General features: G+C 42.0%; 1 protein-coding gene across 3 annotated transcripts; it reads left to right on the plus strand.

Annotated features, from left to right (window-relative positions):
* The first annotated feature begins 4,285 nt into the window (after nt 1–4,285).
* Nucleotides 4,286–40,855, plus strand: LOC109902744 (zinc finger protein 644). 3 transcript variants are annotated; one of them, XR_002256927.2, is made up of 10 exons: nt 4,286–4,393; nt 7,969–8,018; nt 22,479–25,556; nt 25,823–26,033; nt 26,245–26,455; nt 26,624–26,822; nt 29,399–29,524; nt 35,040–35,145; nt 38,733–38,798; nt 39,768–40,855. XR_002256927.2 is itself a non-coding variant. In XM_020499360.2 (9 exons), the coding sequence occupies exons 3-9, from the start codon at nt 22,493–22,495 to the stop codon at nt 40,147–40,149; spliced, it is 4,299 nt and encodes a 1,432-aa protein (XP_020354949.1). In that variant the 5' UTR covers nt 4,286–4,393; nt 7,969–8,018; nt 22,479–22,492; the 3' UTR covers nt 40,150–40,855. The 3 variants fall into 3 exon arrangements, 2 of the variants coding, with proteins under 2 accessions (XP_020354949.1, XP_020354950.1); XM_020499360.2 differs by lacking the exon at nt 38,733–38,798; XM_020499361.2 differs by lacking the exons at nt 4,286–4,393; nt 38,733–38,798 and adding an exon at nt 4,457–4,578.
* Nucleotides 40,856–72,089: the final 31,234 nt, after the last annotated feature.

Consider the following 72,089-nt stretch of genomic DNA (forward strand, 5'->3'; position numbering starts at 1 on the left):
CAGGATCACAAAAAAAAGTGAGCCACTGAAAAATTGAGAAAATGGCTCATAGTACCCCAAGGTAGGGAATAAATTGCAGAGGATAACTAGTAGCGTGAGGCACAAACAGCATAATAAATTGTCTGAGGTTTTTGAGCTACTCGTTTTGCAGACCAAAATCAAACTTTGAGAATGTGCGTACACTTGGCAGGCCATTAAAATAATGATTTCATGTTCTGAAAACAGAGGCCTTGTGTCAATTCTGATATCTCTCACAAAGAGACAACACTCTTTGGGAGGGATTACCTCAGTACCATTGTGCTATCGCTTCATCTGAGTACATACAATGATACATTATGGGTGGCAGGTAGCCTAGCAGTTAGAGCGTTTGGCCCGTAACCGAAAGGTCCCTAGTTTAAATCCTCAAGGTGAAAAACCTGTTGAGCAAGGTACTTAACCCTAATTGCTCCAGGGTCAGCATTGATCATTTCAGACCCTGGCCATGACCCCACTCTCTGAGGGTATCACAGTGGGAGTTGGGATATGCAAAACACACATTCCTAATACATACTTGTACATGTGTAAAATTTGACATGACCCACCTAATTATTATTGTATATGGGTTATAGAGAGACTGAGTAAAAAAAAACTCACATCTTATGTGAATGTATCTTTAAATACATACGGTAGGATGAATCTCTGAACTCCATCCATCCCTTAAATAAAGAAATATGCCTAAAAAATTAATTGGTATTGCATTGCAAATATTCCTAATTTTCAGCATTAATGATTAATGATCCACACATTTAATAATTTAATCAAAATATTTTGCACTTCCTATTAATATTCAATATGCCAAATACTTCAGACATTTCAGAAGCTGTGTCCACACACTGTTTCTTGTAGATAATGGCTGTTGCTCCCAATATAATTATCTCCATACTTTGCATACAGTACAAAGACTTTGCTCTGAACATTTGCTTCATTGAATGAATATTTCATAATGGAACAAATGCGAGAGTTTTGGGGAGCTTGTTGTACCCACCTAGGGGTAAAGGGTGTACAAGGCTTGAGATATTTCCATATTTTGGTATTACTTTTTTAAATCAAGGTATCATCTATCAAGGTTGACAATATGATAGATGACAATTACATATTTTTGTGTCAAAGGTAACCTAGGTCATGTGATATACAGTAGTGTATTCTAAGATTTACCTTGCTTTCATCAGATGGTGAAATTCGTTTTTAAATGGGGCATGCAAGATCCAGTATTAGATTCACATTGGTAGTGCGACAGGACAGACATAAAGGACATACAGGACAGACATAAAGGACATACAGGACAGACATAAAGGACATACAGGACAGACATAAAGGACATACAGGACAGACATAAAGGACATACAGGACAGACATAAAGGACATACAGGACAGACATAAAGGACATACAGGACAGACATAAAGGACATACAGGACAGACAAATAGGACATAAAACCTTTAGGGATAAAAACATAATTACTACTGAAGAACAAGCCCCTGATTCATCGATACAAAATGTTCACTATTGTTACCATTGCAGTTAGCCATTCCTTGATATACATTTAAATGACTAGTATTATTAGATTAGACTAGATTAGAAAGAAGGACAGGGATTGGCTAAATCAAGTCTGACCTGAGAGAAGGTGGAAAAGAAGAACAAGAAATTTCCCAGGTATTACTGCTATAATTGCTCATGGCAGAGGCTATTATCCAGAAGGTACTGTTTAACTGTAATTGAGGCTCTGTCAGCAATATCATTTTGAAAAAAAATTCAACAAAGGTCTTTAAAATGAAACCATTTATCGCCAGCTTGTCCCTGATAGTGGAATTTATCTTGTGATGAAATATAAATGAAGTCTCATGCTGGAGTAAACAAGACCCTAAAGATAACCAATTTAACAGGAAATTAAAACGATCCAGATTGCAGGATAAGAAAAATAACCATATGGAGGACTGTACAGAGGTGCCAATTGGAAGATGTGGTATCCATGCTGTACAGTATGTAGTAAAATGGTATATTATGACTCTCATGTGTAGCTTGAAATGCCCAACTTGAACCATATAGTAGCAGTCTACACATTTACTCTGCAACTTTGTCCCTAATATAATTTGAGCAGAGATACACCATAACGTTGCAGATGATCAACAGTAATAATATTGATATCAAAGAGCGTCCACCATTAGTTCAGTGTAAATCTAACTAGCCTGTTGAAAACACACTGCCTATCTGACACAAGAGGATTGAAACATATTGAAAAGCTTTATTGTGGAAGCATTTGATATGCTGTTTACTTATACATAACATAACATAACAGCAACGGTAACGGGATGGATGGTTGGGGTCATGTGCTTGGTCAAATAAATAATGTAATCACATCAATAATGTACACTCAGTCTGTTATCATCATTATACAATTTAAATGAGGGTTAAAGCTGACTGGTTTACTTGTGTGAGAGCAGCGAAGCATTACAAATATAATAGTAGCACATTTTCACCAGTAAAATATTTAATATGGAATATTCTAGAATTCACTTATATTCTAAAATGATTATCTCATTAGGCAAATGTGCTGTATTCCCCATTCTATCCAACAGCCCAGTGGTTCCCGAACTTTGGGGCATACCCCCAGAGGGGTCGGCAGGGGGTGCTCGGGGTCCCACGTTTATATATATATATATATATATTTAAGGAACTCAGTCCGGCTATAAAATTACTATAATAGTAATAGTAGAATGCACAAGGTGCAATTTTGAAATTGGGCCGTGCATTATCAGTTCCTCTTGTCATCTAAGTCATTGCATACCTTAAAGAGCTATTTACAACTTGTCAGAAATGTCCAGATCAACTAGCCAGTGTCAGCTAATGTTTTTTATTTATGTTTTTTACCCCATAGATATTACTGTACATTTTTTGTCACTCAAATATCATATGAATACACATTAGACATGGCAAAATGTATAGAATTGCAAGAAATACGCTTTGAACCTGAAAAATTCTCTCCACCAACAAGAAGGGTGTGAACCGTTTGTATCATGAACAGTGCTTGTGCCCATAGAAATAGACATGGCACGTGCGAGCGCATGCAGTGGGGGCGCAGGATGTTCCCCAATGCTGGAAGGAGGACCCTGAGTGAAAAAGTTTGGGAACCCCTGCAACAGCCGGTTTCGACAGCATAGTCATAATCAGGGGATATAACGACATACATATCAAAGTCATCAGCCTTGTAGTCCCATACAAGATGATTTTATACACTATAATGCTGTGCTGGCTGGCAGCTAACTTTACTGTCTTTTAGATCCCCTTGAACTTAATAGATAAGTCAAGATAGGCTAGAATAGGCCTACCTGTGCTTTGTCGAGGATTAGCCTGATAAATTGCAGACCCTGCTGAATCTTGTATGCCACTGCAATAAGGTTGTGGCAATTCACAAATACATTGGTTTGAAAATATATCTACACTAGCCTTGTTACCAATGACTCTATAAAGAGATTAATGTAGAATAGATTTCAGAACATTTTAGCAGACACTTATCCAGAGAGGCTTACAGGAGCAACTAGGGTTAAGTGCCTTGCTCAAGGGCACATCAACAGATTTTTTCACCTAGTTGGCTCTGGGATTCAAAGAAGCAACCTTTCGGTTACTGGCCTAACACTCTTAATGACTAGGCTACCTGCCGCCCCAGTCACTTGTAAATTACTGCATAAAGAAATGGTAGTGTTCAAAGTAAAAATATGCTACTACAATAAAACAAAATAGTATGATGTCACATTTCAATTTGAGAGGAGAAGGGGTACAATCAGGAAGCTAATGGTGTGTGTATACAGTAATGTCATTTTCTCCACCCTTCCAATAAAATGTTGAGTGAAATCCATGTCCAGCACAATTAATTTAACATTTGATGGTGTCTGGCTACAATGTAATATTCCACTGTCTAACAAACATTTCACCGTGTGTGTTAGACAACATTATCACTCTACCCCTACAGTTATTGCCATCTTCCAAGCTCCATTTAACCCAACGACTTTTCTACAGTGGGTCTGGGATGGTCCATATTTAGAATAGGGGACCGCTAGTTTTTGTCGTGAAGACCATTGCCATAAATCGAACATGAATGGAATAAAATACCGATTCTATTACATTATGTTCATTGCCTTTTGCAGTGTCGGCGAAAGAGAATAAGTCCTATGCGCTGTGCTATTCAGCTAACGTTAACATTTATTTCCCTCCGCTGCAAACATCCCTCTCAGAATTATAGTTTAACCTGCAGAATTTTAAGCAAAATGGCGACACTGTAATGGATGGAGGACGAAAAACGTACAGTGTCAAGTGTAATGACAAACTTGCTAATTGTTATTGTTTCCTGCATTGGGAAGGTAGGTCTCATGCTTCGATACACGCGTCTATAGACAATATATTATGATTTGGGGTATCTGATGTTGACATGTTTAGAGGTTCGTGGTAGCCCTGGTTTTATTGAGCACGGAATACAGCGGACACACTGGCACCATACTGGCATAGAGATGAGATAACGCAAGACGTTGGCTCGACATGCATAATGGTCAGTATGGACTGATGGACTTGACTTCCATTCACCAATTTGTGCACTGTCAAGTTACCCGATACTCACTAAGCACTCCATTGTCCTGTATGTTGTAGTTAAGCACCGTTCCAAAAGTTCTTAGCTTTCAGCTACTCAATAGACGCTTTGTTGTTTCTTTAGCTACGCAATGGGGCTGTAGCCTACCTGTACCCAATAACTTAACACAGAGGGCTATACCTTTTAATTAAAGGGGGTGTTGTCAAACTCCAGACAGAGCTATACGTGTCACATCTGCAGCCAGTCTGATATTTTAGTCATTTGACACTTCAAGTATTCAAACAAGCATGGAGCAATGCATTCCTCAACTAATTAGGTCAGATTTGTAGCCACTACCCTAGGCTACCTCCTCAACTTTTTAGAAGACTTACACACATCATGCACTTGACCTATTTGAAACTTAGACTGATTGTTTCAAAGTATTAAATACTATTATAATCGATTCCCACATTTTTTTGGGGGGGTTCTGCTGTCATGGAATGCCTTTCCCATACTAAAGATAGACTCAAGTGCTATTTGCATGTATAAATATCACTTTGCTCCACTGTGTCCATTCCATTCAAACATGAAAACAATATGTGAAATGCATTATATGGGTATCATGTCTCTGCATGCCCTAATGTTAACTGTAAACCATTGTTCTAGAAACAGATTCCTGCAGTAGCCTACTTTAAAGGCAATGGGATCTTTGCACTTTGAAGGTAATCTGCTGCAACAACTGCTAATTAAGTATGCCCATATTAATAGAACATTAATAACACCTTTCAGTTATGGGAGTCACTCACCCCAGTTACACTGTACCTGGAATTCATGCAAATTCCGAAGCATTTATAACATATTATAATAATCTATGATTATGACCTACCTCAAATAATATTGACTTTATGTGAAAGTTGATCTACAGTTGAAGTCAGAAGTTTACAAACACTTAGGTGGGAGTCATTAAAACTTGTTTTTCAACCACTCTACAAATTTCTTGTTAACAATCTATAGTTTTGGCAAGTCAGTTAGTGTATGACACAAGTCATTTTTTCCAACAATTGTTTACAGACAGATTATTTCACTTATAATTCACTGTATCACAATTCCAGTGAAGTTTACATATGCTAAATTGACTGTGCCTTTAAACAGCTTGGAAAATTCCAGAAAATTATGTCATGGCTTTAGAAGCTTCTGATAGGCTAATTGACATAATTTGAGTCAATTGGAGGTGTACCTGTGGATATATTTCAAGGCCTACCTTCAAACTCAGTGTCTCTTTGCTTGACATCATGGGAAAATCAAAAGAAATCAGACAAGACCTCATAAAAAAATGGTAGACCTCCACAAGTCTTATTCATCCTTGGGAGCAATTTCCAAACGCCTGAAGGTACCACGTTCATCTGTACAAACAATAGTATGCAAGTATAAACACCATGGGACCACGCGGCCGCCATACCGCTCAGGAAGGAGACGCATTCTGTCTCCTAGAGATTAATGTACTTTGGAGTGAAAAGTGCAAATCAATCCCAGAACAACAGCATAGGACCTTGTGAAGATGCTGGAGGAAACAGGTACAAAAGTATCTATGTCCACAGTAAAATGAGTCCTATATCGACATAACCTAAAAGGCCGCTCAGCAAGGAAGAAGCCACTGCTCCAAAACCGCAATTAAAAAGCCAGACTACGTTTTGCAACTGCACATGGGGACAAAGATGGTACTTTTTGGAGAAATGTCCTCTGGTCTGATGAAACAAAAATAGAACTGTTTGGCAATAATGACCATCGTTATGTTTGGAGGAGAAAGGGGAGGCTTGCAAGCTGAAGAACACCATCCCAACCGTGAAGCACGGGGGTGGCAGCATCATGTTGTGCGGGTGCTTTGCTGCAGGAGGGACTGGTGTACTTCACAAAATAGATGGCATCATGAGAAGGAAGGAAAATTATGTGGATATATTGAAGAAACATCTCAGACATCAGTCAGGAAGTTAAAGCTTGGTCACAAATGGGTCTTCCAAATGGACAATGACCCCAAGCATACTTCCAAAGTTGTGACAAAATGACAGCAAAGTCAAGGTATTGGAGTGGCCATCACAAAGCCTTGACCTCATCCCATAGAAAATTTGTGGGCAGAACTAAAAACGCGTGTGCAAGCAAGGAGGCCTACAAACCTGACTCCATTACTCCATCTCTGTCAGGAGGAATGGGCCAAAATACACCCAACTTATTGTTGGAAGCTTGTGGAAGGATACCCAAAACGTTTGACCCAAGTTAAATAATTTAAAGGCAATGCTACCAAATACTAATGTAGTGTATGTAAACTTCAGACCCACTGGGAATGTGATGAAAGAAATAGAAGTTTAAATAAATCATTCTCTCTACTATTATTCTGACATTTCACATTCTTAAAATAAAGTGGTGATCCTAACTGACCTAAAACAGAGACCTTTTACTAGGATTAAATGTCAGGAATTGTGAAAAACAGAGTTGTAATGTATTTGGCTAAGGTGTATGTTAACTTCTGACTTCAACTGTACACTCTGGCGTCACGCACACGCAAGCACACACACACACACACACACACACACACACACACACACACACACACACACACACACACACACACACACACACACACACACACACACACACACACACACACACACACACACACAGTAAATTCCTCCTTGTAAACCGATTTCCCAGTTTGACTTAATAAATGAGATGGACTAGGCAAGTTATCCTCATTGATTATATGTAACTTGACAAGGTCAAATGTAAGACGCCAGAATACGCAGAATGCACGGCATAGCAAAACATGTGTACAGAGTTGCATCCCAAATGGCACCCTATTCCCTACATAGTGCACTACTCTTGGCCAGGCCCCATAGGCCGCTCTGGTCAAAGGTAGTGCACTATGTAGGGAATAGGGTGCCATTTGGAACACAACTTGAGTCTGCTGTCTTGACGCGCTCATACTGCTATAAATGAAGACGCCAGGGACTACTGTAACGGGAGTACACTGCCCTGAATTATCAACTCAGATGAGCAGCTGCAGTGAGAGATGAGATATTTTAGTAATCCTTAGGAAGGATATAGTACCAAGGACCACATATCTTTTAGTAGCAAAAGGAAATAAGGGTAGAATGATTGGATGATGTGGCATACATTGACAATATCCTCTTAGTATAAACCATTGAATCTATAGGAAATGTCCTATTGCAGCTACTTCAGTAGCCAACACTGCCATTGTACCATTGCCATTGAAGGGAACATTTGTGTATCACTTTTAAAACTCGAAGTTTTGATACTGTATGCTACGCTATATTAATGTGTGGATACATAAAGACCATTTTTATTTCTTTATTACAGGTGGGTTTTCAGAAGACCGTAGAGTGGAACCAATGGTTTGGAACAGATTGGTAAGGAATGACTGCTTTGGAATCATCTATTAGTAAACCACAAGCATTAGTAACATGTCTACAATTGTATTTTGTTTTGAACCATATTAACCATAACCTTTTACTGTAGTGTGCTAAATCAGGGTTTTGGTAGTCTTAAACAAATCTCATTTGAAACCAAAGTATACACTTCACACACATGGTTATGGGCTTAAGAAAAATACACCTGTACCATGTCAGATATGTCAGCTATAGAGTTGAAATGTATTCAATTTTGAGTTTTCTTCCCAATATTACACTTTATGACTGAAATATAACAAAACCATTTGACAAAGAAACACAATATTTTAAGCTGTTTAAAAAAATATATGTTTATTAATTATGAAATTATAAAAATATTAACAACATTCCACCCATGAGGCCGCTAGTCATTTGACTGCAGGAAAGGGCTACTTATATTTGTATACCTCAATGAATGCATATTAAATTCCAAATTTAAGAAGATGTCATGCATGACTGATCATTTTTTTCAGGTTATATTGAAGGAAAGGAATCTTAACGCACAATAATGTGACTGTATGTTGTTCAGGTGTGATGATTGTGAGACGCAGTTGTGTTTCTCCATACATACTGCCATAACACCTGAAACTGTAGCTCAGAGCTGTGAACTGCTCTGATACTATAGCTAGGTGTGATTAGATTAAGCAGAGTCAAATTAAATCTCAGATGTCACTTCCGTCGCTGCATCCAAAATTGCAAACTATTCCCTACAGTATATAGTGCACTAATTTTGACCAAGAGCCACAGGAAATAGGGTACCATTTGGGATGCACACCATTTGTCACTGCCATCTCCAACACTACACTACACTACAACATGCTTGGCAGGTCATAGGCAGTGTTAAGTCTATTTCCTGTTACTCTGATTATACCTCCAGTCATACACATAGACCAAGAAGAGATTGACGCAAAACAATATGACTGTGATTTTAAGTGTTGTTATGTGATCTAGTAATATTGTAATATTGAAATTAATATTCTATTTTCTTGAATGACATACATTCATGGTACGTTTGATCTATATCCCAGGTAACAGGGGATGTCCTCAGGACAATCACAACATTCACTGTTGGTCCCTTACTGGGACTATATAGTGCATCATGTGTAGAGAGAGGGTTCTAGCCCCTTGCAGGTCTCCTGGGGTTTTGACCCCTAAGCTCACTGGGCACTCCAGTAACACAGGCTTGTTGAAGTATCTCTACAGTGTCAGCCAATCTGTCTGTTCTCCTCAAACATGTCTGTCAGGTTACAGAGGGTTCCCACCACTAAGGGGCACAATATGATCACTAATGTCTTAATTAACCCCCCCCCATTCAGACGAGTTGAGTTACAGGTCTAGATGAACAATGGCACATAACAATAGGCAATCATAACAGTGATTAATTACTATTTTTGATTTGTCATTGCAGTCTATAATTTTTAGAGAAGTATTTGTAGAGTCTGACAACAGTGAAGGTCGACAATCACAAAAAAGCAATATTTCAGAGGAAAAAAGGATTGAAACATTTTCATTGTTTTCCATACTAAATTAAACTACATTTCTAAGATGCTAACTCTATACAAGATTTACTTATGACTGAATAGATACGTCTACACCAAGTCTACAGTATGTTGAATGCACATATAAATACAGGTACGTTTAGTGATATTTAAAAGAAATAGAAAGTATTTGTATTTCCATTCTGTAGCTCTGTAGTAATAATATAATCTTCATAATGTGACCACATAATGTCATCCAAATTAACCACATGCTAGACCACAGACAAGAAGGCCTAATCAGAAAAGACAAGATTCCAGGATCAATACAACCAAGGCCGGAAGAATGTTCTATTGATGTGGAAGCTATTCACTCATTGAGCGCCAATTAACCAAAAATGTAAGCCCTGTGTTTGTATTGATTGAGAGGGTAACAGCAGAAGTTTGCCACTAAATTAGTAACAAGGCAGCTGGACCTTTCTGTGATATCTATCAAGGTTGTGGCCATCCTAATTAAATTTCCCATTTATTCTCAGAGTTGGATGTGACATTTTTGAGATTTGAGCATAGGGCTACACAGGCTAGACTTGGTGCTCCGGTACCGCTTGCCGTGTGGTAGCAAAGCGAACAGTCTATGACTAGGGTGGTTGGAGTCTTTGATCATTTTTAGGGCCTTCCTCTGACACTGCCTGGTGTAGAGGTCCTGGATGGCAGGAAGCTTGGCCCCAGTGATGTACTGGGCCGTTCACACTACCCTCTGTAGTGCCTTGCGGTCGGAGGCTGAGCAGTTGCCATACCAGGCAGTGATGCAACCACTCAGGATGCTCTCGATGGTGCAGCTGTAGAACCTTTTGAGAATCTGAGGACCCATGCCAAATCTTTTCAGTCTCCTGACGGGGAATAGGTTTTGTCGTGCCCTCTTCACGACTGTCTTGGTGTGCTTGGACATGTTCGTTTGTTGGTGATGTGGACACCAAGGAACTTGAAACTCTCAACCTGCTTCACTGTAGCCCCGTTGATGAGAATGGGGGCGTGCTCGGTCCTCTTTTTCCTGTAGTCCACAATCATCTCCTTTGTCTGGATCACGTTGATGGAGAGGTTGTTGTCCTGGCACCACATGGCCAGGTCTCTAACCTCCTTCCTAAAGGCTGTCTCGTCGTTGTCGGTGATCAGCCCTACCACTGTTGTATCATTGGAAAACTTAATGATGGTGTTTGAGTCGTGCCTGGCCGTGCAGTCATGAGTGAACAGGGAGTACATGAGGGGACTGTGCACGCACCCCAGAGGGGCCCCTGTGTTGAGGATAATCGTGGCGGATGTGTTGTTACCTACCCTTACCACCTGGGAGTGGCCCGTCAGGAAGTTCAGGATCCAGTTGCAGAGGGAGGTGTTTAGTCCCAGCTTATTGATGAGCTTTTCGGGCACTATGGTGTTGAACGCTGAGCTGTAGTCAATGAAAAGCATTCTCACATAGGTGTTCCTTTTGTCCAGGTGGGAAAGGGCAGTGTGGAGTGCAATAGAGATTGTACCATCTGTGGATCTGTTGGGGTGGTATGCAAATTGGAGTAGGTCTAGGGTTTCTGTGATAATGGTGTTGTTGTGAGCCATGTCCAGCCTTTCAAAGCACTTCATGGCTACAGACGTGAGTGCTACGGGTTGGTAGTCATTTAGGCAGGTTGCCTTAGTGTTTTTGGGCACAGGGCACAGGCTATGGTGGCTCCTTGAAAACGGCAGCTCTAGCCTTTAGCTCAGTGAGGATGTTGCCTGTAATCCATGACTTCTGGTTGGGGTATGTACGTACGGTCACTGTGGGGACGATGTCATCAATGCACTTATTGATGAAGCCAATGACTGATGTGGTGTACTCCTCAATGCCATTGGAGGAATCCCAGAACATATTCCAGTCTGTGCTAGCAAAACAGTCCTGTAGCTTAGCGTCTGTTTCATCTGACCACTTTTTAATTGATCTAGTCACTGGTGCTCCCTGTTTTCTGAGCATACCGTTATACTTATGGTTAGTTGTTACATAGTGATGAACCTTCCTTTCTCTCCTCTCAACCATCTCAGGGAGACAAATCCTCATCTAATCAGCTCCTTCTAGACACATTCCTGCCAGCTTGATTTATAAATGACCTTCAAAAGGATAGATCAGGGACATTTTTTCATATTATATTTTTGAAGGATTTGTATGCCATTTTTAGGGCAGTGCAAATGCTCCCTCAAACTAAGTCCTGTTCTGATTTGAGTATGATTCACTTCTTAAGAGGGGTAAGATCGCTGCATGGTCAGCTGTTCATACTAATGCCGCTGTACTAAACTGCTGGGAATCTCATTATTCTGACTGCAGAGGTTATATTACAAATCTTTAAAAAATTGCATTGAAGGACTGCTACCTGGTAAATTACAGTATCCTACTCAGACATTTGGAATACGTGTTTGATATTATGAAGATAGGAGTAAAACAATATATTTTTATCATTGGTACAGTTATTCTTCTAATCACATCAATGTTTATTGTTCACGTACACAGATTAGCAGATGTAATCGCAGATGCAACAAAATGCTTGTTTCTAGCTCCAACAGTGCAGTAATAACTAGCAAAAAAAACAATACTCACATAATCTAAAAATAACAAAATTGAGAAATATCAGAATGAGCAATGTCAGAGTCCGGTATATAAATAAATATATATAGTGGTGTGTATAGACAGTATGAACAGTATGAATAGATAAGGTGTGTACAGCAGTAGTTATATAGGATGAGCCATGACTAGAATACAGTATATCCATATAAAGTGTCTCATATATAACATCATGAAGTACACAGAATCTTGCCTTTCATAGTTCAGTCTTCTAGTGTTGTGTTGTGTGTTGAGTTTCTGCCTGTGAAGTGTCCAGTCCACCTGTGTGTACAGGACAGGAAGGCTTCAGCAGGGCCATCTGTTGGTTACTGTTGGTACTGGAAGAGGTCCAGTTATACACATGATCAGGTTACAGCAATATACCTCTCATGATACAAATCTGACAAGTACTCCCATGTGACTATGACAATCATAGATTAATGTTAGCTCAAACCAGTACTCAGTTATCTGATAGATAACTTGTAGGGGTAATTGAGGATTTGGTCAATCTCTACTTTATTACTCATATCTTGCTCTATTGATGTAAAGATATAAAAATATATATTTAAACAGAAAGCGATTAAGGGAGTGTGTCTTACAGATACACATGTTCAGCTGGTTGAGAGTAAGGATTGATAGTCTTAAACTGAATTGTTAGAGATTCAAATATTTTGAACGAGCTATAAGTTATAGTTTCAGACTCTCACTCTGCATGTTTGACTGATTGATAGTGACTAATAGTATTTAACTGTAATAAACTGAATCGTTAGAGATTAAAATATTTTTAGGGCTTCCAAATCAGGTTTTCAATGTGAGTAAATCTGATGAAAGCACTGCCTGGCGAACATTTGACTGAGAGTCTTTGAAGAGTCAACTTGAAATGAATCCCACAGCATCGGAAAGTTGGTGAGAAGAAAAGAACAAACTAACAAATTCAATAAAAGGAATGAAAGATTAAATCATCCTTCACGAAAACAGTATTCTGTGGATATTTTTTCTGAACGCTCACAAACTGATGCAATCACGCTTGCAGCAGCATAATAGATGAAGTTATATCATGTTATAGTCATATCATGCATTAGCAATAGATGCCATAAGCTCTGTCTATAATTCATGAATCTATATTTAAAATCACAGATAGCAGGTGGAAGAAGACTACTTCCAATGGTATTTAGTACAGTTCTAATGTTGCTACATCCTTACAATAAAATAAAATATCTCAGAACAATGGGGGGGGGGGGGTCAGTCAGTCGTCAAAAAAGGGACATTTGTGAACCTCTTTGATTTTTCTGATTTCTTTTGATCTGGAAATGAGAGGGAGGTTTTTAAAATCTCCTTAAACTCCCCCAGGCCTGACCAGCCTCCCATAGGGTTAATGACCGGGGCCTAGTCTCTGTTGATTAATACACATACTCATAGGATGGACGTGGGGTGTGTGTGTGTGTAGAGAGTGTGTGTGTGTGTGTGTGTGTCAAACCCTCGCCTGTGATCAGTGGCTAAGGGTTAGACGGTAGACGCCAGCCCACCCCACCTCTCCACGGTGTACCTCCATTGATAAGATGATATTAATTGGTATGAATAGAGAGGGCTTTCTCCTCCTACTCCACCTCTCCTTGTATACGTTTACCATTATACTCATTAGATTCCCCAGTGCGGTGCCTCCCAGCCAGCTTCCCTTGTCCTCCACATCCCCCTGGGGTCTCCTGGGAGGCAATTTGCATCTCTCCATGGAGCCTCTCTGGGGTTATTGAGGAAATATTAGCCTCTTTTCTTCCCCGGCCGACCCTTTGATTTATTTGGAGGCTGGGCTGGTAGAGTGGCAGGCCCATGTTAATGACTGGTCCTGCTGCAGAACCCCTGGTGCAAGCCACTCTTTGATCCACGCTGGAAAGGTGCAATTGACAAGCACCACTGAATAATCATGTTATGTGTGTGTGTGTGTGTGTGTGTGTGTGTGTGTGTGTGTGTGTGTGTGTGTGTGTGTGTGTGTGTGTGTGTGTGTGTGTGTGTGTGTGTGTGTGTGGGGAAGAGGTCTGTGTGTATATCTCAATGTATATGTGTCTGTACTGTATGCACAGCTTAGATAGGTGGACCTTGAGAAATGACAAGAGGGAATCCCATTGCTGTCAGGGTCAGTGCGTTCAAGTTGCTCAGTGTCTCTGATCACCCAGAGTGCATTGTGAGTTAGATTATAAAGGTTAATAAATACAATTATGTTTGATTGGAAAGGTTTGTGTTTACTTACTGGTATCCCTAGCTATATCTATGTGTTTTTTATTATTTTATTTTTTGCTTGGAAGGGGAAAGTTATTTTCCTTCCTTCGAACCAGGAACAGTTCATGGGCAGTTGTTATTATTATTGTTAGTCTTTGCAGATAATTTACTTCTTGTTTATGGGCCTAGGACTAAGGATCACATCCCCACTTCTGGCCAGCCATATAGTTCAGCTCAGCTGCCACACAGTAGGTGTAGCAATCTAACAACACTCTTACGGCCTGCTAGATTACACGTTCTTTACCTGGAGAATACACTAATTGCCGAAAGTATTTTAAAACGGAATAATATTATCGGAGAACACACAGATTTAAAAGTACTTTAAATGGGGGACAATGCTCTGTTCTACTGATGATGAATAATGCTGAATCAATTGAGTTTGGGTTGCTTTGTACTGTAGCTAGCTAGTGAGAGGTCCTTGTTATACCCCCTTCTGCCTGATCCATCCTTGCCATGTACTCTGTACGACTGACGGAGCCAGATATTCATGTTATGTTTTTAAAGAAAGGTAATGAGAGGTTTTTCATCCTGATATGTGCGATGCTTGACATTCCTCCAGATGTAAGCGTGCTGATGCCTGCTCATTCGGCAGAGAGAGGAGCCTGTCCTCCGTTTGGAGAGGAGTTTGACACTGACATCTCTTTCATGTGATTGGTCACGTGTGTGACTACAGAAAAGTGGCAGTGACAAAGTTTTATAGGGCTATATTTTATATAATTCCATCTCAACAAAAAGACAGGGTGCAATCTGAGCATGCCCGATCATGATCATAGCAATTGCTTGTATCATGCATATTGCCCTGAAGTATTTATATATGGTGAGCTCTCACATTTATTAAAAGCCAAAATCCATACAACTAATAAATAAATAAAATAAATAAATAAAAATAGCAAAGCTACCAATGCATTCTACATCTAGGCCTACATCACACATTCAAAACAGATGAGAAGATATGAATCAACAGCTCATGTCATGAAGGATGCAACAAACACAGTAGTACATGGAAATGTGCCATTTTCAACAGGCATGAACAGCACTGCACAGCATGCCAGAACCAGCCGAGTAGATGAGTGTGGCGGCGATATGCTTTAGTTAGAGTGTGTCCCAAATGGCAACTTATTCCCCATTTAGAGCCATAGGGCTCTGGTCAAAAGTACTGCACTACTGTATATAGGGAATACAGTGCCATTTGGGACTTAGCCAGCGACTGTGTTCTTCTCAGTATTTGTGTGTATCTAAACAGAACAGATATGATGTTCATGAACCATCTGTCTGCTATAGTATTCACAGTGACTGTGTCCCAAATGGCACCCTACTCCCTATATAGAACACTGCCTTTGACCAGAGCCCATAGGGAAAGTAGCTGCTCCTCTGTGGCCACTGGCCCTGGTCTCCTCCTCATTGTGAGAGAGAGAGAACTCACTAAAACGGTCACATGAATGCTTGAAAAAAACCTCAGACCTAAGATTTTTTTTCTTCTCCTTAAAAAGGAGAGAAGTTTAAAACTAACAAAGCCCAGGGAAATCCCCATCAGACATCCCTCCCTTAATCCATTTAATTTTGAAAGGTATTGTTTAAAGCTTCAAAGTTTATATAGTTTAATCCCCTCTCTAACACTACGGGCAGAAAATGAGGCCATGTCAGCAGTTTGAACAGATATAATCTACTCCACACAACAGAAAAGCCTTGTGCTAGACAAGGTTGCATAGGTTCCCTGTGAACTCAAACATTTGATGTTGCTACCTGCTATTGAACATGACTTCTGTCTTAACCCAACTGTCACTCGCTCCCTGTCCTCTTTTATCATTCCCAATGTTCTCTCTACACCTTTTTTTCATCAGTAATTCTTCCATCACAGCCATTTAATTTATTCTCTTTCTGTTTTTTAGAGAAAAGGGCATGAAAAGGTTTGGGGGTTTGGTGCGAGGTGTAGTTTTTTACATGCTCTTTAGTCTTAACTCTGTGAAAGGAAACTAGCCCACTTGGTTTTTACTGACAGGATGTATTATTCTTTTGTTTAGTGAAATTCAGGGCTTGCTTTCAGAGCATGTTTCTGGCTAGTTGAATTTGAGTCCACTCAACATTGCCACAACTTTACATCACTATTGCCTTCATGGTGTGTAATCAGCGTTTTTTTCCTCTCTGTTTTTGTTATTGTTCCATAGAATAGAAAGAAAGCTCAAGGCATGTTCTATTATTCTTACATTCTTCCGAACCTTTGTTTACTGAGTCCAAATATACACACTACAACCTATTTTAGAACATAGGCTATTAATATATCATTTTAATCTATAACAGTGTCTGTGTCCCAAATAGTTCCCTATTCCCTATATAGTACACTACTTTTGACCATAGCCCTGTCAGCCCTGGTCAAAAGTAGTGCACTTGTGACTAATGCATTTCTTCTCATTAGAACTGTTTAAGTCAAATACATGTCTTTTTACTCTAGCAGTGGATGACATTGTTTGGTTATCAAAGGCTTTGTGTAATTACATTACCATGATTCAGGCTGACAAGACTGAGTGCAGTGTGTCTGCTCAGGATACAGGCATACGTAATCACACCCCAAATCAGGATACAGGCATACATAATCACACCCCGAATCAGGATATAGGCTAGAGGTTGACCGATTAATCAGAATGGCCGATTAATTAGGGACAATTTCAAGTTTTCATAACAATCAGAAATCGGTATTTTTGGGCACCGATTTGACGATTAAAATAATATATATATATATTTTTTTACACCTTTATTTAACTAGGCAAGTCATTTAAGAACACATTCTTATTTTCATTGACGGCCTAGGAACGGTGGGTTAACTGCCTCGTTCAGGGGCAGAACGACAGATTTTTACCAACACAATAACGACCTGCCTCTCTCTCGTTGCACTCCACAAGGAGACTGCCTGTTACGCAAATGCAGTAAGCCAAGGTAAGTTGCTAGCTAGCATTAAACTTATCTTATAAAAAACAATCAATCATAATTATAAGTTAACTACACTTGGTTGATGATATTAATAGATATTATCTAGCATGTCCTGCGTTGCATATAATCTGACTGAGCATACAAGTATCTAAGTATCTGACTGAGCGTTGGTAGGCAGAAGCAGGTGCGTAAACATTCATTCAAACAGCACGTTCGTGCGTTTTGCCAGCAGCTCTTCGTTGTGCGTCAAGCATTGCGCTGTTTATGACTTCAAGCCTATCAACTCCTGAGATGAGGCTGGTGTAACTGAAGTGAAATGGCTAGCTAGTTAGCGCGCGCTAATAGCGTTTCAAATGTCACTCGCTCTGAGCCTTCTAGTAGTTGTTCCCCTTGCTCTGCATGGGTAACGCTGCTTCGATGGTGGCTGTTGTCGTTGTATTGCTGGTTCGAGCCCAGGGAGGAGCGAGGAGAGGGACGGAAGCTATACTGTTACACTGGCAAGACTAAAGTGCCTATAAGAACATCCAATCGTCAAAGGTTAATGAAATACAAATGGTATAGAGGGAAATAGTCCTATAATTCCTATAATAACTACAACCTAAAACGTATTACCTGGGAATATTGAAGACTCATGTTAAAAGGAACCACCAGCTTTCATATGTTCTCATGTACTGAGCAAGGAACTTAAACATTAGCTTTCTTACATGGCACATATTGCACTTTTACTTTCTTCTCCAACACTTTGTTTTTGCAGTTTTTAAACCAACTTGAACATGTTTCATTATTTACTTGAGGCTAAATTGATTTTATTGATGTATAAATTAAGTTAAAATAAGTGTTCATTCAGTATTGTTGTAATTGTCATTATTACAAATAAATAAAACTACAAATTGGCCGATTAATCAGTATCGCCTGTTTTGGTCCTCCAATAATCGGTATCGGCGTTGAAAAATCATAATCGGTCGACCTCTAATACAGGCATACATAATCACACCCCAAATCAGGATACAGACATAGATAATCATACCCCAAAATCCCTCTAGAGAGAGGGGATGTTATTATGATGTAGATTACCTTTTGTTGACAAGCTATCTGGATGATAAAAATGAACTTAATCAAGCCAAACGTCATGTCATGTACAAACGTCATGCAAGTCTGGAACCAACAGGGCCCTGCACAGCTTCTACCCTCAAGCCATAAGACTGATAAATAGCTACTTAAATAGTTAACCATACCTACCTGGACTATCTGCGTTGACCCCCCTTTGCACTAACTCTTTTGACTCATCACACTGCTGCTACTGCTTATTATCTATCCTGTTGCTTAGTCACTTTACCCCTACCTACAGTATATGTACAGATCTACCTCAATTGCCTCGTGCCCCTGCACATCGACTCTGTACTGGTACCCCGTGTATACAGTATAGTCAAGTTAGCGTTACTCATTGTGTTTTTATTCCTTGTGTTATTATCTTTCTATCATTTTCTGTTTTTCTCTCTGCATTGTTGGGAAGAGCCCGTAAGCAAGCATGTCACTGTTTGTCTATACCTGTTGTTTACCAAGCATGTGACACATAACATTTGATTTGATGTATGAAACTGTCCACTTTATTCTCTTTATTCTCTTTACAAGCACCATTGAATTTATTGTAAATTCATAATTGTGAGCTCTAAATTTACAGTAGTTGCTGAATAGCTGTGTTATTATTAATGTGTTATTATTACTGTGTTATTATGAGAGTTGTAGGCTACACTAATCTTTTTGGGCCTGTTTCTCTTGTGTCTCTGCATGGGTCTGTCTGGGTAAAGGTGCAGTCTGTGATATTAACTATCATTTGTTTAAGTATATAACTTGTTAATGCCTCAAAAGCTTACCCCATCGTAAGCAAAAATATCTGGTGTCGCTGGGTCTATGTGGTTATTGGTTAACTGTAGGCTTTAGACCACACTGCAGCATATGAACTGAACCAAGCCTTTCCTATTCACTGTGGCATTGAGGAGAACAGTGCTGTGCTCTCCTCTCATTGGGACTACTGAAGAGTCAGACTGAATCTCTGCCTGTTTATTTTGATCCGTGGGTTTTGATACTCACACTTGAGAGGCAGCTTCATAAATTCACTATGTGTCAAATAAATCAATAGTTCCCATTAGCTGAGGAAGTTGTGGAGCTGCTGCAGCACTTGAGGGGCAGCGCCGCCCCCCCTTGTTGTTTAGATGTGTGTTTTCTCTCCCACTGAAGGCAGAGGCAGAGACATACTACATGGGGATGGGTGGCTGTCTGTTGATCCATCCAGACAGCTCCAGTGGTTGAACTGGTCTGGTTGACTGGTCCTGGTTGGGAAGAGGGAATTCCTTTGGACACTAGTCCCAAACACAAAAGCCTTTAGCACTGATTCTCTACTGATGTTAAGACTGGCTAGCCTGGCACTCTTTGTTTTGTGATGTTTTCAGGCTGTTCACATGATATTTTAGCCATTTCCTGGACATTATGATAAATATGGTGATGAATGGAGCAACACAGATATTTTCGTTATTTTTCTAATTGTAACACAAAATTGCAATAAAAAAATGTAATAAATGTAATCTTTTTTTGCAGGTTTTGGTGAGGGTCAAGAGTAAGACGTTTAAAGTTTTAAATGCTTTTCTACAATGCTTTTAAAGATAATGGGTCATTGAGACAAGCTGGTTATTAAATATCTCAGAAAGGTTTATGTATCTACAGGGAATCCAGAATAATAATGATAATATGCAATTATCGCCTCCCTTTTTCTTCTGTAGTTAACCTCAAGATAAGGTGCTATACGAGTGTTCCTGAAAGTGCTGATAGACCCGTAATAAAAATATTCAAAGAAAGAAAGAAAAAGCCAAGTAACATATTATACATATCTGGGAGGTGTTTCAGTAAGAGCTCTTGTTATTCCTTCAGTAGAATTTGGCTGAACATAACCGTTCCATTTCAGAGAATTCTAGAACATGATGATTACTGAACATTCTCTCATATAAGATGTCTTAGGGAATGATGCAGAACTGGATTAATGGTAATACATCTCATTGATAAGATACAGATCGATCTATGCATACGGCTTAAATGTATTTAAGATTATAATCCTTGCAAATAGCTTCCAGAAAGGCAAAGTCAGCCTTTTAACATTGACTAAATGAAGTAAATAGAAGCAAAAAATATGTTTTCAATCGCATCCCTGTTGAACCCTGAATGTTTGCTTTTGGTTGTTATATATGGAGCAGAGAGAGAGAGAGAGAGAGTCATATCGCATGCTAGTAGCCCCACTAATGAGCCTTTAAAGCTGAAATCATATTCTGATGGCTTTGCCACCCTGCTGTTCGGGGGGTAGCAGTGAAGTTAGCTTTAAATGCAGAGCGTCTGTTCTGCCTCTCCCTCCCTGCTAACCCAAGCCCCTACAGTAACACCACAGCAGACGGAGGGAATAGGGAGCTCGGAAGGTTTTACCTCAGAGGTGGTAACAGTGAAGCCACTCATTAACACTGAATTTACCACTTTGTTAGCGACGTAGCTTCCTGCAGAGAGCAGCCAACACTGGATCATGTCAAATCCACTGAGCATACATTGTAGACTACACAATAGTTCCATCCCAAATGGCACCCTTTTCCCTATAAAGTGCACTACTTTTGACCAGAGCCCTTATCGGCCTTGGTCAAAAGTAGTGCAGTAAATAGGGAATAGGGTGCCATTTGGGATGCAGTCTATGTCTATAAGCTTGGGTTACAACAACCCTGCCTGGACACTTCACATTGTACCAAGCTGTAAAATACATCACCTCGCCTCAGTCTCACAGCTTGGCTATTACAAGGCTGGGAAGAGTGTTAAATATTAGAAGATTTTATTAATGTATTTTCACTCTCTTAAGTGGCTTGTTTAACATGTTCAACAGTTGAGTCTATATTACATTTAGCAATCTGTCAAATGTTGATTGCTGTTTATATGTTTGTTAGTGATGGGGGGGGGGGGGGGGGAATCGAGACGGTAACATATTGTGATATTATTTTTCATTATATCGGTATTTGACTCAAAGTATCGATTTGTTGGCTGCACCTGTGGCAAAACTCTTGCATCCTATAGCTTGGTGTCCATCTTCCAAAATAGTTTGCCAACATGTTTTCAGCATTTTATTTTTCTGACTGATCAAAACGTGTTTTCTCATAAACCTATAGTGAGCAATATGTTTGGAGCATCAAATCGCAATACATATAGAATCATGAGAATCGTGAGAATAGTAATACATACCTTATCAGCACCTAAGTATTGTGATAATATCGTATCATGAGGTCCCTGGCAATCCCCAACCCTAATGTTTGTGTGTGTTTGTGTATGTGTTCATGGGTGTGTGTGTGTTTATAGATGTATGTGTGTTTATATCTCTTTATGTATGTGTATATCTGTGTGTGTGTGTGTATGTGTGAGGGAGTGTTTCCATGCATGTGTTTGTGTGAGTGTATGTGAGACAGACAGATTGTGTAGCCCGACGCATGCCAATTTGTCAGGATTGGAGCAACAACAGTGTCGTGCTGGGACCAGTGTTAGCACCATCACAGAGTGCTAAGACTGAGTATGATCTCATTGGAAGTCTACTTTGTTCACATGGAAATTGGTCAATTTTAGCAGGCGTCTGGGAGCGTTCGGGGGAGGAACAGGAAGGTTGTATCCCAGAGGTGTGCTATGGTAATTAAGAGCCCTCTCCGGGGTATCTGGGGCTAACAGCAGGGTTTGTTGTGAAGAGAAGTGGTGGACTAGGGTGTTAGGAAAATCATAATGCAGTACCAGAGAGCCGATCAGAAGAGTACTGTGGATGAAACTCTCATTGTGTGGAACAATTGGAGAGAAAGTAGGCAGAGCTGACACTGAACACTGACTGATTTTCTGTGTGTATAAGGAATAATAATTGTTTGTTATTCAACATAATATTAGCCTGCATTTTGACTTTGAACCAATACAAGTGTTATGGGTTGGGCTGTATATATTTCCTTTTGCCACATTTAGACTTGTTTTAATCATCCATTTTTCATCGCCTTTAGCCCTCAAAACACAATATAAATTATTGAGTATGTTTTAAGCTGATTTTGTGTTTTTTCTCTGTTTCTCTCTTCTCAGAACATACTGGGGAGATGGCTGATATAAAGCCAAATGCACAAGAGGACAAAGAAGGCGATGTGGTGGAACCATTGTGTAATAGCTCCGTTGCCACTCAGGAGCCATTACAGCGTCACACATCCTCCCTTAAGAACAATGCTGCAAGGTTGTCAGAGCAGCTGTCCTCTGACAGACTCCCAAACCCTTTAAATGGAGCACAGCCCAGTCCAATTGTACCCAGCAGTGTCCCTGCTGTTCCCCACACAGCCCAAGCAGCCCATTCACTACCTTTCGTAGCACTTGTTAATGGACCTGCTTCACACCCTAACTCAGAGGAGAGCTGTGGCCTGAACAAAGACAGCACAACGCCCAACAATGTCCTGGTGGAGGCCCAGGACACCCAACTATGGCAAGCAGGGAGGGACACAAGCCCTCAGGTGTTACCGCCACCCAGTGAGCTTCAATCAGACGCCCTGAAGAATCCAGCAGGGCCAGGGCCTGTTCTGAAAACATTAGCCACCACGCAGCCAGAGGCCAACAACACGTCACCATCTGACTCTGGGGAGAGTGAGGCTGAACTTCCCTACCAGGTCCGTGACACCACCTTGTCAGACCACAGTCCACAGCCTCACCAAACGCCAGTTAACCAAATATGGACGGCTGAGGGAGTCAAGGCTAGAGCTAGATCTATATGGGACTTACACACCACAGAGTCCTCTGAGAGCTCGTCGGACGGTTCTGACGGGGCTAACTCACTACACTGGGATTCTCAGAAAGAGCTCATACGGGTGTTGTGGAACAATCGTAACGTTGACAACAGCTTACAGGAAAACACTGCGGGAGTGGGCGTGATGCCTCAGCTTACCAGCCAAAGACAGAGGAAGCGTAAAATACACCTGGTGGGTACGACAGGCTCTCCTGAAAAAGTTTACAACAGCAGCTCGAATCACACCTACAAAAAGTGGCATATTGAAGAGGAGGAAGATGATGACGAGGATTTTGACATCGCCAACGTAAATGATGAGGATTTCCCTTGTAAAAAGGCTGATGTACAATCTTCTGTGAATTCATGTCAAGAGCATCCCAGTGACAGTCCTGTAATCATCAAGAAACTGATTATAAGAGCAGATTGCCATGAAGACAATCACTCCGACTCCCTCTTTAGTAGAAAACCCAAGCAGCTAAAGACAGAGCAATCCGAACAAGAACCATCGTTCTTCCCATGCACAAAGTGCAATGTTAATTTCAAGGAGAAAAGGCATTTGCATAGACATATGATGTATCATTTAGATGGGCATAATCATCAGATACGCCACCACGAGAACGTTCCAAGGCCTTTTATATGCAGGGAGTGTGGGCGTTCGTTCCGCGATCGCAACTCCCTCCTCAAGCACATGATTATCCACCAGGAGAGACGGGAGAAACTTATGGAGGAGATACAGGGACTCAACAAACTCCGAGACGAAGGCAGGAACGCCAAGCTGCAGTGCCCGCAGTGTGTGTTCGGGACCAACTGCCCCAAGACGTTCGTCCAGCACGCCAAGACACATGAGAAGGACAAACGTTATTACTGTTGCGAGGAGTGCAACCACATGGCCCTGACAGAACGGGAGCTTGAAGCACACCTGTACACGGTGCACTGTGACACACTGCAGTACAAGTACAAGAACATGATCAAAGATGAGGAGTCAGAGTTTCCTACAAATAACAATGAAGATAATGAATCAAGATATGTTGTGTTTCACTGTAAAGTGTGCCCTTTCAGCACCCAGAATCAAAATGACCTGAAGAGCCATTGTGACCTAATACACCAGTTTTGTGAAGATGAATGTGAAAGTCCACCGTTTAACAAAGCATCTGACCATCAAGATCAATATAGGCTAGCTGGCCCGTCCAAAAAAGCAGATTTAAAACTCCTACAGCTGAAGCAAAATGTCTGTATTAAAAAGCCTGCTTTCCGGAAAAGAGCAGATTTGCCCTTTTGGTCTAGTAGTGTAGCTGACTTTTACACGAGAAACAAAGCAGACGCACAGAAGTATTATAAAGATCTTACCGCCTCCCAGTTCAAATGTAGTCTTGGCAGCTCAACAAACAAGCTGTCACCATCTATGTGGAGGAGCGACAAGCCAAACAAATTATCTCCCAAACCAACAGAGAAAATAGACGTGACAACAGGTCTCCCTTATGTTGAGGAAGACAATCAACAATACGACCATGTCATTTCAGGAATCTCAGAAAGGACAAAATATCCCTCAAATGTTGATGTGTTGGTTACATCCAAGATGGCTAAAATAGGCCAGATGCTGAATCATAGCTATGACTCTGACAAGAGTCAGGGAGATAGCAACGACTTGACCTGCAGGAAGTCAGAGCCCCAAGCTGTTACCCGAAAGTCTCCATCCAAACGAAAAATGTCCACACCATTCCGCAACACTGTGGACAAGGTGGTTGATAATGTTTTTCCAAAACTGAACCCAAAGTTAAGAGAGACTACCACTCCTGAAGACACAGAAGATGATGATTATGAGGACACGTATGACTTTAGTGCCTACACCAGCGAGGCTACAGCTAATTTCCTGGATAGTAGTGAGAATGAGAGGAATCCCTACGCCCGTAGCTACTTCATACGCAGACAGAGGGGTTCTTTTGTTAAAGAAGATCCTGCACCTGCTGCTGATGTCGGACATTTTGAAAAGAACACTACTCAGGCTGACCACCATTTTGAAAAGACTGAAGTCAAGGAGGGGGAGTATGACAGCGATGACATACAGAAGCTTATCATCAAAGAGGAGTGTATAGAAAGCTCAGTGTGTGACGATTCTCCGGAGTCACCCACCACCACCAAAACACACAACCAAAGTCTCTCCTATGAGTATGACGTATCCCCTCCATTTGGGTCAGAAAGAAAGTCCTGCCCCTATTGTCCTGCTGTGTTTGAGTCTGGAGTGGGCTTGTCCAATCACGTGCGAGGGCACCTGCACAGGGTAGGGCTGAGTTATGATGCTCGCCACGTGGTGTCACCTGAGCAGGTAGCTTCACAGGACCGACAGCCACGCATACGCAGGAAGATCCCCTCTGTGGCACGGAGGATCAAAAAAGGTGAGCAACTTATTATATTTTCCCTGTCTTTATTCAATTACTTATTGTTTCCTATTGTACTGTAATAAGGTAATCTGTAATAAAAGTAATCTGTAATCACATCTAACAATATTTGTGACTGCTTCTTTCACAGTCAAGTGTGTCATGTTATTCTTTTATAGATAGTGTGTAATATACAAAGTTACCACAAAGTTGCTAAATTACAAAAATTGTAATGTAAAGATAGATATTGTGTTCAAACCTTTTTTTAAATCTTCATGTTACAGCTGAGAAGCCAGAGTCTCAGGCGGAGCACACCTGTCCCTTGTGCTGTGGCTGGTTCGACACCAACACGGGCCTTTCCAATCATGTGAGGGGACATCTAAAGCGGATAGGGAAGACCAGCACCACCAGCACCAGTAAGAGTCCAGTGTGTATCCTTAACGAGCTGCTACAGGATGAGCAGGAACACCAGAACATCCTCCAGACCCTCAACAGGTAGTTTAAACAATTCCTCCACAAGTTACTGTTTACACCTTATAGGGATGTTATAGAATATTGTATCTTATATCAGCTATATATTTGTTTTGAATTTGTCTTCATTTTAAAGTATTTTTCATTTGGTCTACTTTTTCATGTACCTCCCTTGCTATATGTTGTGACTAGTGTATCCTATATCATTTTTGTGTTTCATATGAAATCTGAACAGGAAGCAGTTCCTCTCTCGACCAATCATCTCCCAGAAGTTCATCGGGAGTGATGGGCTCTTCCTGACACCCACAGGGTTCCCAGTGAAGATCCAACATGGCTGCCAGCCAGGCCAGGATGGCAATTCCACTTCATGGGGGCCCAGTGCAACTACACTCAGGCAGGAGGAAGTTAAGGGAGAGGAGTTATTTTCTGAAAGGAAGAGTATAGAGGTACAGTTGTGTTGTATTTTGGTGCTATGTTCTTTTGTGTGTTGTACTTTTACTCTTAGTTATGTTGCTTATAATTAAAAAAAAAATTATTCTGTAAGTGTCCTTGGGTATCTTGAAAGGCGCAAGTAAAATGTATTATTGTTATTAATATTATTATTATTATTACAGATACGAGGGGTCAGGGAACCTTCCCAGGGCACTTTAGTAGAGCTGTTGAGGAAGAGGAAGTTGGACAAGGAGCAGGGGCAGCTGAGGGATAACAGCAGATCGTATGATGCAGATACTAATCACTTTACTGTGACCAAAGAGAGGTTTGAGGAGAGACAGAACCAACAGGCCAGCAATCTGGAACCACACTGGGCCCAAGGTAAGCAGATTCACAGCTAATTTCTATACAAATCAGAATATCATGTCTTTTTAGCGACCAGAAAAAATAATACTTTTTTTTATTGTGATTTGATTTGATTTTGAACAGTGGATAAAAGGACCTAGATAGCCAAAATATCATTTGTTTTCTGCAAAGTAACAGAGTGAAAAACTATACAGTTAAAAACTAGAGTTACTTTATCTGCCAAATATATTTTATTAATGGTACTGATTATTGTAGTGCAACAAGGCCCCTCTGTGACAGCAAAACATATATGACATATGATCAGTCTGTTTCAAGTGATGTAGAATCAAAGAAGACAAGAAAGCCAGTTAAGCCAGATAGATGATGGATAGAAGTGACAGACAGCTTTATTAGCTTAATTGGGTCGCCAGTCTGTTCTTTTCACAGTGTTCTATCATTATTCATAGGCTTGATCAGTTTAGTCCTTTGCAGATAGGTATGATTATTTTAGGTGATCTTTAGAACAATTTCATTGAGTGCAATGATACAGAGTTAAGATAGTAGTTTACCCTCCAATTATAGTAGATCAGCTTGCCATAATGAAACACAAACTTGTCTTGTTCCGCAGCTATTTTGTGTGTTTTATTACCTGTACAGATTTTCATTATTTACAGGCGCTCATGTTAAATCACAAAATGTCATTCAAATTGAGCTTCATTAAATATGTATGTGAGCATCATCATAATACCCCAGTACTGCTCTTCTGTCAGCAACCTTGAAGTCACCAGGAGACATTATTATTGTAACGCACACAAAAATAATAAATTGGCTTTGAAATTGAAATTAAAACCTGTCACGTCCTTTTGATGTGGTTCTGGGAGCACATCAGCTGTGTTTACACACCTTTGTTTAATCTCTGACCAAATAACAGTTTCCGTCCTTTTCGCAGAAAGATTAATAAAGATGTCTAAATCAGATATTGGAGCCTCCCGAGTGGCGCAGCTACAGACCCGGGTTCGATCCCAGGCTGTGTCACAACTGGCTGTAACCGGGAGTCCCATAGGGCGTAGCACAATTTGCCCAGCGTCATCCGGGCTAGTGGAGGGTTTGGCCGGGGGGGCCGGCTCTGTAGTTGGCTCATTGCACTCTATCAACTCCTTGTGGCGGGCTGGGCACCTGCAGGCTGACTTCGGTCGTCAGTTGAACGGTGTTTCCTCCAACATATTGGTGTAGCTGGCTTCCGAGTTAAGCGGGCGGGTGTTCATGTTTCGGAGGACGCATAACTCGACCTTCGTGTCTCCCGAGCCTGTTGGGGAGTTGCAGCAATGAGACAAGAACGTAATTGAAATTGAGAGGGAAAAGGGGGTAAAATACAAAATACAAAAAAAATATGGATTTTTTTAGATGTCCATCTCAATTCTAATGATTAGCCGTTCTGTGGCTGACATTGTTGAATGTCATAGTGACTTTTTACATTATAGCTGAAAGCTGAAACCTTAAAAGGGAGAATAGACTGACTCTGACATTCAGATTTAATCACCTAACTAAGGTTTTTACACCATTTTGGTGTAATCAGTGTTATGTTAAATGGAGATTTAACACATACCGTGGGGAGAATACTGCATAATATATACTTAAGCTTTTTTTATGGGCATTAGTTAATTAATCAAGAAGAGATTCATTTTGCACATGCAATTGTTGCAAACGATTTGCAGGTAATTTAAATAACCTTTAGTGGCTTGTCATGGTTAAAAAACACCTCCGTAGCAGATGTTTTCCCCCCTATTAGGTGTGAAATGAATGGGAAGCTGTCTCTATAATTTTCACACCACTGCCAGTAGCTTCAGGACAGCCTGCATAGAAACTTGGTGTGGGCTTGTCATCCAATCAAATCTGCTCTAAAGGGTGTACAGAGAGACCTTTCCTAATCAAACGCTTTTATGATTTAACATGCTCTAGATGTAGCCTGTAGTGACATGCCAAACTATTGTAATTCATGTGCAATATTGACACAATCAGCACAGTATGAATTTCTTATCATAGCCTAAATCAAATTCTAAACCCAGGTGAAAATAGGCACCCTGGAGTTCTTAGATTGTGATAAACATTACTCTCAACAATACATCTCCAACTGCAGAGTGCAAAACAGATCTTTCCAATATGAAAACAGATGGAGGAAGAGGTGATGGCACTCAGGGAATAGCAGTTTACTTCATGTTCATCTCTATGTGCTCTGTAGTCACTTTTAGCCATATTTCTTCAGATTTTTCCTTACAGTCACCTCAACTCACCTCCAGATTATATTTGTCAAAGACGCTTGTCAACCAAACAATTTATTTAGATGTAATGTGTGTAGAAGTTGAACAAACAAAATGTCTCTAATGGAAGATAACTGATAATGAAGTAAAAAACTAATGGAGCGAGGTAATCTGGAGGCTTAGTGGCATTTGAATAAAATGCTATACTCTTGACACTATTTCAAAGGCATTCTCTTGCAAGAAAAGTGTTGTTAAGGAGTGTTTTGAACATATTTTACATTTTGAACTGAACTTGTGTGTGCTTTGCTTTCTTTTGAAATGTCTCTTTCCCTTTCACATGTTTCACTTTTCCAGAGAGAAATGAATCTAATAAGAAGATGTGCATTCACTGTAACACAACCTTCCCCAGTGCTGTTAGCTTGTCCAATCATCTTCGCGCTTACGCACGCAGGAAGAGGGTTGCCATGTTGGAAGGAAAAAGTAAGTTCTCTAAGCCTGGTCAGAAAAATCAAGAAAATAAAGGCACATTTCTGAAATTACAGTATTGAATGTTCCTTGTAGAAAATGTACACAACATTGAGTCCCAAATGGCGCCCTATTTTCTATATAGTGGACTACTTTTGACCAGAGCCCCATAGTGCTCTGTTCAAAATTTGTCCACTATATAGGTAGGGTTCTGGTCAAAAGTAGTCCATTATGTAGGTAGGGCTCTGGTCAGAAGTAGTCCACTACATTGGTAGTGTTCTGGTCAAAAGTAGTCCATTATGTAGGTAGGGCTCTGGACAGAGATAGTCCACTATATGCAGTTGAAGTTGTAAGTTTACATACACTTAGGATGGAGTCATTAAAACTTGTTTTTCAACCACTCCACAAATTTCTTGTTAACAAACTATAGTTTTGGCAAGTCTGTTAGGACATCTACTTTGTGCATGACATAAGTAATGTTTCTAACAATTGTTTCACTTATAATTCACTGCATCACAATTCCAGTGGCTCAGAAGTTTACATACACTAAGTTGATTGTGCCTTTAACGAGCTTGAACAATTCCAGAAAATGATGTCATGGCTTTAGAAGCTTCTGATAGGCTAATTTACATAATTTGAGTCAATTGGAGGTGTACCTGTGGATGTATTTCAAGGCCTACCTTCAAACTCAGTGCCTCTTTGTTTTACATCATGGGAAAATAAAAATAAAAATCAGTCCTCAGAAATACATTTGTAAACCTCCACAAGTCTGGTTCATCCTTGGCAGCAATTTCCAAATACCTGAAGGTACCACGTTCATCTGTACAAACAATAGTACGCAAGTATAAACACCATGGGACCACGCAGCCGTCATATCACTCAGGAAGGAGACGCGTTCTGTCTCCTAGAGATGAACGTACTTTGGTGCGAAAAGTGCAAATCAATCCAGCAAAGGACCTTGTGAAGATGTTGGAGGAAACAGGTACAAAAGTATCTATATCCACAGTAAAACAAGTCCTATATCGACATAACCTGAAAGGCCGCTCAGTAAGAAAGAAGTTACTGCTCCAAAACTGCCATAAAAAAAGCCAGACTACGGTTTGCAACTGCACATGGGGAAAAAGATGGTACTTTTTTGGAAAAATGTCCTCTGGTCTAATGAAACGAAAATAGAACTGTTTGGCTATAATGACCATCGTTATGTTTTTATTTTTTTATATTTTTTTATTTAACCTTTATTTAACCAGGTAGGCTAGTTGAGAACAAGTTCTCATTTGCAACTGCGACCTGGCCAAGATAAAGAATAGCAGTGTGAACAGACAACACAGAGTTACACATGGAGTAAACAATTAACAAGTCAATAACACAGTAGAAAAAAAGAAAAAAAAGAGTCTATATACATTGTGTGCAAAAGGCATGAGGAGGAAGGCAAATGATTACAATTTTGCAGATTAACACTGGAGTGATAAATTATCAGATGGTCATGTACAGGTAGAGATATTGGTGTGCAAAAGAGCAGAAAAGTAAATAAATAAAAACAGTATGGGATGAGGTAGGTAAAAATGGGTGGGCTATTTACCGATAGACTATGTACAGCTGCAGCGATCGGTTAGCTGCTGAGATAGCAGATGTTTGAAGTTGGTGAGGGAGATAAAAGTCTCCAACTTCAGCGATTTTTGCAATTCGTTCCAGTCACAGGCAGCAGAGAACTGGAACGAAAGGCGGCCAAATGAGGTGTTGGCTTTAGGGATGATCAGTGAGATACACCTGCTACGGATGGGTGTTGCCATCGTGACCAGTGAACTGAGATAAGGCGGAGCTTTACCTAGCATGGACTTGTAGATGACCTGGAGCCAGTGGGTCTGGCGACGAATATGTAGCGAGGGCCAGCCGACTAGAGCATACAAGTCGCAGTGGTGGGTGGTATAAGGTGCTTTAGTGACAAAACGGATGGCACTGTGATAGACTGCATCCAGTTTGCTGAGTAGAGTGTTGGAAGCAATTTTGTAGATGACATCGCCGAAGTCGAGGATCGGTAGGATAGTCAGTTTTACTAGGGTAAGTTTGGCGGCGTGAGTGAAGGAGGCTTTGTTGCGGAATAGAAAGCCGACTCTTGATTTGATTTTCGATTGGAGATGTTTGATATGAGTCTGGAAGGAGAGTTTACAGTCTAGCCAGACACCTAGGTACTTATAGATGTCCACATATTCAAGGTCGGAACCATCCAGGGTGGTGATGCTGGTCAGGCGTGCGGGTGCAGGCAGCGAACGGTTGAAAAGCATGCATTTGGTTTTACTAGCGTTTAAGAGCAGTTGGAGGCCACGGAAGGAGTGTTGTATGGCATTGAAGCTCGTTTGGAGGTTAGATAGCACAGTGTCCAAGGACGGGCCGCAAGTATATAGAATGGTGTCGTCTGGATAGAGGTGGATCAGGGAATCGCCCACAGCAAGAGCAACATCATTGATATATACAGAGAAAATAGTCGGCCCGAGGATTGAACCCTGTGGCACCCCCACAGAGACTGCCAGAGGACCGGACAGCATGCCCTCTGATTTGACACACTGAACTCTGTCTGCAAAGTAATTGGTGAACCAGGCAAGGCAGTCATCCGAAAAACCGAGGCTACTGAGTCTGCCGATAAGAATATGGTGATTGACAGAGTCGAAAGCCTTGGCAAGGTCGATGAAGACGCGGAAACCAGATTGCACAGCGGAGAAGGTACGGTGGGATTCGAGATGGTCAGTGACCTGTTTGTTGACTTGGCTTTCGAAGACTTTAGATAGGCAGGGCAGGATGGATATAGGTCTGTAACAGTTTGGGTCCAGGGTGTCTCCCCCTTTGAAGAGGGGGATGACTGCGGCAGCTTTCCAATCCTTGGGGATCTCAGACGATATGAAAGAGAGGTTGAACAGGCTGGTAATAGGGGTTGCGACAATGGCGGCGGATAGTTTCAGAAATAGAGGGTCCAGATTGTCAAGCCCAGCTGATTTGTACGGGTCCAGGTTTTGCAGCTCTTTCAGAACATCTGCTATCTGGATTTGGGTAAAGGAGAACCTGGAGAGGCTTGGGCGAGTAGCTGCGGGGGGGGGGCGGAGCTGTTGGCCGAGGTTGGAGTAGCCAGGCGGAAGGCATGGCCAGCTGTTGAGAAATGCTTGTTGAAGTTTTCGATAATCATGGATTTATCGGTGGTGACCGTGTTACCTAGCCTCAGTGCAGTGGGCAGCTGGGAGGAGGTGCTCTTGTTCTCCATGGACTTCACAGTGTCCCAGAACTTTTTGGAGTTGGAGCTACAGGATGCAAACTTCTGCCTGAAGAAGCTGGCCTTAGCTTTCCTGACTGACTGCGTGTATTGGTTCCTGACTTCCCTGAACAGTTGCATATCGCGGGGACTATTCGATGCTATTGCAGTCCGCCACAGGATATTTTTGTGCTGGTCGAGGGCAGTCAGGTCTGGAGTGAACCAAGGGCTATATCTGTTCTTAGTTCTGCATTTTGTGAACGGAGCATGCTTATCTAAAATGGTGAGGAAGTTACTTTTAAAGAATGACCAGGCATCCTCAACTGACGGGATGAGGTCAATGTCCTTCCAGGATACCCGGGCCAGGTCGATTAGAAAGGCCTGCTCACAGAAGTGTTTTAGGGAGCGTTTGACAGTGATGAGGGGTGGTCGTTTGACTGCGGCTCCGTAGCGGATACAGGCAATGAGGCAGTGATCGATGAGATCCTGGTTGAATACAGCGGAGGTGTATTTGGAGGGCCAGTTGGTCAGGATGACGTCTATGAGGGTGCCCTTGTTTACAGATTTAGGGTTGTACCTGGTGGGTTCCTTGATGATTTGTGTGAGATTGAGGGCATCTAGCTTAGATTGTAGGACTGCCGGGGTGTTAAGCATATCCCAGTTTAGGTCACCTAACAGAACAAACTCTGAAGCTAGATGGGGGGCGATCAATTCACAAATGGTGTCCAGGGCACAGCTGGGAGCTGAGGGGGGTCGGTAGCAGGCGGCAACAGTGAGAGACTAGAGTAATTTTCAAAATTAGTAGTTCGAACTGTTTGGGTATGGACCTGGAAAGTATGACATTACTTTGCAGGCTATCTCTGCAGTAAACTGCAACTCCTCCCCCTTTGGCAGTTCTATCTTGACGGAAAATGTTATAGTTGAGGATGGAAATCTCAGAATTTTTGCTGGCCTTCCTGAGCCAGGATTCAGACACGGCAAGGACATCAGGGTTAGCAGAGTGTGCTAAAGCAGTGAGTAAAACAAACTTAGGGAGGAGGCTTCTGATGTTGACATGCATGAAACCAAGGCTTTTTCGATCACAGAAGTCAACAAATGAGGGTGCCTGGGGACATGCAGGGCCTGGGTTTACCTCCACATCACCCGCGGAACAGAGGAGGAGTAGAATGAGGGTGCGGCTAAAGGCTGTCAAAACTGGTCGCCTAGAGCGTTGGGGACAGAGAATAAGAGGAGCCGATTTCTGGGCATGGTAGAATATATTCAGGGCATAATGCGCAGACAGGGGTATGGTGGGGTGCCGGTGCAGCGGAGGTAAGCCCATGTTTGAAGGGGGAGGCTTGTAAGCCATAGAACACCATCCCAACCATGACGCACGGGGGTGGCAGCATCATGTTGAGGGGGTGCTTTACTGCAGGAGGGACTGGTGCACTTCACAAAATAGATGGCACCATGAGGAGGGGGAAATGATGTGGATATATTAAAGCAACATCTCAGACATCAGTCAGGACGTTAAAGCTTGGTCGCAAATGGGTCTACCAAATGGAAAATGACCCCAAGCATACTTCCTAAGTTGTGGCAAAATGGTTTAAGGACAACAAAGTCAAGGTATTGGAGTGGCCATCACAAAGCCCTGACCTCAATCCTATAGAAAATGTGTGGGCAGTACTGTAAAAGCATGTGCAAGCAAGGAGGCCTACAAACCTGACTCAGTTTCACCAGATCTGTCAGGAGGAATGGGCCAAAATTCACCCAACTTATTGTGGGAAGCTTGTGGAAGGCTACCTGAAACATTTGACCCAAGTTAAACAATTTAAAGGCAATGCTACCAACTACTAATTGAGTGTATGTAAACTTTTGACCCACTGGGAATGTGATGAAAGAAATAAAAGCTGAAATAAATAATTCTCTCTATTATTATTCTGACATTTCACATTCTTAAAATAAAGTGGTGATCGTAACTGACCTAAGACAGGGACTTTTTACTCGGATTAAATGTCAGTAATTGTGGAAAAACTGAGTTTAAATGTTTTTGGCAAAAGTGTATGTAAACTTCCGACTTCAACTGTAGTGGTCAAAAGTAGTCCATTATGTAGGTAGGGCTCTGGTCAGAAGTAGTCCACTATATAGGTAGGGCTCTGGTCAGAAGTCGTCCACTATATAGGAAATAGGGTGCCATTTGGAACACAACCTGTGACTCTCTCTGTCCTGGTGTCAGTCAGTTGTACGGAGTAAGTCTGTAGTAAGTTGGTCTGTACTGACTTGGCCTGTACTGAGATGGTCTGTGTTTTCTAGCCTATTCCTGTATACAGAAGAAGCCTAGGTTGAGGGCTGGACCAAAGAAGAAACTATTCTCAGCTCTCCCAACTGCTGTTGAGGAGATGTACAGACTCACCTGCAGGTATGTAGGACCACAACAAGCTTCTGTCACTTGTCGGTTTTGTTGGCTTCTTGATCTGTTGTGCGTATCATCCTGTGGCCACAAGGCACAAATATATCCCGGATTACCCTTTTAATACTGTGAAATGGTCATGTATTGGTTCTAAAATATACACTACATGGCCAAAGGTATGTGGACACCCCTTCAAATGAGTGGATTCAGCTATTTCAGCCACACCCGTTGCTGACAGGTGTATAAAATCGAGCACACAGCCATGCAATCTACAAACAGTAGCAGTAGAATGGCCTTACTGGAGAGCATAGTGGCACTGTCATAGGATGCCACCTTTCCAACAAATCAAATCAAATATATTTATAAAGCCCTTCTTACATCAGCTGATATCTCATAGTGCTGTACAGAAACCCAACCTAAAACCCCAAACAGCAAGCAATGCAGGTGTAGAAGCACGGTGGCTAGGAAAAACTCCCTAGAAAGGTCAGAACATAGGATGAAACCTAGAGAGGAACCAGGCTATGAGGGGTGGCCAGTCCACTTCTGGCTGTGCCGGGTGGAGATTATAACAGAACATGGCCAAGATGTTCAAACGTTCATAGATGACCAGCAGGGTCAAATAATAATAATCACAGTGGTTGTCGAGGGTGCAACAGATCAGCACCTCAGGAGAAAATGTCAGTTGGCTTTTCATAGCCGATCATTCAGAGTATCTCGGCCGCTCCTGCTGTCTCTAGAGAGTTGAAAACAGCAGGTCTGGGACAGGTAGCACGTCCGGTGAACAGGTCAGGGTTCCATTGCCGCAGGCCGAACAGTTGAAACTGGAGTATCAGCACGGCCAGGTGGACTGGGGACAGCAAGGAGTCATCAGGCCAGGTAGTCCTGAGGCATGGTCCTAGGGCTCAGGTCCTCCGAGAGAGGGAAAGAAAGAAAGAAAGTGAGAAAGAGAGAGAGAATTAGAGAGAGCATACTTAAATTCACACAGGACACCGGATAAGAAAGGAGAAATACTCCAGGTATAACAGGCCCAAGCCCCCCGACACATAAACTAAGGCATAAATACTGGAGGCTGAGACAGGAGGGGTTGGGAGACACTGTGGCCCCATCCGACGATACCCCCGGACAGGCCAAACAGGCAGGATATAACCCCACCCACTTTGCCAAAGCACAGCCCCCACACCGCTAGAGGGATATCTTCAACCACCAACTTACCATCCTGAGACAAGGCCGAGTATAGCCCACAAAGATTACTGCCACGGCACAACCCAAGGGTGGGCGCCAACCCAGACAGGAAGATCACGTCAGTGACTCAACCCACTCAGGTGACGCACCCCTCATAGGGACGGCATGGAAGAGCTCCAGTTAGCCAGTGACTCAGCCCCTGTAATAGGGTTAGAGGCAGAGAATCCCAGTGGAAAGAGGGGAACCGGCCAGGCAGAGACAGCAAGGGCAGTTCGTTGCTCCAGTGCCTTTCCTTTCACCTTCACACTCCTGGGCCAGACTACACTCAATCATAGGACCTACTGAAGAGATGAGTCTTCAATAAAGACTTAAAGGTTGAGGCTGAGTCTGCCTCTCTCACATGGTTAGGCAGACCATTCCATAAAAATGGAGCTCTATAGGAGAAAGCCCTGCCTCCAGCTGTTTGCTTAGAAATTCTAGGGACAGTTAGGAGGCCTGCGTCTTGTGACCATAACGGACGTGTAGGTATGTACGGCAGGACCAAATAGGAAAGATACGTAGGAGCAAGCACGTGTAATGCTTTGTAGGTTAGCAGTAAAACCTTGAAATCAGCCCTTACCTTAACAGGAAGCCAGTGTAGAGAGGTTAGCACTGGAGTAATATGATCACATTTTTGGGTTCTAGTCAAGATTCTGGCAGCCGTGTTTAGTACTAACTGAAGTTTATTTAGTGCTTTATCTGGGTAGCCGGAAAGTAGAGCATTGCAGTAGTCTAACCTAGAAGTGACAGAAGCATGGATTAATTTTTCAGCATAATTTTTGGACAGAAAGTTTCTATCAGTTTGTCAGTCAGTTTGTCAAATGTCTGTCCTGCTAGAGCTTCCTCAGTCACCTGTAAGTGCTGTTATTGTCAAGTGGAAACGTCTAGGAGCTACAATGGCTCAGCTGCGAAGTGGTAGGCCACACAAGCTCACAGAACGTGACCCCCCAAGTGCTGAAGCACGTAGCACGTACAAATCGTCTGTCCACGGTTGCAACACTCACTACCGAGTTCCAAACTGCCTCTGGAAGCAACGTCAGCACAATAACGCTTCGCTTGGGAGCTTCATGAAATCTGTTTCCAAGGCCGAGCAGCCACACACAAGCCTAAGATCACCATGCGCAATGCCAAGCGACGGCTGGTGTGGTGTAAAGCTCGCCACTCTTGAGGGATGAATCATGCTTCACCATCTGGCAGTCCGAGGAAGAATCTGGGTTTGGCCAGGATAACGCTACCTGTTTGGTGAAGGAGGATTAATGGTCTGGGGCTGTTATTCATGGTTTGGGCTAGGCCCCTAAGTTCCAGTGAAGGGAAATCTTAACACTACAGCATACATTGACATTCTTGAATATTCTGTACTTTTTGGGCAACTGTTTCAGCATGACAATGCCCCATGCACAAAGCGATGTCCATACATAAATGGTTTGTCGAGATCAGTGTGGAAGAACTTGACTGGCCTGCACAGAAGCCAGCGGCACCAATGTGTCAGAGGAAACACCATACAACTGGCAACCGTGTCAATGTGCATGCGCCTGGCCCACCACAGGTGTCGCTAGAGCGTGAAGGGACAAGGACATCCCGGCCGGCCAAACCCTCACCTAACCTGGACGACGCTGGGCCAATTGTGCGACGCCTCATGGGTCTCCCAGTCGCAGCAGGCTGCGACACAACCCGGGATCGAACCCGGATCTGTAGTGACGCCTCAAGCACTGCAGTGCCTTAGTCCTCTGTGCCACTCGGGAGGCCCCAAAACTTGAGATGTTTAATGAGCTTGTGACCACATATTGTATTGTATGAATAGTGTTGCCTCCTCAGATACTAAGTTGTAGGGGTGTAACTGTACATACCAAACCGTTCGCTACCAGGACCTCGGTTCGGTCTGCCCTGTGAACCATAATGAAACATAAAAAAACTATATTTACGCAATAAAAACACTAGGCCTATAGGCCTCTGCCTCTTGAGTAAATCAAAAAAACATTTCAGGCTATTCCGTTAAAACAACTAGAGCCTATGCACATGTTGTAATCAAAATTTGAATCTTAATTTGCGCATTTCATACTGTCCTTTTGTGAGGAATTAGTTCTGTACGATGGTGTGTGGTTGGGTCGATAAACCAGAATTGGAGTATCCTCCATCATCGTTTAAATCTCCAGTTTGGGAACATTTTGGCTTCCCAGTAGATTACAATGGCGATGGACAGAGAGTTGTGGATGCAACGTTAACAGTATGTTTCCACACTCAACGAGAATAGCCTATGCAGCTGCCAACACCTTAAATATGTTGACACATTTACACCGATATTACCCCAGTTTACCGGAGCAAGACGGAAACGCAAATAAACAATAACTCAACATCGTCTCCCCTCTGCATTCAAGCTGATTCTGATTCTGACCGGACCAAAGCTGATTCTGACCGGGCTAAAGAAATTACAAGAGTGATAGGTAGGCTATGTTTATATTTTTTACAGCAATTGATTTATAGCTGCGCATATGCACCCATTCTCTGAGGTTGAGAATAGAGGGTTTCAGCACCTTGTGAAAGTGCTCGAACCACGTTATTAACTTCCCTCTTGCATTGCACCCATTTCAGAAAACATGTAGTACCCGCTCTATATAAGCAAACCAAAGCCTAAGTTTACAATGAATTGCACGCATTGACCACCTATCACATTACCCCGGAATGGTAGATGTACCGTGTTACAGACACAGCCTCATTATAAGATTCACAAGTGCATATCTGGTACTGAAGGAGGCAGTTGCATGGTGCGTTCGAACCAAGTGGGAAGTGGGAATTTACCACATACGACTGGGGGAAAACTTTACTCTAACGCCCCTCCAACTGGTATATACTAGTTTGAAACTCATCTATCATCCTGAGCACCCACTTCTCCCACATGGTATCCTCTGATGTCACCTACTAAGGAAATGGCTTCTATAACAACATTTTCAGCAGTTATATGCAACAACAAAACATTTATAAAAAGCAATCTATTAATGTGGTTTTTTAACTCTATCATTTGTTTACAAGCATGATATCTGTACTTTTAGTGTATGGTTGACACAGCTTGTTGGCCATTAGCCAATCAGCATTTCTGAATGCATCCAACTGGTATTTATGACTTCACAACTGGTAGATTCCCACTTCCTACATGGTTACAAATGCAGCATCAGAGTGGAAACTTGAGAGGCCCAACATAACAATCCGGTCACAACAGACAATGCAAGTAACATTGTGAATGCTGAACAATGTGAATGGCATTTCATTTTACCACTGTACCAAAACCAAACCGCAATATGCACCGAACCGTGGGTTTGGTGAACTGTTACACCCCTACTAAATAGTATCCATGTCTGCAAACCAAACCTAACCTAGCCTAGCCTATCCTTAACCTAGCACTCTCTCCCATGCAGATTCTGTGACCTGGTCTTCCAGGGTCCTCTGTCCGTCCAGGAGGATTGGATCAAGCACTTACAAAGACACCTCATGCACACCAGTGTCCCTCATACAGGGGCTGGCATGGTAGAGGTCCTGGGACTACACAAAGAGATGTCCTCCTTTCCCCCCCAGCAGCACCCCTGTCTGGAGCACCCAATGTCCAAATTGCACCCCACAGCCCACGAGCCACTGGAGCACCATGGGCACCCCTGCTTGGAACACCCCGAAACCCACGAGCACCCTGAGCCACATGATGAGCACCCCTTGCATTATGCATATCCCTCATCCAATGAGCACCCCAGCCTGGAGCAGCACACGGCCACGCCCCCTCCGGAGTTTCTTCCAGTGGCTTCCTGAGCTAAAGGGTTGTTTACAACATTTTCACTTTAGATCTTTATCCTGCACATGTAAATATGGATAGATACATAGAAATATATAGAGATAAATACAAATATTCTAAAGCTATACATATGTTTTTCTTAATATGCACATGGACCTACTAGCCCTTCTCTCTATTTTTTAAGACTGGTATCTATACTATACTGTAGATGATAAATCTTGTTACTTAGACGTACAGAAACGTTACAGAATTTACAGTTACAGAGAACTCTACTTGAGATGCAAAAAGGCCAACAACATTCGCTGAAGCTAGAACAGCTGTCAGAACCTTGTATCTCAATTTTTTTAACCTAATGTATGCAGTGCAGTTACCTCTTCTACGTTTAAGTGAAGTTTTACATACAGATAATCTTGCCATATTGCAACATGGACGCATGTTAAATGTGTCTTCTTGTTTCCTTCTTTACACTGTTTAGCAGTCAGTCAGAACTTTGAACCCAATAGCAATGGGGCGGCAGGTAGCCTAGTGGTTGGACCGTTGGGCCAGTAACCGAAAGGTCGCTAGATTGAATCCCTGAGCTGTCAAGGTAAAAATCTGTCGTTCTGCCCCTGAACAAGGCAGTTAACCCAATGTTCCTAGTCAGTCATTGTAAATAAGAATTTGTTCTTAACTGACTTGCCTAGTTAAATAAAAATAAACCAAAAGAGACAACTCACACCTCAACATTCTGATAATAGTAAATGCTTTGCCCATTACTTTGAGGCTTTTCTCATTGACAAACATTTAAGGAGACAGCGTGATAAGATTTAAATTTACACAATATGTACAGTACCAGTCAAAAGTTTGGACACACCTACTCATTCAAGGGTTTTTCTTTATTTGTACTATTTTCTACATTGTAGAATAATAGTGAAGACATCAAAACTATGAAATAACACATATGGAATCACATAGTAACCAAAAAAGTGTTAAACAAATCAAAATATATTTTATATTTGAGATTCTTCAAAGTAGCCACCCTTTGCCTTGATGACAGCTTACACACTCTTGGAATTCTCTCGACCAGCTTTACCAGGAATTATTTTCCAACAGTCTTGAAGGAGTTCCCACATATGCTAAGCACTCGTTGGCTGATTTTCCTTCACTCTGCGGTCCAACTTATCCTAAACCATCTCAATTGGGTTGAGGTCGGGTGATTGTGGAGGCCAGGTCATATGATGCAGCACTCCACCACTCTCCTTCTTGGTCAAATAGCCATTACACAGCCTGGAGGTGTGTTGGGTCATTGTCCTGTTGAAAAACAAATGATAGTCCCACTAAGCGCAAACCAGATGGGATGGCGTATCACTGCAGAATGCTGTGGTAGCCATGCTGGTTAAGTGTGCCTTGAATTCTAAATTAATCACTGACAGTGTGACCAGCAAAGCACCCCCACACCATCAAACCTCCTCCATGCTTCACAGTGGGAACCACTCAAATCAAATTGTATTGGGCACATACAGGTGCAGGTGTAGCGAAATGCTTGTGCTTCTAGCTCCAACAGTGCAGTAATATCTAACAAGTAATATCTAACAAATTACACAACATATACCCAATACACACAAATCTAAGTAGGAATGAATTAAGACTATATACATATGGACTAGCGATGCCAGAGTGGAATGGACTAAGATACAGTAGAATAATATAGAAAACAGTATATACATGAGATGAGTAATGCAAGATATGTAAACATTACTTGTTTGAATGAGATACCATAGAATAGTATGGAAAATTGTACATACAGTTGAAATTGGAAGTTTACATACACTAAGGTTGGAGTCATAAAAACTTGTTTTTCAACCACTCCAGGTTGAAGTCGGAAGTTTACATACACCTTAGTCGGATGTTTACATACACGTTTAAATTCACATTCTTAAAATAAGGTGTAATGTCAGAATAATAGTAGAGAGTGATTTATTTCAGCTTTTATTTATTTCATCATATTCCCAGTGGTTCAGAAGTTTACATACAGTCAATTAGTATTTGGTAGCATTTCCTTTAAATGGTTTAACTTGGGTCAAACGTTTCAGTTGCCTTCCACAAGCTTCCCACAATAAGTTGGGTGAATTTTGGTCCATTCCTCCAAACAGAGCTGGTGTAACTGAGTCAGGTTTGTAGGCCTCCTTCCTCACACACGCTTTTTAAGTTCTGCCCACACATTTTCTAAGTAGGAATGCATTAAGATATGATTGAGGTCAGGGCTTCATGATGGCCACTCCAATACCTTGACTTTGTTTTCCTTAAGCCATTTTGCCACAACTTAGGAAGTATGCTTGGGGTCATTGTCCACTTGGAACACCCATTTGCGACCAGTCCCTCCTGCAGCAAAGCACCCCCACAACATGATGCTGCCATCCCCGTGCATCATGGTTGGGTTGGTGTTCTTTGGCTTGCAAGCATCCCCCTTTTTGCTCCAAACATAACGATAGTCATTATGGCCAAACAGTTCTATTTGTGTTTCATTAGACCAGAGAACATTTCTCCAAAAAGTACCATCTTTGTCCCCATGTGCAGTTGCAAACCGTAGTCTGGCTTTTTTATGGCGGTGTTGGAGCAGTGGCTTCTTCCTTGCTGAGCAGCCTTTTAGGTTATGTCGATATAGGACTCGTTTTACTGTGGATATAGATCATTTTGTACCTGTTTCCTCCAGCATCTTCACAAGGTCCTTTGCTGTTCTGGGATTGATTTGCACTTATTGCACCAAAGTACGTTAATCTCTAGGAGACAGAACGCTTCTTCTTCCTGAGTGGTATGATGGATGTGTGTTCCCATGGTGTTTATGCTTGCGTACTATTGTTTGTACAGATGAACGTGGTACCTTCAGTTGTTTGGAAATTGCTCCCAAAGATGAACAAGACTTGTGGAGGTCTACAATTCTTTTTTTTAGGTCTTTGCGGACTTCTTTTGATTTTCAATGTCAAACAATGAGGCACTGAATTTGAAGGTAGACCTTGAAATACATCCACATGTACACCTCCAATTGACTCAAATTATGTCAATTAGCTTATCAGAAGCTTCTAAAGCCATGACATCATTTTTGGGAATTTTCCAAGATGTTTAAAGGCACAGTCAACTTAGTGTATGTAAACTTCTGACCCACTGGAATTGTGATCCAGTGAATTATAAGTGAAAATATCTGTCAACAATTGTTGGAAAAATTACTTGTGTAATGCACAAAGTAGATGTCCTAACCGACTTGCCAAAACTATAGTTTGTTAACAAGACATTTGTGGAGTGGGTGAAAAACGAGTTTTAATGACTCCAACCTAAGTGTATGTAAACTTCTGACTTCAACTGTACATATGAGATGAGTAATTCCAGATATGTAAACATTAAAGTGACTGGTGTTCCATTCCTTAAAGTGGCCAGTGATTCCTAGTCTATGCCTATAGGCAGCAGCCTCTAATGCTCTAGTGATAGCTGTATTATCAGTCTGATGGCCTTGAGATAAAAGCTGTTTTTCAGTCTCTCTGTTCCAGCTTTGAAACACCTGTACTGACCTTGCCTTCTGGATGATAGCGGGGTGAACAGGCAGTGGCTTAGGTGGTTGATGTCCTTGATTATCTGTTTGACCTTCCTGTGACATAGGTGTCCTGGAGGGTGGGTAGTTGGCACCCGTGTGGAGATCATCCGTTCACCTACTTTGCGTCTCACAACGACACAGTGTTTGGAACCAAAAATCTCAAATTTGGACTCTAATGTCCACTGCTCATGTTTCTCAGCCCAAGCAAGTCTCTTCTTATTATTGGTGTCCTTTAGTAGTGGTTTCTTTGCAGCAATTCAACCATTAAGGCCTGATTCACGCAGTCTGAACAGTGAGTGTTGAGATGTGACTGTTACTCTAACTCTGTGAAGAATTTATTTGGGCTGCTATCTGAGGTGCAGTTAACTCTAATGAACTTATCCTCTACAGCAGAGGTACCTCTGGGTCTTCCTTTCCTGTGGCAGTCCTCATGAGAGCCAGTTTCAGCATAGCGCTTGATGGGTTTTGCGACTGCATTTGAGAAATCCTTTGAAGCTCTTGAAATTTTCCACATTGACTCACCATGTCTTAAAGTAACAATGGACTGTCATTTCTCTTTGCTTATTTGAGCTGTTCTTGCCATAATATGGACTTGGTCTTTTACCAAATAGGGCATTTTTCTGTATACCACCCCTAACTTGTCACAACACAACTGATTGGCTCAAACGCATTAAGGAGGAAAGATATTCCACAAATGTACTTTAAGGCACACCTGTTAATTGAAATGCATTCCACGTGACTACATCATGAGGCTGGTTGAGAGAATGCCATGAACGTGCAAAGGTGACATCAAGGCAAAGGGTGGCTACTTTGAAGAATCTCAAATACTATATTTTGATTCCATATGTGGTATTTCATAATTTTGACATCTTCACTATTATTCTACAATGTAGAAAAGTATTTTTTTTAAACAAATGAAACCTTTGAATGAGTAGGTATGTCCAAACCTTGACTGGTACTGTATATACACTTTCTGGCTCTGCAGCTCCAAATTTACCGTAAAAATCAGTATCACAGTTATCACTGACTTTGTAACCTTGCATACTGTTCGACAATGCAAAAACTTTTCCTCTAAAACATATTAGTTACACTTGAATAATGCAACGATTCACAAGTATATAGACAATTAAGGGGTTTATTTATGTTCGTACACGCATTAAATGTAGCTTGCAAGACAATGACACAGATAGCATGTTAGCATATCAAACATGAACAATTCCCCCTCTCATTCGAATATAAAAGTACAGTTTCAGCACATTAAAGTTACCTTAGAACAAACCAGGCTTCATCTTATCAGTATCATGGAAGTCATTATATGAGGTAAATGCAAAATTGCGAATGAAAACGTTTTTCCTGGTGAGTTGATCAGCTTCTTGCTGCATGCTTCTTGACTGGATTGTGACTGAGCAGCCAAAGCAGGAAAACGCAGTTGAGCTTCCCTTTCTTAAAGCTACGGTGACAATTTCAGAACGTAACCGGCTGTTACTGCAATTTCAGGTGAAAGCTCAATCAAACGAGTCTCAAATATAATGAAAATGTCTTTACATTTCAGCTGTTTCAAAAACATTGTTCTGCTATTAGTATTTTTAATGTTGGGCTCAGCGAGACAATTCTGTTTACACTGCGCTGCTCAGAGGGAGGAAACTGTCGGGCGAGTGTCATGTGCGAGCTCCGGAGGTAGCATTCGAGATGTGAGAAATAAGCAAGTTTACATTACAGTTATGTCTCAAGAATCGATACCTCTCAAGAATCTCTCGAGATTATCCTTAAAGGGATATTTCGGGATTTTGGCAATGGCCCCGTATCTATTTCCCCAGAATGTTTTCCCCAGAGATGAAATATTGGATACCTTGTGTGACCAGTATGAAGGAAGTTAGAGGTAGTTTCGCAATTCAATGCTAACTAGCATTAGCGCAATGGCTGGAAGTCTATGGGTATCTGCTAGCAATGACTGTAGTCTATGGGTATCTACCCATAGACTTCCAGCCATTGCGTTAACTCTAGGTACTGTAGCAATTGCTCTAGCGTAAATTAGCAACTTCCTTCATACTACATACAAATGGTATCCACAAGCTCTGGGGAAGTAGATAAAATCACGAATTATCCCTTTAATTCTCATCAATGAGAATATACCCTTTAACTGTAGCCATAGGAGTCACAATCAGAATACAGGGTCAATCATTCATATCACAAATTATATGCATTGCTAAAACTGTCCTTATTGTATGTATGGACACAATATCTGCTTTCTCTCCAACGTTTATGCTGATTATTTACTATTTGGCTTGTTCTGACTTAAACAGTAGGCAAACTGTAATTACGATATGTTCTAATTTTATGTTAATCAAGCAAAGATCTCAAAGATCAATATTAGATTTTATTTACTGAAATATTCTAAACAAGTTTGAATGTTGGGTTACTGGATTTGTGTAGAGTGTAAACTGAGTAGCCTATCAATATCATGCAATGCAATCTTACCTCTGAAGTGTTTCATGGGAATCGACTTGCTTCAAACCACTGTTTCATTAGTTTAACTAGCAACCTTTGCTAATTTGCTAACGTTATCAAATAAGCATACAGAAGCAGTGGATTGAAGCTACCTACTGCCGCACACTGGTTGAATCAACGTTGTTTCAATGTAATTCGTCAACGTATTGTGACGTGAACTCAACGTGGAAAATACATTGGATTTGAAAGAAGTCACAAACCAGTAGTATTTTCATCTAATTTCAACCAGTGTTGTAAACATTGAAATTAGGGTAAAACTTCAATTTAAATACATTCACTTAACCTGATTAACAGGTTGTTACACCAATAAAATTTCTACATAATCATAAAAGCTATGTATACGTTGAAATTGTGTTGAAAATGTAATAGAAATGTATAAAAAAATGTCATCCTATATTCAATATGCACTGAGTATACCAAACATTAGGAACACCTTCCTAATATTGACTTGCACTCCACCATTTACCCTCAGAACAGCCTCAATTTGTCGGGGGATGGACTCAACAAGGTGTCGAAAACGTTCCACATGGATGCTGGCCCATGTTGATTCCAGTGCATCCCACAGTTGTGTCAAGTTGGCTGGATGTTCTTTGGGTGGTGGACCATTCTTGATACACACAGGAAACTGTTGAGTGTGAAAAACACAGCAGTGTTGCAGTTCTTGACATAAACTGGTACTCCTGGCACCTTCAAAGGCACTTAAATATCTTGTCTTGCCCATTCACCCTCTGAATGGCACGCATACACAATCCATGTCTCAATTGTCTAAAGGCTTAGAAATCCTTCTTTAACCTATATCCTTCCCTTCATCTACACAGATTGAAGTGCATTTAACAAGTGACATCAATAAGGGATCGTATCCTACTGGTATATGAGGAGTAATGCATTTCAGTGAGAAATAATCTACATTGCCAGATGCATACCTCTTTGTACCCCGCTTAGTTTTGGAAACAAGCTGTGTTTGTTTCAGCTGAGCTACCATGTCAACACATTTAGACATTGATCAGCTTCCAAACTCATTTGCGTAGACTACCTAAATAACATAGAATATTTGAAACTAACTCCTCTTTACATGTGAAAGTAAATTCACAGTGAGGTGGGTTTATGTAGGCTACATCTGATTTGCCCAAAGGACACCATCATTTCAATGTGAAGCTAGGTATACTATCATTCATCCATGGTTGATTGGATCTTTGGAAGTTTAGAAGTAGTTACTATTACCATTACCATACCGTTCAGGGTGTGCAAGTGCTCCTTCAAATGTTGATCATTGATATTTGGTTGTGTTCACAATTCAATATCCAGTTTATCTTCTAATTACTTATTAATATGTTGGATTCACATCTCCATGTAAACCAAAAATCGGAGTAAAATGATAGCACTAAATCAAATCAAACTTTAAATGCACTTCAAATTTTAATATTTTTCAACTTAGATTTTTGGTTGACATGGAGACGTGAATCAAACATATTAATATATATAAATTACATTTGAAATCAACCAGTCATCCTTCATATTCAAAACAATATCCAAAATACATTAAAAGTGTATTATTAATATCATAAATTTGGCATCCTATTTATAGGGCTAATGGTAACTACTTCTAAACTTCCAAAGATGCAATCAACCTTGGACAAATGATAGAATACCTAGCTTCAAGTTGAAATTATGGTGTCCTTTGGGCAAATCAAATGTTAATGTAGCCTACGTAAACCCTACCTCACTCCAAATTTACTTTCACAATCAGCTTGTGTGAGAAAAGTTAGAGGAGTTATTTAGTTATTTGGGCCTAGGTTGTCTACACAAATTAGTATGGAATCAATGTGTAACTGTCTTGACATAATAGCTCAGCTGAATCGAACACATCTTGTTTCTGAAGCTAAGCAGAGTACATAGTGTTAGGTATCTGGCTGGTAGACTTGTTCTCACTGAATTGCATTACCCTTTATATAACAGTAGGAGTCAATGTTCAGGCAGGACTTGTTGGACGGTAAGCTTCACATTTTATTTAAATATACCTCTTTATTTATGTCGATAGCATGACGTTGAAACAATGACGTTGATTCCAACATACCATTTTACCATTCAGTTCAAATAAAATGTCTAATCAAATATGAAATTCAACAAAATATGTTTTATGTTTTCAACGTAATTTTAACATTTACATAGGTCTGATGATTATGTTGAAATTAGATTGATGTAACAACCTGTTAGTCAGGTTAAGTCAATGTATTTAAGTTGAAGTTTTACCCTAATTTCAATGTTTAAGTAAAGACGCTGGTTGAAATGAGATGAAAACAGTACTGGATGATGACATTTTTCAAATGAATTTTCAACGTTGATTCCACGTCACAATACGAATTACATTGATTCAACCAGTTTGTGCCCAGTGGGTAGTCTCTCTTCCATAAAAACATTAAGATGTAAGACAAAAGATTAAGCAAGGCTGAGATAGTGGTGAAATATTGCTTTAAGGCATTTATTAGGCCTAGTTAATGAAGCACATTCTTCTGTACCGTTCTTTGATGATTCAACATCACCAAGCACTACTTTCTAATATTATGGAGAACCTTAACTTTCCCTTCCGAAATTGATTTTACAGCCCAATAAAAGGACTAGGAGCATTTTAATCTAAGTCAAGTTACAATGTAAATCACATTTTCATGGCGCTTAAACTTCCAGATATATATTATATTATGCTAAGTAAAATACATAAGCTTAATGTTTTATTCATCTGGACAGCACTAGATGATGTCTGAGAGATGTGAATGTACTGTAATAAGGTCTGGTTGGTTTAACATCCATACCTCATTTTGGATGTATTAAGAAAGAAGGCTCTATATACCATGTATTCATTCAGCTTTCTGTAGTAAATATAGCAAAAACTTGCTGAAATAAGATACTGAAATAAAATACTTGAATTGGCCTTTTTACTTTTTTGCTTCATATATTTTAACTTGTTGAAGTACATCAAATATATTTTCCCCCCAATTTTTGTTTTGTGTTTTTTTAAATTATTGGTCTCTCACCCCCTAACATATCCTGCTGACTTGGTCTATACAGTTGTGGCTCTACAGAAGAAATATACACTGATTTTTATATAACCTGCCATTCACCTTTTGTTTTTAGCTTTTGTGAGTAGAATGTTTGGTTGGTGTGACTGCTGTTTTATCATAACCATTTCTGGGTTCCTCGTAGGGCCCTGGTCAAAAGTATTGCATTATATATGGAATAGCAGGCCATTTGGGATGCACGCACATCTGCTAGAAACCCAACCCATGGCACAGGGGGCCAACCCTGCAGTTTATCCTGGACGATCAAAGCTGTACAAACCAATTGTCATCATGTTCCTCCGGAGGGGATTCTCAAGTACATTAATGCTCCTTCTCAGGGAAATAATTGTGCCACTCTGCGACTTCATTAGGTCTCCTGGCTGTTTCAAAAGATGATCTCTGCGGAGGTTGGGAGCCACGTCGCGGGCAGACAGCGTCCCAAGGGGCCCCATGAATGAAAAACAGAGAGAGATTATAATGAGATTGTGCCAGCCATGACCAGGAGTGTAGTTTTTATTATTTCACTGGCAACCAAGAGAGAGAGAAAGAGAGAGTGGGAGAGAGAGGAGGAGAGGAACATAAATGTGTTATGGTGGAAGGAGCCACAATGGCCATCTGCCATAGTGGTGCGGTGATAGCAGACCATGCTTCTGCCATAGTGGTGCAGTGATAGCTAGTAGCAGACCAAGCTTCTGCCATAGTGGTAGCTAGTAGCAAACCAGAGCATTAGGGCTTGAGAATTATTATTATTTTTTTTTTTAACCTTTATTCTACTTGGCAAGTCAGTTAAGAACAAATTCTTATTTTCAATGACGGCCTGTTCCAGGGCAGAACGACAGATTTGCACCTTGTCGGCTCGGGGATTTGAACTTGCAACCTTTCGGTTACTAGTCCAACACTCTAACCACTAGGCTACCCTGCCGCCACGAGAATCAACATCATCCCCTTATTCCCCTGATTGAATAAAGAGAAAACATGTAACGTATATGCAGCGAGTCAGGAAGCAGGTGAGTTTAATAATAATAAACATGAAGATAACACAAAACAGGAGAAGCTTACTAAACGTAACCAAAACCAATACTGCCTGATGACTGAGGCTACTGAGGGCTATATGAAAGGAGAGTAATCAGGGTGGTGATGAAGTTCAGGGGAGCAGGTGTGCGCAATGTCGGTTTCCAGGACCGGTGGTTAGTGGACCGGAGACGATAAGCGCTGGAGGGAGGGAACAGGATTAGGCGTGGCAGTACCCCCCGGTGCACGGCTCCAGCCGCAGGACGACGATAGCCAAGAGAACAGCCATGAGGGCGAGGAGCGGACTGGTCCGGACGGCTGAAATGGAAATCCCGGATGATGTTAGGGTCCAGGATATCCGCCACCAGGACCCAAGTGCGTCCTCAGGACCGTACCCTTCCCAGTCCACCAGGTACTGGAGCCAACCCCCACAACATTGGGATTCCAGGAGGGACCTAACAGCATAGGTGGGGGTCCCCTCAATTCCCTGCGCCACCTTTTCAGCTGAATGGTGGGGTGGAGTTCCCTGAGCGTTGGACTAGTAACCGAAAGGTTGCAAGTTCAAATCCCCGAGCTGACAAGGTACAAATCTGTCGTTCTGCCCCTGAACAGGCAGTTAACCCACTGTTCCTAGGCCGTCATTGAAAATAAGAATTTGTTCTTAACTGACTTGCCTAGTTAAATAAAGGTAAATAAAAAAAATTAAAACAGCACTATCATGCGTTTGCCAGCATCTGTTTATGACTTCGAGCCTATCAACTCCAGAGATTAGGCTCGTGTAACCAATGTGAAATGGCTAGCTAGTTAGCGGGGTGCGTGCTAATAGCGTTTCAAACGTCACTCGGACTTGGAGTGGTTGTTTCCCTTGCAGCTTTAGTGGAGTGATGGGTAACGCTGCTTCGAGGGTGGCTGTTGTTGTTGTGTTCCTGGTTCGAGCCCAGGTAAGAGCGAGGAGAGGGACGGAAGCTATACTGTTACACTGGCAATACTAGTGCCTATAAGAACATCCAATAGTCAAAGGTTGATGAAATACAAATACTAACTTAAACGTTAGCTTTCTTACATGGCACATATTGCACTTTTACTTTCTTCTCCAACACTTTGTTTTTGCATTATTTAAACCAAATTTAACGTTTCATTATTTATTTGAGGCTAAATTGATTTTATTGATTATATTAAGTTAAAATAAGTGTTCATTCAGTATTGTTGTAATTGTCATTATTACAAATAAATGTTAAAAAAAACGGCAGATTAATCGGTATCGGATTTTTTTGGTCCTCCAATAATCGGTATCGGCGTTGAAAAATCATAATCGGTCGACCTCTAGTGTAGATTGATGAGGGAAAAAATTAAGGCTGTAATGTAATAAAATGTGGAAAAAGGGAAGGGGTCGGAATACTTTCCGAATACACTGTATTTGGATACCTCCATAACAATGCTCTAAGAGATGCTATTTTGCCTGGCATAGAAAATCAAATCAAAAATCAAATCAAATTTATTTATATAGCCCTTCGTACATCAGCTGATATCTCAAAGTGCTGTACAGAAACCCAGCCTAAAACCCCAAACAGCAAGCAATGCAGGTGTAGAAGCACGGTGGCTAGGAAAAACTCCCTAGAAAGGCCAATACCTAGGAAGAAACTTAGAGAGGAACCAGGCTATGTGGGGTGGCCAGTCCTCTTCTGGCTGTGCCGGGTGGAGATTATAACAGAACATGGCCAAGATGTTCAAATGTTCATAAATGACCAGCATGGTCGAATAATAATAAGGCAGAACAGTTGAAACTGGAGCAGCAGCACAGTCAGGTGGAAGTTGAAACTGGAGCAGCAGCATGGCCAGGTGGACTGGGGACAGCAAGGAGTCATCATGTCAGGTAGTCCTGGGGCATGGTCCTAGGGCTCAGGTCAGTTGAAACTGGAACAGCAGCATGGCCAGGTGGACTGGGGACAGCAAGGAGTCATCATGTCAGGTAGTCCTGGGGCATGGTCCTAGGGCTCAGGTCCTCCGAGAGAGAGAAAGAAAGAGAGAAGGAGAGAATTAGAGAACGCACACTTAGATTCACACAGGACACCGAATAGGACAGGAGAAGTACTCCAGATATAACAAACTGACCCCAGCCCCCCGACACATAAACTACTGCAGCATAAATACTGGAGGCTGAGACAGGAGGGGTCAGGAGACACTGTGGCCCCATCCGAGGACACCCCCGGACAGGGCCAAACAGGAAGGATATAACCCCACCCACTTTGCCAAAGCACAGCCCCCACACCACTAGAGGGATATCTTCAACCACCAACTTACCATCCTGAGACAAGGCTGAGTATAGCCCACAAAGATCTCCGCCACGGCACAACCCAAGGGGGGGGCGCCAACCCAGACAGGATGACCACAACAGTGAATCAACCCACTCAGGTGACGCACCCCCTCCAGGGACGGCATGAGAGAGCCCCAGCAAGCCAGTGACTCAGCCCCTGTAATGGGGTTAGAGGCAGAGAATCCCAGTGGAAAGAGGGGAACCGGCCAGGCAGAGACAGCAAGGGCGGTTCGTTGCTCCAGAGCCTTTCCGTTCACCTTCCCACTCCTGGGCCAGACTACACTCAATCATATGACCCACTGAAGAGATGAAAATGTGCTCTCTCGTCAGGACACAGGAGCTAGCCAACAAAACAACAAACACAATCACTTCAAACTGAAGCTGTAAAGACGGCAAACTAGCTGCACTTCGTTTCGTTTACAATTTCCTTGTATATATCCATAAAAATGATACCAGCTGATTCATGATTTCGACTGGCAGAGAAACGCTGCCTGCCTGTCTGTCTTGTCCCGACTTCAATCCCTACACGTTCATTACTATGGGACAGCTGGAGATTGAATTTGAATTTTGAAACAATGTTGCAAATGTTGGAGAGACAGGCAGCAAGGTTTATACAAATCTCTGCTGTTGAAAACGAAATGTTACTCTAAATGAAATGTGAGATAACGTCTAAATGCTTTTTCTAGTGGAGATCAGGTTCATAACTTGCCTGGCTAGGCTGATGAGACAGTGGGATTGCGGAGTCAGATGGAACAGAGTAAATAGTCATTTTAACGTCATAGATTTATCCAGTGGTAATTTGTGGAATAGACACTGGCTGGAATCCTGTTTTATACAATCAGCAATCAGGAATAGACCCACCAGTTGTATAACATTAGCTAAAGCAGACACAAGCCAAACAAGCTACTGCCACCTCGTGGCCTGGAGTGTTTAAACGAAGCAAATTGGTTCTATGTGAACATCAAAAAGTTAACTGCCGACACTGTGGGCAGAGGTACTAAGTAAGCATACCTATCGGCAGTCAGATTTCTCGGTGTGTCTGACCCTTTAGGGTGTTTCAGGTGGACTAGTAGACTATGGATACGTCTTAAATGGCACCTTATTCCCTATATAGTGTACTTCTTTTGACCAAAGCCGGAACCCTATGGGTGTAGGGAATAGGGTGTATTTTGAAATGCAGCTGCACCATGAGAAACTGGATTGACTGATAGCCCTTCCCTGTCTGTTGGCCTGGCTTTTTTCACCCACCTTTCCGTCTGTGGCAGTGGAGCTCCAGAGTTCAAGTCCATTGATCACGTCCTTCTCTCTCTTTCTTTTCTGTCTGGTTATTCTGACGTGCCAACCTAGCCACCGCTGTCCGCCGGCTTCCTGTACAAAAAAAGAAGAGAAAATCAATAGTTTTCCATTATCCATTTGGGCAGTGTCACTGGCCTGTCAATGATCCCGTTACAGGAGAGGTACAGGGGTGAGATGGCATGTGTGGCACCCTATTCCCTACATATGGCACTACTTTTGTCCAGAGCCCTATGGGTCATATGGGTCAAAAGTAGTCCATTATATTGGGAATAGGGTGCCATTTGGGACAACATCCATTGCCCCACTCCGCTGACAAGAGAAAAACATGCTGACAGACACCAGGAACAAGTTGGAACACAGATTTGCACTTCAAGCGGTCGTCAGAAGAGGCCGGGTGTGAGAGACCACCACATGACAAGGGGGCAAGTTCAGAGGGGGTGGGGATGGAGGGGTGATAGGGGGATAGTCAGGGAGGGAAGAGGGGGGGGGTGAGGATGGAGGGGTGATGGGGAGCAGTCAGGGAGGGAGAAGGGAAAGGATGGGCAGAGAGGGATGGAAGGGTGTGTGTGTGGGGGGGGGGGGGGGGGGGGGGCACTGTTTCTTGCCTGTCTGTCTGACTGTCTCGATCCCCCAACACTCACACTTTTATCCTCCCATTAATAATTTACTTCTGGATGCACCAAATGAAAGGAAACCCAGGTGCCCTGATTGTGGTTGAAGGATATTAATCAAATACATTGCCCTTTGGTCTCCTCTCTATACTTATACCCCTAGCCTGTCCTGGCACTTTACTACAGCCACAGCATACACTAGTGGGTTAAATAGTACATTAATTGGATGTTTTCATATGTTTGAATGGTTCTTATTATTTATGAAAACATACAAATTATGGAAAGTTTTGCTATTGAGGACAGGCCTGGTTGTAATGAGCTCTCAAAAAGTGTTCCAAAATGCATTATTAGTAGCCTATATTATTAATTATTTAATAGACTAAGTGCTGTTATACATTTTAATAATAATGTTTTAATAATAAAGAGTGAGGAGTAGAATTGTACATGTTTTATTTAGACTATGGCTGAACATGTGCACAGTGTATTATTGACCTGGAACTAATCTAAAACACTTCGAAAATAGGTTACAATGTATTCAATGTTGGACCTATGGGATCAATCTATGGTGTATAATAGGTGAATTTCATAATTTCCCCATAACATTTGTTCCAAGAATGGTCAACTCCTCCCACTGACCAGCTAAGGTAAGTAAGGAAGACATCAACCACCATACAAAAGCACGGAAATCAATACATTTAGACAAGAATAAAAACCGCTTGCAATGCACCATTTTGGTCCTCCAAAAATATGCTTAATCTCTTGTCAAATGCCATTACGTTTTTTTCCCTGCCTGACCAAGATTAAAAGAAGACATATATTCAATGGACAGTGCTCCTTTGCCATTCCCTGTAATGTACACACAAAATACAACCAGGCTACTCTCCAAGTCAGTTGTATAGTAACAGTAAATATGTTTCCAATTCCCTTGTAATTTTATGCGGGGAAAATAACGATCGTTTAAAATAAAGAAACCATTATTTGAATCTATGACACATCAGTGAAGGTTAACAAGGAATACCCTTGTTATTTCACTGTAAAGTACTTTAATCTGGACAGTTTAAATCCTGACGCGATCATCCGCCATCCGGTAAAATGCTCCTCCATCACTAACACTCTTTTCGATAATAAAATGCCAACTGTTTTTCAATTAGAACATCCCTTTTCTCATCCTTTTTTCATTTTTTTTCACCCCTCCATTAAAAATATCTAACGTACCAATTCAGTTCATGATGACTGTAGGGAATAGTCAGGTTAATATGTTGACAAGCTTTAACAATAGCGGGTCATGTTGCTCAACACGCTCGACTGGTTCCGTTCAGCTCAGTGGCTGACAGGTCCTAATCACGCGCTGCCCTAAAGGCACGGGGCACAGAACATTTTAATTACTGAATTATAGACTAGCTTGAGCTCGCCGGCGTTAAACTGAGACATAATTAGGGCCAGAGTTATAATAATTGTTTCTGCTAATTGGGCGGACAAGTGCGTTATGGTGCAATTATAGGACTATCTATGCAATAATTATAAATGTGTTCTTAATAATATAAATGTGATATAATTGCTACCGGACTTTGTTTGAATTCGTTTTCGTCATTATAAATGTAGGGTTTTCAAACATAGGCAAATCAGTGAGCTTGTCAGGTTTTATAGGTCTATAAAATAGGCCTGCACTGCCTTATACATTATTTTAGGAGGATACGTCAATACAATATAGCCAATCTTTTTTGGGCTACTATCCAGAGATAAACTTCACAAAATATATATTGCATGAACAGTTTGAATAAGGCTGCAATATTGTTTGTTTATATTATAAGTCAGGGACATTTACACGCCAGCTATACTGTGTTGTTGACAGATTCGTCCTCTTTCCTCAGTGAAATATGTTGTGCATACTGACTGCTATATGAACCAGCCAAGCGTAGCGGATGTCAATTCCAATAGCACGTTTCAGCAGCTAATGTGTCATTTACAATAACAAAAATAATAATGTAGTGAAAAGAGAGATAGAGTCCTCCTTCCTTAGACCGTGACATTCTGGAAAGTGATGTGGCACCTCTGGCAACGCCATTATTTCCTATTAATTACTCGCTAAAGAATGCCTTTAGAAATAGCGCGAGGTGTGACGGGGAGCTGGTCAGCGAGAGAGCAGCTGCCCCTTCAGCCCTCCAGGCGCGCGCTGACCTCCTTTTTCACTTCCATAAATTGGCGGTTTGACAAGCCATAAAACGGAAGAGATTTGATTTGGATATGGGAAGAAATGCAGAATATGAGCCAGAAATGACAAGTCAGAATAGATCTCGTTGTCAAGAAGACATGTCGCGCATGAAAAATGAATCCATGATGTCCCCTTTTACAAGCGTAAATATGTTTTGGAAACAGAATGTCTATGTTTATAGTCCATCCGGTTTAAGCTTATAGCAGCCTATTCATTGGAATTGCTTAGTTCAGTTAATTGTTATTTTTACTTTGTAGACATAACAAACTAGAGCTGTTTGGATGTGTAGCCTATTTATTTAATTCATATTTACGACAGAAAAGTTAGGTTCTTCGAAATCACCGTCGAATAGAAAAGCAAACAACACTCTTATAAACTTTAACACAATTTGGCAACAGTGGGAGTTCCCAATATTTGCTGGTGTTAATTTATTGTTTCAAATTAATAGAACATTTGGATATGAGCCAATCAAACTGAAATAACGTGGGCTGCATTTGGCTTTGTTCCTCCTCTTGTCAGCCTTACAAGTCATGAGCCTTATTACTGTAGAAAAACTGTATGTAGACTTTGGATTATAACAGGTATGCAGTTCTACCATCTGACGCCAGGAGACACTGCGGTTCGCGTTCTGAAAGTCCCACGACCTAATAGGCGATACACTATATCCTTGCACTAATGTCTGCTATTTGAAATGAACAAAACAAGAATACAGGATCTAATGAGATGTTTAAATGTGACACTTGGTTATTATGACAGGTGCTGTTTCCATTTAGTTTCCCACTATAATTCCCAGTAAAAATGTGTTTTGGAAATGAATGTGGCATAAAATAAGACCATTAACAAAAGCTCAGTCCAGATAGCCCCATTGGCTGCTAAAGTGCAACATGCAAATATACATTTCTATTGCTGATGCATTTCATACTATATTGAATTGATAGGCCTAATCATAGGAGCCTATGAAAGCAAACTAGCAGCAGGCTGAAAAAATACATGTTATGGAATTGTCTTATTTACAAAATATAAACAATAGGTAGACTGTACTATTATGGTATAGTTGTATTTTTAGTCGTTATAAATGTACATTTGTCGACTCTTCCTTCATGTTGACAAAGAAAATTAGGGCTTTTATTCCAGCTATGTGTAAATGACCTTGTCCTATTTAGGCCTACTGTGGCTTGCAATACTGAAAGGGATATTTTAGACTGACAACGATATAATTCAGTAAAAGCTTTAACGTTTCTTAAATGTATTACTTTGTACAGTACTTGTCTATTCAATCTAAACAATTTTGTATTTGTTCCCTTCATTTTCCTCATCCTTTTATATTTGCTTTGCACACTTTCTCAAATGTCATAATTCTCAACATTACCGCAGGCATCACTCGCTTTTTCATGCTGTTTTGTTTGCTATTGTGCCAAACACGCCGCTATTGTAAAGATGACATTAGAGTGTCTCATGGTTTAAATCCCTTGAGCTGCTCCGTCTCCCTGGGCACTGAGGTCATAGGTCGAATCTTGAGATCAGTAGTAAACGTCTGCTGTCTGAGTGAGCTTGCATGGTGAAATTAAGTAAGACCCATTGGCAATAGCCCTTTGGGAGTTCCCGTTGTGTACGTTTAAGTAAAAACTATTTAAAATGGGGTCCGTTTGAGCATATAATCTTCACCTTTGATGTGTGTATGTCTATAGGAAGAGGTCTATAGGAAGAGGTCGATAGGAAGAGGTCGTTGGTGTCTCTCGGATAGACTAAACATGCTAAAAGTCTAAATGTCCTGGCCTGAATATGAGGAATGAGGAGGTCTATTTTTATACAATAAAAATATAATTTTTGGGACCTGTTGGTGTGCAGGGCTAAGACTACAACTCATCACTATTTCATGCAACGACGATATATGCATGCCTTGGAAAAGTGTGCATGGGAATCAGAGTGATACCCCCCACTGACATGGATGTTGTCATGATGCTGTCCTATTAACCTTGAAATAATACATCGATATTATATTCTTCAATCTCTCTGTCAGAGAAAATCAGAATGGCACATTTGGAAACAATGACATGTCTGTTGTTTGTTTTAACACCAGACATAAACAAACAAACACAAATCTGCAGCAAACATGTCATATGGTTTTCTGGTGTCTATTTACTCTGCTACAATTTAAGCATGGAATAACTCTCTACAATGTGTACTTTTTTTTGTTGCTTTGTTGATATAGGCCTATTTAATTGCAACCCAACTGTATACCGCTGTCGAAAAAAGTTCCAGGCGACAAGTGAATATATAGAGCAAATGACAAAACAGAGAGTGAATAAGTGACAGTTAAAAAGACAAGAGGATGTGCAGCTAACAGGGAAACGCAGCAGCTACAAAGTCACACATACCTTTGAGAGCGCAGTTTGTTTTATAGCACATCTCCCGGGTTGTATCTCCTGTCGATTTGCTAGGGAAAAAAGCCGAAGCGAACATGCCCTGTTTAAGAAACAAACATGCAGATTTAGATGGGATTGTGACAGCAGCATACCTTACTTAGAGACTTCATGTCCCACAAGACTCATATTATAACAACAGTGGAGAAAAGGCTATAATGCAGAAAGAAGAGACTCAGCACAGTTGACAACATTTATCGTCACTCTGAAAGAAGTAAATGCAAATAATGGGATGCCAACTAAGAGCTAATAATATGTTTGAACCTTTAGATACCGAATAGAATAAACAGTTGCGATAGTCACAGGAGTTGCTTCTCAGAGCAACCTGCTCTAGGCTATAGGGTAATTATTATCGCCCCATATAAGGTAACATTTAAATCAAGATACGTACTCTATTCTACAGTGGCTATGATGTGTTAGCACATTGAAATCTGACAATTAGCGGCAATAAATTGTTTTCATAATCAGGTGTAAAGGTAGTCAAATGTAAAGGAGCAACTCGTCATCATAGCCTAACCTTTCAGTTTAATAATTCATTTTCTGTTCGGATCTTTCTGGCTTCTTCAAAAGACTCAAACCTGACAAGGCGTGTGTTAAATCTCTGCTCGTCCAGGGAGTTGTCACCTGTTATGTGTGGTACTTACTGGCTGTCACCGCGGGCTTACCGCTTCTCCCCTCGTCACGCTTCGCTCATCTTCCAAACCGATGCCGTAGTCATGCACTTGGCGCGGTCGCTCTTGATTCACTGGCTGCCATAATGGTTCCAAAATGTATCTTCCAGGAGTTTAGAAATTGTATTGCCAAAAAAGTTATTGCCTACCTACGGTGAGTTTACAAATGCAAATAATGTAAATCGGTTTGATGTTTTCAAGTACACTCCCCTTTCCCACCCTCCGGACAAGGATATCAATATACACTGAACAAAAATAAAAACACAACATGCAAAAATGTCAATGATTTTACTGACTTACAGTTCATATCAAGGAAATCAGTCAATTTAAATACATTTATTAGGTCCTAATCTATAGATTTCACATGACTGAGAATACAGATATGCATCTGTTGGTCACAGATACCTTCCAAAAAAGGTAGAGGCATGGATCATAAAACCAGTCAGGTTTGGTTTGACCACCATCTGCCACATCTCCTTCACATAGAGTGATCCAGATGTTGATTGTGGCCTGTGAAATGTTGTCCCACCCTCTTCAATGACTGTGCGAAGTTGCTGGATTTTGGCGGGAACTGTAACACATTGTCGTACACGTCGATGCAGATCATCCCAAAAATGCTCAATGGGTAACATGTCTGATGAGTATGCAGGCCATGGAAGAGTTGGGACATTTTGAGCGTCCATGAATTGTGAACATGTCCTTGCGACATGGGGCCGTACATTATCATGCTGAAACATGAGGTGATGGCGGCGGATGAATGGCACGACAATGGGCCTCACAGCATCTCTGTGCACTCAAATTGCCATCGATAAAATGCAATTGTGTTCATTGTCCAGAGCTTATGCTTGCACATACCATAACAACACCACCACCGTGGTGCATGCACTCTGTTCACAACATTGACATCAGCAAACCGCTAGCCAGCATGATGTCATACACGCTGTCTGCCAGCTGCCTTGTACAGTTGAAACCGAGATGAATCGGTGAAGAGCACACTTCTCCAGTGTGCCAGTGACTATTGAAGGTGAGCATTTGACACTGAAGTGTCAGTAACAATGCCGAACTGCAGTCAGGTCAAGACCCTGGTGAGAATGAGCAGCACGCAGATGAGCTTCCATAAGATGGTTTCTGACAGTTTGTGCAGAAATTATTTGGTTGTGCAAACCCACAGTTTCATCAGCTGTCCAGGTGGCTGGTCTCAGACAATCCCCCAGGTGAAGTAGCCGGATGTGGATGTCCTGGGCTGGCATGGTTACATGTGGTCTGTGGTTGTGAGGCCGGTTGGATATACTGCCAAATTCTCTAAAATGATGTTGGAGGTAGCTTATGGTGGATACGTTAACATTAGATTCTCTAGCAACAGATCTGGTGGACATTCCTGCAGCCAGCATGCTAATTGCACACTCCCTTAAAACTTGAGATGTTTGTGGCATTGTGTTGTGTGACAAAACTGCACATTTTAGAGTGGCCTTTTCTTGTCCCCCAGCACAAGGTGCACCTGTGTAATAATCATGCTGTGTAATCAGCTTCTTGAAAGGCCACACCTGTCAGGTGAATGGATTATTTTGGCAAAGGAGAAATGGTCACTAACAGGGATGCAAACACGTTTATGCACAACATTTGAGAGAAATAAGCTTTTTATGCATATGGCCATATCTGGGATCTTTTATTTCAACTCATTAATTATGTGAACCACACTTTACATGTTGCGTTTATATTTTTGTTCACTATAGATAGCATCAATATTATAATTCTGTTGTTATTCCACACTTCATTTTACACTACATCTTACAAATGATTATTTCTTTATTATAGGCCTATTTCACAATGTAAATATATATATATATTTTATGTAATCTAATCAAACCAGTAAAACCTGAACTATAACATTACATCTTAATGTTATAGGTCTGTAACCTTAAACTACGTATACGACTACAGATAATACTATCTCAAGAGTCTTTCATCTATGCTACTTAGCCTCCCGAGTGGCGCAGTGGTCTAAGGCACTGCATCTCAGTGCTAGAGGCAATACTACAGATATCCTGGTTCGAATCCAGGTTGCATCACACACGGCCGTGATAGGGCGGCGCATAATTGGTTTGGCTGGTGTAGGCTGTCATTATATATAAGAATTTGTTCTTGACTGACTTGCCTAGTTAAATAATACACTTTAAAAAATGTTTTTAATCAACACCAGGCATGTCTTCAATAGGCTACACTGGGCTTCCTAGGGAAACACGATATGCTATGCTGGATTGTCTTCCAGCTGTGTGTCAATTAGACTGTAATTAGTAACCTTTCTGCCTGGTTAAGAGCAGCCGCATAATGTAAAGACACTTCGAATGATCAATTTTAGAAGTATTGTCAGAAATGTACACAGACACATGCAATCATTTGGAATAGGCCGAGTTACAGTATTTAGAATAGCTAGGTCTATACCTCGTGTCTTGGTATAGGCCTAAGAAAGAATAGACCAACGCAGTGAACTGGAGTTGATCTAAAATATATTATGCCATCATCTTTCTAGATATAAAAACCCATTAAAAAAGATAGAAAAACAAGCGTTAGAAGCTATTAAAAAACATTTAGGGGTTGGTTGACTTACAGTACAACCTGACGTCAATGATGATGATGAATCTATGTTGAAGACTTCAGCCGTGCAGGACAATGTTGAGCCCATAGAGTCTGCCCAATGTGCAATGAGTGTGTGGCTAATGTGAGCAAAATGTGAGCCAAACTCTGTGAATTACTGACCTCCACACCACCACCAGTCTGTTAAGTATTCTATTCTACCCTCCTCTCTCTGCTATTCAAGGTTGATCTAATCTAATCACCAGATCAACAACTGAAATCTATGAGAGAACAAATAATGGAGATGAAATGAACAAATGATTAGCATGCTGTGAAAAGTACAATTTGTTTCTTATTTAGCATTTAGATAACTGTCTATCCTGAGGAGCAAGCTTCAAAGTTGAACCCACTTTTGGCGAGGGGGATTAATTCTCTCTGCTGCATGCTTCATTGAATCTCTCATTACCAAACTTTGTCTGTATTGATGTTAGATTTGATTGAAGATTAGAGCATTTAGCAAATCTTGCTTTTCCGCGTGTATCATGCTTTTTCAAGCACAGCAGCAGAGCGCCCGCTGGTCAATACCCTCACTTTTATCCAGTGTCTGCTTCATTTAAACTTAATCAACTCCATCAATGAACTGGAACAGAGAAACGTCCCTGTGGAACAATGCTGTTCTTTTGTTAGATAATTCTCTGCTCTCCTTCCCAACCCGGTGGCTTTAAACCTAAAATTACACTATGATGAACGATTTCAATCAATATGATAATGAAAATTGGTTTGGGCAACTGTTTGCAGCGGGTTTGCAGGGCTTAAGAAGAAGCTATCCTATGTGACATTACTAATACATCCTCTCCTCCATGTGCAACTAGAGAGATCTCCTCTCTCTCTCCACCCCCCGCTGTTGTTGCAACCCCTACCTCTCTTTTTTTATCGCCCCATCTTCTCTGACATTGACTATTGCTCACAGGACTGAAAATGATGTATCTTCGCTGAGGTAATGCTCGTGCCATATTGGAAACTGAGCCCATCGGTGTTGTATCATGCATACATGCATTGTTTTCTCTTTTTTTCTGCAATAAATTATGTTCACAGCAGCGTCTCCTGTATGCCAACAAACTTCCCTATGCTGAGGCCAGGCATATATCAATCATTGGTGGAACCTTGGTAGTCAGTGGAGGTAGGCTGGGATGTGAATTCTGTTTTAGAATAGGTGACGTGCTATATATCATACTAAGTATCACAGATTTACGTTTACAATGTTACGTCTAGCCTTTGAGGCCAGGCTGGGACGTTTTGCCCTTGCGAGTCACTGCAATCTTATGCCTTGTACTGTAGCCTAGGCTGCTGCCTTGTTCATCATTTTTATACTGCCACCAAAGAGCAATTTGAGAAATTATTTGCAAGGTAAACGCAGCCCTCCATCTGTTGCCATAATATTACATGTATAACCTTTTCAAAGATAATCATACATTTAATGATCAACTGAAGAATGATTTAGAGCTTCTCATAAAAATACTACTTCACATTTTCTTCTGTTTTTACAGAAAACTAGCTCCTGTAGGCCCAACTCAAAAAAAGGAGTTTCTGAGTCTATTATGGAACGTGTCCACTAAGCACAATTTTGTGCTTAGTGGACACCACTTTCCGAGTGGAATCGAAAAAGTGTCAACATAAGTAGCCTACAATCCCCTTTCTCAACCACAGGAGGTTGGTGGCACCTTCATTGGTGAGGACGGGCTCATGGTAATGGCTAGAGCAGAATCAGTGGAATGGTATCAAATACATCAAACACATGGTTTGATGCTATTCCATTTGCGCTGTTCCAGACGTTATTATGAGCCGTCCTCCCCTCAGTAGCCCCCACTGTTCTCAACTTATTAAGCCTCATGCCTTTATTTTAGGCCTTTATTATAAGCTAATTGCCACAGTCCATATTGGAGTAGATGTGTCCAGATGACTTCTTGGTAATGTTGTGACTTCTTGGTAATGTCTAAACCTTTAATAATGAATCTCATTTAGGCTATATCGAAACACTATTCGTTTCAGGAATTGACTGAATATCTCTTTATAGATGCATTAGGCCTACATACTTTATACCCAGGATTACTGATTTTATTAATCAAAAAGTCTGGGTAAAGAATTACCATATTTCTACATCTCAATTACACATCTTGGTGAAAGGGTTTAATTCAAGTACCAGTCATAATTCCTACCTTTAATTAAGAATAGACCAGGCAACTTCCTCAAAATGTTCTTTAAAACATATTTTTGCCATTTCTTTGGCAGTAAATGTTAAGACTATATTTTTATTAGGGCCTTTTGCTGAGAATTATGATAGGTGATTAGCTTAGAGTTGCTGAAAAGCACACATAAATGCACTATTAATGTCAATGGAAATTTGAACAGAAGAGTGCCATTTAGGCCTGAATGTAAAGGTTAAGGTGCTGTTGGCGGGATTTAGAAGGTGGTGGAACTTTACATTTCCATGGAAATATACAACATTTCCCTGATAATTTCTAAATCAGTTGAGTGGCTTACCTTAGGTGTAATCATCAATCCAAACAGAACAACTAAAATGAGTTTCTATTGGACAAATTCATGTAGGCCCCTCCCCGTTTTGTTCTGTTTGCTTCTGTTTAAGAAATATTTTGCAACAGAATCGGCATAATGAATACGCCCTTGCTGTTGGCAGTCTTCCATCCCACAATTATCCATTCAAGCAAAGAACACCTGCTTAATGGTTTCCCTGATTCCCTCCCATGTGAGATTCCAAAGATGATGGCACACATGTAAAAAATAAAGTAGGTGTACATGGATACGCCTCAACTTGATTCAATACACCGTTAAGGCGGTGGAAATCCCTCAAGAGGGAAGGATCTAAAATGTCCCTCCCTGGTACCCAGGACCTCTCCTCCGGACCGTACCCCTCCCAGTCCACGATGTACTGCAGGCCCCTCACCCGGCGTCTCGAGTCCAGAATAGCTCGTACTGTGTACGCCGGGGACCCCTCGATGTCCAGAGGAGGCGGAGGGACCTCCGGTACCTCACCTTCTTGTAGGGGACCAGCTACCACCGGCCTGAGGAGAGACACATGAAACGAGGGGTTAATGCGATAGTAAGAGGGAAATTGCAATCTATAACACACCTCGTTTATCCTCCTCAGGACTTTGAATGGCCCCACACACTGCGGCCCCACACACTTCCGGCAGGGCAGGTGGAGGGGCAGGTTTCGGGTCAAGAGCCAGACCCTGTCCCCTGGTGCGAACACAGGGGCCTCACTGCGGTGGCGGTCAGCGCTCTTTTTCTGCCGTTCACTGGCCTGCCTGAGAGAATCCTGGACTGCCCACCAGGTCTCTCTAGAGCGCTGTACCCACTCCTCCACCGCAGGAGCTTCGGTCTGACTCTGATGCCACGGAGCCAGGACCGGCTGGTAGCCCAGTACGCATTCGAATGGCGACATGTTCGTGGATGAGTGACGAAGTGAGTTCTGGGCCAACTCTACCCACGGGACGTACCTCACCCATTTCCTGGCAATACGACCTCAGAAACCTACCCACTTCCTGGTTTACTCTCTCCACCTGCCCATTACTCTCAGGGTGATAACCAAAGGTAAGGCTGACCGAGACCCCCAGACGCTCCATAAACGCCCTCCAAACCCGGGACGTGAACTGGGAACCTCGATCAGATACGATGTCCTCCGGAACCCCGTAGGGCCGGAAGACGTGGGTAAATAGAGCCTCAGCAGTCTGTAGGGCCGTAGGGAGACCAGGCAATGGGAGGAGATGGCAGGACTTAGAGAACCGATCCACAACGACCAGAACGGTAGTGTTCCCCTGAGATGGGGGAAGATCAGTAAGAAAATCTACCGAGAGATGAGGCCATGGCCGTTGTGCAACCGGACGGGGTTGTAAATTCCCTCTAGGCAGATGCCTAGGAGCCTTACTCTGAGCGCATACCGAACAGGAAGAGACATAGAGCTTCACATCCTTAGCTAAGGTGGGCCACCAGTATTTCCCCCTAAAACCCCGCACTGTCCTATCAATCCCCGGATGACCCGAAGAAGGTAGTGTGTCAGCCCACCGAATCAATTTATCACGGACACCAAGCGGCACGTACCTCAGACCGGTCGGACACTGTGAAGGCGCAGGTTCAACCCTCAACGACCGCTCGATGTCCGCGTCCACCTCCCATACCACCGGGGCCACCAGTCGAGAGGCTGGAAGGATGGGAGTAGGATCGATGGACCGGTCCTCTGTGTCATAGAGACGGGACAGCGCGTCGGCGTTAGTGTTAAGGGAACCTGGTCTATAAGAGATCGTAAATCTAAAGCATGTAAAGAACATGGCCCATCTAGCCTGACGCGGATTCAGTCTCCTCGCTGCTCGACTATACTCCAGATTGCGGTGGTCAGTCCAGATGAGGAAAGGGTGTTTAGCCCCCTCTAGCCAGTGTCTCCACACCTTCAGGGCTTTTACCATAGCTAGTAACTCCTCACATCATAGTTCCGCTCTGCCGGACCCAGCTTCTTAGAAAAGAAAGTGCAGGGACGGAGCTTCGGTGGCGTGCCCGAGCGCTGTGACAGCACGGCTCCAACCCCAGCCTCGGACTCATCCACCTCCACTATGAATGCTAACGAAGGGTCCGGATGCACCAACACGGGAGCTTCAGTAAACAGAGCCTTCAACTGGTTGAAGGCTCCATCGGCCTCGGCCGACCATCGTATACGCACCTGCCCCCCCTTCAGCAGTGAGGTAATGGCCGCCGCCACTTGGCCAAAACCCCGGATAAACCTCCGGTAGTAATTGGCAAACCCTAAAAACCGCTGCACCTCCTTTACCGTGGTCGGAGTCGGCCAATTACGCACGGCGTTAACGCGGTCACACTCCATCACCACCCCTGAGGTGGAAATGCGATAACCCAGGAAGAAAACGGCTTGTTTGGAGAACACACATTTCTCAGCCTTGACATATAGGTCATGCTCCAGCAGTCGCCCAAGGACCTTGCGCACCAGGGAGACATGCGCATCGCGTGTGGCAGAATAAATCATGATGTCATCAATATATACTACCACACCCTGCCCGTGCAAGTCGAATCTACAAAGGATTGAAAGACGGCTGGAGCATTCTTCAACCCATACGGCATGACGAGGTACTCATAGTGGCCTGATGTGGTACTAAACGCTGTTTTCCACTCGTCTCCTCCCCGAATACACACCAGATCATACGCGCTCCTGAGGTCCAGTTTTGTGAAGAAACGCGCTCCGTGGAATGATTCCACTGCCGTAGCGATGAGAGGTAGCGGATAACTAAATCCCACTGTGATTGAATTGAGACCTCGATAACCAATGCACGGATGCAGTCCTCCCTCCTTTTTCGTCACAAAAAATAAACTTGAGGAGACGGGTGACATGGAGGGCCGAATGTACCCCTGTCTCAGAGCTTCTGTGACATATGTCTCCATAGCCAACGTCTCCTCCTGTGACAATGGGTACATGTGACTCCTGGGAAGTGCAGCGTTCTCCTGGAGGTTTATCAAGCAATCCCACTGTCGATGGGGTGGTAATTTGGTCGCCTTTTTCTTACTAAAAGTGATAGCCAAATCGGCATATTCTGGGGGAATGCGCACGGTGGAAACCTGGTCTGGACTCTCCACCGACGTGGCACCGATGGAAACCCCTATACACCTACCTGAACACTCATCTGACCACCCCTGAAGAGCCCCCTGTCTCCAGGAAATGAGGGGATTGTGAATAGCTAGCCAGGGAACCCCCAACACCACTGGAAACCCAGGTGAATTAATAAGGTAGAAACTGATCTGCTCCCTATGATCCCCCTGCGTTACCATGTCCAGCGGAATCGTGGCCTCCCTGACCAGTCCTGACCCTAACGGTCGGCTATCTAAGGAGTGCACAGGGAAAGGTGGGTCTATCTGCACCAACGGAATACCCTTCTGTTACGGCTTCTATGAATGGTGGGTGGAGGAGTCAAGCGCAGAGAGCAGGTTAGTTCCGTACGTGGATCTTTATTCCAATGACAGCGAAAAACGGACATGCAAAACATAAGGGCGCATGAAATAACCCGTCCAAACAAACAGGACTAAAACTGTCCGGAAAAATAGAGACCACAAAATAAACCAACACCATAAAACAGAGAACAAGCCCGCACAATAGCCAGCTGGCCTAGTGCCCTTAAATAGCCTACAAACAAAACTAAACTCAAAACAGGTGTAACCAATTAAACCAAACTAACAGAAACAAAAGGAAAGGGAATCGATGGCAGCTAGTAGGACGGCGACGACGACCGCAGAGCGCCGCCCGAACAGGAAGAGGCACCATCTTCAGCGGGATTCGTGACAGTTCATCTTTGAGAACTAACAGTCATCAAAATAAAAGCAGTGAGATCCTAAAATTCCATAAATGATGCATTCAGAAGTATTTTTGTCATGGTATGGGCCCACCATTGATTTTGTTATGTTTGTTTTATGTCAGATTTGTTTATTTATTCTTTATTTAACCACCTGGGGAAAGTAACAAAACATAACAAGGAACATAAGCCAACAAGGAACATGAGCCAAAATGTGTTGAATTACACAAAATTACCTTTAAAACTGCAAAATTGTAGCTCCCCCACATGGCAAAATGTGTAGATTTGCAGGAAATTTGCTTTAAACCAGCTACATTTTGTCACTGCGGCCAACAGAATATTTTCGGTAGTCAACCACTCCATTAGCCACACCCATGGCCACTCCCCTGCCACACCCACCACCTAAGCCCCATTTTGATCTAGAAAAAACCCTGATGTGTGTAAGCACAAGTGCATGCACGCAGATCCTCCTCTGTGAGTGTGTGTTCCGTGTACATGTGTGTAGCTTAGCACATATGAAAGCATCAGAGACTGCCTGCAGATTGCAGGATGGTACATGACTTTCCCTCTTTGTCTCTCTCAGCCGAAGAGAGGCCTCTGACAGAAGGATGCCTAGGTCCTTTCATCTAGCTCAGTGTGGGTAAAATATCTGTCATGTTTGATTGACAGACTGACATGCAGTCTATATGGACACACCGATGGGTGGAGTGGAGAGAGAGCATTCTTCTCCTCTGAGTCCCTATGACTCAGATAGATATGTCAAGAGTGAGGTAGTAATGGTTGATATGATATCTTGCACATAAGATCTGAGCCTATGCTCTTTTCTACTGCCATTAGATTTAAATGGATTGGTGCAACGGAGAGGTTGCCTTGAGATTGATTTTCTCTTCCATTATGGTAGTTCTGTTGTTTGTTTTGTTGTTTGACTTGGGTGGGTTGATATCACACAAATTAAGCAGTTGTATCCTCCTAGTTTAATTTGCTCATCATCAGGTAAGCGAATAAGCACCCCACTCCCATCTCCACTCCAATGGGTTGGAACCTGGAACTGGAGAGACCGAAATCATTTAACTAAAGAGAATATATGCATCAAATAAAAAACAGATGAAAAAAGCATGCAATTATGTCCTTGATTGGTTCAAGTCTTTCTCTGCCAGCAGCGCAAGCTACTATCTGTGCCCCAAATGGCACCTTATTTCTTAATGTAATGCACAACTTTTGACCAGGGTCAATAGGGCTCTGGTAAAAAGTAGTGCATTATGTAGGGAATAGGGTGCCATTTGCGATGCAGACCCTATATCAGTAGAACCTGACCCAAAATGGGTGGTTTCTATGTTCCATCCTGCATGTCTGGGCCAGGCCCCAAAAACACGTCAGGCTCAGGCCAACACATATCTCTTTCCACATTTACCATTCCTCAGATCCACGGCCAGGGTGCTCTGCGCCTCTTGCCCTTCTCACTCTGCTCTGCTCTCCCCTCCCTTCCCTCTCTCCCCTTCCTCCCCTCTCTCTCCTCTCTCCCCTTCCTACCCTCTCTCTCCTCCCTTCCCTCTCTCCCCTCTTGCTCCTATCACTCACCCCTTCTCCTCTCTCCCCATTTCTCTCCTCTCCCCTCCATCTCTCCTATCCCCTCTCTCTCCTCTCCCCACCCTCCTCTCTCCCCACCCTACTCTCTCAATTCTCCACACCCTCTTCTCTCTCCTTTCCCCTCTCTCCCCTCTTCCCACCATCCTCTCTCTCCTTTCCCCTCTCTCCCCTCCACTCACTCTCCTCTCTTCTCTCCATATCTTCGTCCCAGATAATGCAGAGCTCTCTCTCTTCTGTGTCTGCCAGGGCTCCATGGCTGTCTCCCATTGGCACCCTATTGTCTATATAGTGCACTACTTTTGACCTGGGTCCTGGTCAAAAGTAGCGCACTATAAAGGGAATAGGGTGCCATTTGGAACACACATGCTCCATGCTGCAGCCCCAGGCCTGGGAGTGATGACCAGAGGGGAGACTTTGTGACAGCAAGGGTATAATAACGCCTCCAGCCACGGACAAAGCAGACCCCGGGGGTCAATTTTTAAATACTTCATGCTTTAGACCAATGGTGAGTCATTTGTTGTATTTTTAGGTCATATACTGTATATGAATAGTGTGTAGTTATTATAAAGACTTACGGCATGGTTGCTATTCATGCCAGAGGGTGTTCATGTTTTGATTTACTAGAATAGTTATAAGATAACATTTGTTGTAAGATTGAAGAGACAATTGGACCTTAGTAGGCTGCAAGTTATCAAAATGGTATAAAACAGGTACACAGAGAAGAGCAGAGAGACACCTGTTGATTCATTGTTTTACCTTATAGGTTAATTACAAAAGAAGCACAGGGTCTTGCCCCATGGAGCAGAATATAGTTCTATTTGGGACGCACTGAGGCCATTTTCACATTGACAATAGCAAAGGGACATTTTTGAGAGATTCTCAAGAGGTATCGATTCTCCAGAGACAATACTTTTGTGGAAATTTGCAAAATTACCACATCTCGAGCGTTACCTCCGGAGGTCGCCTCCCAGTGAGCAGAATTGTCTCATTGAGCTCAACACTCCTACAGTAAAAATGGTAATAGGCGAGCAATGTTTTTGAAACAGCTGAAATGTATAGGCATTTTCCTTCTATTTGAGACTTGTTTTATTGAGGTTTTAACTGAAATTGCAGTAACAGCCTATTACTTTCTAAAGTTGTCGCAGTAGCTGCCACCTGTCGACTACACAGTGCCACGGAAAACTATGGAAGCTCGTTCCCGCCACCATAATGTTGACTTATGTAAATCAACATTTTGAGATATGCAAGTCAAACTACTTAAGTCAAAATGTAGATAGTAGATCATACAAATACAATATGTTTTTTCATTTGTAACATTGTATGATGATTTCAGAGTTGGCACCACAGGTCCCAGAGTAACTGTTTTCATGTGGCCCAGAGTTTTTCCTGATCTGGTAGGCTAACCTAACCAGGTTAAACTCTGGTTATGACATAGTAACAAATCAGCTGTAAAAACGAATTTATATGGGCAATAATGAGACCTGATTATTTCTAATCAGGTCATATGGTTTAAAAAAAAGAAATCATGGAAAAACTCCTGGCCCTAGGGAAGACAAAAACATTACAATCCTGTCAAACAAATAATGAGGCGAATCAGTCTAAACAACAGTACTTTGTCCCTCATTTCAACGCTTTTGTGTCAATATTTTTTATTAAACCAAGTGCTGTGACAAATGTCAGATGACACACGTTTGCCGGCGGCCCAGCTGTGCTGATCTCGTGGACACAATGCTACAAATGAAGAAACATAACCTACTGTATATGTAT

This window comes from Oncorhynchus kisutch, linkage group LG13 (genome assembly GCF_002021735.2).
Source record: "Oncorhynchus kisutch isolate 150728-3 linkage group LG13, Okis_V2, whole genome shotgun sequence".
Classification (NCBI taxonomy): domain Eukaryota; kingdom Metazoa; phylum Chordata; class Actinopteri; order Salmoniformes; family Salmonidae; genus Oncorhynchus; species Oncorhynchus kisutch.

Excerpts from the sequence above, each read along its gene's own strand:
- LOC109902744 (XM_020499360.2), top strand. The coding sequence starts at position 22,493 with ATGGCTGATATAAAGCCAAATGCACAAGAGGACAAAGAAGGCGATGTG. Across the intron at positions 26,456-26,623 it reads CTGAAAGGAAGAGTATAGAG|ATACGAGGGGTCAGGGAACC; the intron begins GTACAGTTGTGT and ends TTATTATTACAG. Across the intron at positions 26,823-29,398 it reads GGAACCACACTGGGCCCAAG|AGAGAAATGAATCTAATAAG; the intron begins GTAAGCAGATTC and ends TCACTTTTCCAG.